The 69,366-nt window shown below is 49.1% G+C and overlaps 3 protein-coding genes across 8 annotated transcripts; 2 read left to right on the forward strand and 1 right to left on the reverse strand.

Annotated features, from left to right (window-relative positions):
• The first annotated feature begins 1,147 nt into the window (after window positions 1-1,147).
• Window positions 1,148-33,228, forward strand: Tex264 (testis expressed 264, ER-phagy receptor). 4 transcript variants are annotated; one of them, XM_041677174.1, is made up of 6 exons: window positions 1,148-1,264; window positions 2,099-2,167; window positions 4,501-4,792; window positions 16,806-17,027; window positions 29,364-29,541; window positions 32,678-33,228. In XM_041677174.1, exons 3-6 carry the CDS (start codon window positions 4,535-4,537, stop codon window positions 32,956-32,958), a joined length of 939 nt encoding a protein of 312 aa, XP_041533108.1. In that variant the 5' UTR covers window positions 1,148-1,264; window positions 2,099-2,167; window positions 4,501-4,534; the 3' UTR covers window positions 32,959-33,228. The 4 variants fall into 4 exon arrangements, with proteins under 4 accessions (XP_041533108.1, XP_041533111.1, XP_041533110.1 ...); XM_041677177.1 differs by having other exon boundaries at window positions 29,364-29,532; XM_041677176.1 differs by lacking the exon at window positions 1,148-1,264 and adding an exon at window positions 1,343-1,601.
• A 2,413-nt stretch (window positions 33,229-35,641) lies between these two features.
• On the forward strand, window positions 35,642-46,125 carry Grm2 (glutamate metabotropic receptor 2). 3 transcript variants are annotated; one of them, XM_041677557.1, is made up of 7 exons: window positions 35,868-35,924; window positions 37,499-38,084; window positions 40,313-41,150; window positions 42,620-42,741; window positions 43,576-43,695; window positions 45,184-45,364; window positions 45,570-46,125. In XM_041677557.1, exons 2-7 carry the CDS (start codon window positions 37,635-37,637, stop codon window positions 45,641-45,643), a joined length of 1,785 nt encoding a protein of 594 aa, XP_041533491.1. In that variant the 5' UTR covers window positions 35,868-35,924; window positions 37,499-37,634; the 3' UTR covers window positions 45,644-46,125. The 3 variants fall into 3 exon arrangements, with proteins under 3 accessions (XP_041533490.1, XP_041533491.1, XP_041533489.1); XM_041677556.1 differs by lacking the exon at window positions 35,868-35,924 and adding an exon at window positions 35,642-35,706 and having other exon boundaries at window positions 42,620-43,695; XM_041677555.1 differs by having other exon boundaries at window positions 42,620-43,695.
• Window positions 46,126-64,740: 18,615 nt separating this feature from the next.
• On the reverse strand, window positions 64,741-65,366 carry Iqcf6 (IQ motif containing F6). Its single transcript, XM_041676771.1, has 2 exons — window positions 65,265-65,366; window positions 64,741-65,109 (listed from the first exon to the last, which is right to left on the reverse strand). The coding sequence occupies exons 1-2, from the start codon at window positions 65,364-65,366 to the stop codon at window positions 64,741-64,743; spliced, it is 471 nt and encodes a 156-aa protein (XP_041532705.1).
• Window positions 65,367-69,366: the final 4,000 nt, after the last annotated feature.

The following is a 69,366-nucleotide window of genomic DNA, read 5'->3' on the forward strand; positions in this document are numbered from 1 at the left end:
TGAAGACAAAGGCTGTCCCTGAACCTGGGTCATGTGCCCCTTTTGTGTCTCAATAACTATATCTGGTGTACAGTCCCTCTGCTCGAAGCAGCCAATCATTGCCCTTGTTCGATGTTCACAGGTAAAACAGCTATAATTACCTTCCTGCTGGCCCTACCCTGGAGATTTTTCAATAACCACCCTGCCAGGCAGACTGTCCAGAGCACTAGATGAAGCTCAAGATCAGGTTACCCCATGACTGCTGACTTTTCCCGAAGTCATCTTCCTGTTATATATACTCTTTGGGGTGATCATCATTCCAAATAACTACCTTGTCAGAAGCACCAGGATAGTCCTTGGACCAGCCTGTCTTGCAGCAAAATTTATGAACAGCCAAGTTTACAAGCATAGTTACCTTCCTTACCTCCATCATAAATCTGGGCGTCTCAGTGCTTTGAGGTTTATGGGTCATCAGATACTAGCTCAAGATTGAACCTGCACTGAAGGGGCTTGCACTTTCCTATGCTATATTAAACAAATTAGACCTCCCAACAGACACATCCACAGCACTGAAGTAGAAGCTTGGGAGAAAGGCATTCCCTGAAGTGAACTGGAGGCCAGGGCTTTCATTTGATCATTGTTTCCAGCTCCTGGAACGGTCCTGGAAGTGGCACTTAATAAATGTTGGATGGAGGAATGATCACTCCTCTGCTCACCAAAGATCTGTTGGGTAGGTGAGGGGAGACATGGATATTTGCACTCTTTAGAGGTAGTCCAGAGCTTCTTTGTTTAGCCCCGACTGGGATTCAGCTTTCTCAGATGTAAAACTGAGCAAGTAGCCCAACCCTGCAGGGTTCCCAGGCCTCTCCTGAAGACTCAGTAAGAAGATGGCAAGAGCAAGTGGTACTATTGCTAAGAGGCCGACATTGCTGTGCTGATCCTCCCTAAAACGCTGCGCTTCCCCTCCCTCCTCTACTGGTTGTTGCTTGGTCACCTTCAGGAGTTCTGGTTTGTTGGAAGTAGGAATGTGTGTTGTGGGCGCTGCTATTCCAGCCAGGTGTGTATGCGGGGGCGGGGGCGGGGGCAGGAGGGTAAAGGCGTGCACGTTACCAAGGAGACGGGGCGGGGCAGGCCTCCTCCCACCGAGTCTGTAGCGCACGCGCCCACAGCCACGGCCTCGTCCCGAGAGGGGCGGAGCGAGCGTGAGGGGCTAGCGCGCGTAAGCTCCGCGACTGAGCACTAACCTCCTCCGGCGCAGGTCCACGACCGTGGGGCCGCTGTTGAGGTGAGGGCGGAGCCGGAGGCGAGGCGTTCCCATCGGGGTGTCGGCCCGGGCTTCCCTCATCCCCCCCCTCCCCCCCTAGCGTCTGGGCCCCGTGGCCGGAGCCGACCTCTGCACCGTGTCTGGCCCACTGGCGGATCGGCCTGGTTCCCGGGCCTGAAAGCGAGGGTGAGGCGGTCCTGACCTCTCGGTGCGGCCCGCTGCCTCGGCTTCGGGTGCAGGCTCGCCCCGGGTCAGTGGGACTGGGGAGAACGGGCGGGGCTCACCTTTCAGCTCCGCTTCCTGGGGCCGCGCGCCTCGTCGCGACTGCAAACTTTATTGCGTCTCAGAAGTTGCAGAGGTGCGTGAGTCCGGGAGGGAGCGGGGGCTGGAAGCCGAGGGCGCGAAGAGGCGCCCTCCGGGACTCCTAGTGCCCAAGTTTGCTGGCGCAGGTCCCTTTAAGGGCCCGGCCCTCCGCAGAGCGCACGTGAGCGGCCACAGGAAGCCTGCGTCGAGCCTCAGCTCCGGCTCCGACGCTTTCGGGCCAAGGAAGGCAAATGCCCTGGACCTCTGACGTTAGTGGAAACTGAGGCCCAAGAGAGTGCCCAAGGTCAGCAGTTGGGACTGCGTTGACGCCAAGTGTGGGAGTTGGGCCCAGTGAAGATCCCACCAGATCTGACGTTGTGACTCTAGATTTGGCCTGATTTCCCCCCGGGGTCTGAGGGTGGGGTGGGCTCGCTTGTAGCCAGTAGGCTTTCACTGGAAAGGGGTTGCTCAGGGCCTGGTATCCTGCTTGGCTCACTGCCTGTGTCCAGGGCTGACTTGACTGTTCGTTTCTCCCCTCTCTCCTTTCCCCAGCGCCGGAGCACTGGAGCCCTGCTGTTACTGGATGCTATGAGTTGCTAAGAAGTGAGCCTGGCTATTTAGGTGAGCCTCCTCATCCCATCCCTGCCTTTCTCTACTGGGTGTGGGGGAATTTGTCATACTTCTCCTTCCTAGGCTGACCAAAGCTTTGGGAGTGGGCAGAAACGTGTCGCCCCTTTTCTGAGCAGTTTGGGAAGTGGAAGGAAGAGAAAGATTGGGAGCTAAGTAGTTTCCTTACAACAGAAGTATGTGGCAATGCTTGTCACTCGCAAGGCAGGCTGTGGCCTAGATCCTGAGAGCTTCTAGCCTTGAGTACAGCAAGGACCAACATGGGTGAAATGCCTTTCTGGAAACCAGAGGAGAGAAACACTGGTAGTGGGTTGGAGTCAGGCTATTTGGGGTCCCAGTCCCTGTGTGTGGGTCCAAGTGGCTCTGTGCAGTACCTGTGTGGCCTAGGACAAGCATCTTGACTTCCAGCCACTTGTTTCCTGGTGCGCACCACCGTATTGGATTCTTCTGAGGATTAGTGAAGTGACTGGGTTTCAACATTCAGACAGTGCCTACAATGTATTAAGTACTGGGTGGAAGAGTTGTTAGCATATTATCAGAAAGGAATTGAAACGAACTGGAGCCAAGGATGAGCAGGGCAGAGAAGGCAAACAGAAAAGATAATGAAACTTCCAGGCAGGAGTACAAGATACACGAGACCAGTGGGAGGCACCTCAGTGTCCTGACATGGGTTCAGAAATACTCTTGGCTTCTTTGTACGGCCAGTTCTGTCTGCCCATTGACTTCAGAAACAAACTGAGCATATCTTATACTCAGAAACTTCAGGGGAAAAAAATCCATTTAGCTAAGTTTTCTATAGGGCTAAAACATTGCCTTTTCAGCTTGAAAACCCTTTACTTTTTAAATAGGATTTTTAAAATTCAATTGAATTTCTTACGTGTATGGATGGTTTTCCACATATGTATGTCTGTGTATCACTTGCATGTCTGATGCCTGTGGGTGTTGGATCCCCTGGAGCTGGAGTTACAGACAGTTGTTAGCCATCATGTGGGTGCTAGAAGTTGAACCCGAGTCCTCTGAAAGAGCAGCCAGTGTTGTTTGTTAACTACTGAGCCATCTCCCCAGCCTTTTAAAACACTGTGTGGGTGGTGTGCAGGGTAACTTAGGGAGTTGGTTCTCTCCTTTCACCATGTGGGCCTGGGGATTGAGCCCAGGTTGTCAGGCTTGGCAGCAAGTACCTTTCCCTGCTTAGCCATCTCACTGACTCCTGACTGAATTTAAGTAACTAGAGCAGGAATGTTTCCCTAGTTCATGTGTCTCTTTCTTTTTAACTGTTCTCTGTGCTCTGGTCCCTGGGCTACTCAGATGCAGCCCTCTGGAAGAGTCTGCCTAGAATGCTGGGTGTGTTCCTGAAGACCTTCTTCATCTATTAGGAGTAACACCTTCTTTTCCCTCTTGTATTTCCGCTCCTCTTCTTTGTTTCTAATCTCCGTGGACTGGCAGAAGTGGAATGACGCTGATTTAGCATTGTGTTCATGACTTGAAAATCCACGTTGGACTTTGCTCTGTCCTCTGAGGCTGTTTTGATCTCAGCCCTTCTAGTTTTGGAGTTCTAGTTCTGCTGGAAATCCAGGTCCCCACAACCAGATGGGTCCACAAACAAACAAAAAAGCATTTCCCATAAAATTTTCTTCTTGTGGCCCATTTTCTCCCAGTGATTTTGTTCATTATGGTATAACTGTTTGTTGGTTTGGTTTGGTTTAGTTTTTGGTTTTTCAAGACAGGGTTTCCCTGTGTAACAGTCCTAGCTGTCCTGGAACTAGCTCTGTAGACCAGGCTGGCCTCGAACTCACAAGGATTCACCTGCCTCTGCCTCCCGAGTGCTGGGATTAAAGGGGTACACCACCACCGCTCGGCCTGGTATACTGTTTGTTAACGAGTGTTTGAACTCCACATCTGTCAGTCCGTCCCGGCTCATATCTACCCCACACACATCACCACACACAGTAGTGCATGAGGCTTGAGGATACCAGGCTGGCAGTGTGGCTCAATTGCAGGAAGGAAGAGGCAGACAAGGTGGTATCTTGCCCAGCTTAGGGGAAATCACTCCAGTCAGGGCCTGTAGTATGACTCAGTTTCCTTGGGTATGAGCAGGGCTGTTAGTGCCAGGCAGAGTTGTTCCAGCGTCAATGGCTATGATTAGGAAATAAAGAGGCTTGTGGCTTCAGTCATCTGTAGCTCCCTTCTAGGTCACCGTGTGTAAATACCTGAGGCCCCTCCCCTCTTGGGTCAGAGCACTAAGGCATGGCTGAGGCTGGGCCAGAATCAGCAGGCAGGCAAGGTTAGAGCAGGCCGCCAGCCTCCTCTCCCTTCTGTCTCCTTTGCAGCTGCCTTGGGGTGCTGAGAGGGAGTCCCAGAACCATGCCGGATCTCCTGCTCCTGGGCCTGATTGGGGGCCTGACTCTGCTGTTGCTGCTGACGCTGCTGGCCTTTGCTGGGTATTCAGGACTGCTGACTGGGGTGACAGTGAGTGCTGGATCACCCCCAATCCATAACATCACTGTGGCCTACAAGTTCCATGTGGGGGCCTATGGTCACATTGGACAGCTTTTCACGGAGAGCTGCAGCATCTCTCCCAAACTCCGTTCCATCGGTGTCTACTATGACAACCCCCATACGGTAAGGAGCCTCCGTGGGCTTCTGCCTCTTGGATAAACCTGGGCCGGATCATGGTGGGGTAGGAGAATCTTGTGTTTCCAAGTAAAGGACAGGGAACTCTAAGCTGGTCCTGCAGTTATCTTCTCTCTCCAAGTTTAAAGCCCTTCCAGATTTAGGCTGGGCCACCGAAGCTTTGTATTCGCGCACAACTGTGTCCCTCTGCTCAGGTCTTCTCAAGGACTTCTGAGTGCAGTAGACCCCACCTCTGTCTGGACCTTGATTCTCTGTCTCTTGCTGTCCTTCTGTTACCTGTCTCCATTAGAGGCCAGTGCTCCTAGGCTGTCTGCCCTTTCTCTAGGGTTAAATCTTGTTTGTCTGTTTTCCGTTCCTCAGCGTTCACGCCAGGTCTGTGGACTCTCAAGTACCAAGAGGGCAGTTTCAGGGCATGGGGCTCAGAATCCTACCTCTCTGGTCCCTGTGGTGCTTTCCCACCAGTGATGCAGCTTTTCTGTAGACCTCAAGCTACCTGTTGGGAGAGGGCCAAGTGGAGCCAAATGCCCAAGATGCTGGGCTCAAAAACTAATCCAGCATCACTATTACCCTGTAGGCGTCTGACTGTACCGAAGCCTACAGTGAGTCAGGGCTTGCCAATGTAGTTTCCTGCTGTGCTATGGGGTGGTGCTGTCCATAGCTAGATGGGCTGGCAGCTCTGCCAAGGGCTTTTTAGCCTCCATTTTTGAGCCATACCAAAACAACCCTGGGGGATTTTTGTTTGGATTCCTCAGTCTGATTTCCTTACCTGGAAAGCTCAAGTGAGCAAGCCCTACACTCTGCCTAAAGAGAAGGCCTCAGTGGGACCCTTGGTGAAACAAGGATGTGCTGATCCCTCTCTCTCTCTGACTGAATTAAGAAACTATAAGAAACATGAGAACAAAGGCCTGGAGTCTTGGGGTGAATAGGAAATGTGATCTTTTGGGTATGGGGTGGGTAGAGAAAGAGAGAAGGGGGGAATGAGAAGATTCCTCAGGCTAGTGGAGGAGGTGTGACATCATTTCCCACCTTTGTGTTAGGAAGCTGACTAAAGGACAAGTGGAGGAGGGAAGAAGATGAGGCATAGAGGCCATTGAGAAGGTTGGCTGGGTCAGGTGAGAGGTGGCACAGGCTGCCTGAGGGATGAGTGAACATTGTCTGAGGCTTTGCACTCGCAAGGCTGGAAATGGCATTACCTGGATTCAGAAGCACTGAGGCCCAAGTACAATTGGAAGCACATAACCCTTTTATGTTGACGGTGTTCAATCCAGGGTCAGAACCGATCAAGGTAACGGGTCATTACTGGAGTCAAAGCCAGGGAAATGAGACAGAAGAACTCTATTGTGAACTATAGAAATGATCCCTGAAAGTATAGTCTTAGAAGAACCCTGTTAAAATGTACTTCTCTACTGGCATTGGCCACTTCTTCCAATCAACTGTAATGTGACTCTCTTCAGGAATAGATGGGCCCTGGGGCTCCAGTGCTGACTGAACACTGTCTGCCTTGGATGCAGGTACAAGGGAGTTGCGCCCTGAGCGTACAGCCTTAGAACTGGCAGTTTGGAATCTGATCATATCATATTACTTTTTTAATGTGCAATCTTAGACATATCACAACTTTTATGAACTAATGTTTCCTCCTCTGCAACATCCTAATAAAATACTTGCTTTATAGAGAGACTGACAGGATTCACGTCAGTGGTAAAGTGAGGCAGTCATCCCAGCACATAGCTCTCCACAGATGTTTAACAAGAAAGGGTGGGAAGGGCTGGAGAGATGGCTCAGTGGTTAAGAGCACTGCCTGCTCTTCCAAAGGTCCTGAGTTCAATTCCCAGCAACCACATGGTGGCTCACAACCACCTGTAATGAGATCTGGTGCCCTCTTCTGGCCTGTATACTTAATAAATAAATAAATCTTTTAAAAAAAAAAAAAAAAAAAAAAAAAGAAAGGGTGGGAAGTGAGATTGACCTGGCAGTGGGTGTCCGGTCAGCCCAGAAGTTAAGTGAAGAGGTTAAAGTGACCACTTTGATTCTGCACCTGCCTAACTTGGAAACGTGGGTCACTCCAGAAGATACCTTTTTAATTTTAGGATTTTTATTTATTTATTATGTGTACATTAATCTGGTTGTGTGTATACCTGCAGGCCAGAAGAGGGCACCAGATCTCATTATAGATGACTGTTAGCCACTATGTGGTTGCTGGGAATTGAACTCAAGACCTCTGGAAAAGGAAATGAACCCAGTGCTCTTAACCTCTGAGACATCTCTCTAGCTCCCTGGAAAGATACTTATGATAGCAGGATTATATCTTGGCGTGCACTTGGGGTAGCACAGGGACACTTGAGGCTCTCTGTGTTCCTGAGCTAGACATTGTCCAGTGGTGATTCTAAAAGGGCTAGGGAATCATGAACTCCCAGGATTCAGGGGTTCACAGCCATCTGTCAAACCATCTGGTGTACATTCTGGTGCTGTAACAGGTATAATAGGTGTGCGGTGGTATGGTGGGGGAGGAGACTGGGATGAAGATAGCCTGAATGGGGTACTAATCTTTTTTTGTTTTTGTCAGTACATAGTTGAGTCCTGGCTCAGTACGAGGCCTGTGCTTGGCGGTGGGGTACCATGGAGACCATGAGGTATAGTTTGTTGAATACTTAGGGTACAACATCATTTGAGGTGAAGATTTAGGAATCTGGAGATGCTGGAGATGAGATCCTGTTTTGCTCCTTAGAAAAACTGAAAATTCTTGTTTGGTACTTCCTAGTCACCTTCGCTAGTAGTGGCCAGCTTCTTGGACATACCACCTCCAGTCTCCCAACACAGTACAGCAGGAGCCAGATGGGCTTCTCTGTGATTGTGGCAGGAAGTGATGTTCTTCCAGGCCCTGAGAAAAGCAGTGAGTAGCCAGGTCAGAGAGATCACTCACCCTACTGAGGTATGAACCAACAGCTCCCTAGACATGACCATTCCTATCTCAAGCTGTGCAAGAGAAAAGACGATTCCTGAGAAAGGCTTAGGGAAGCTCCACCTTTTCAGTATGGGTCTAGAAAGTGGCAAAGAAGAGACACCTCCAAGGCAAGACAGTAGCAGTTGCTGTAAATTCTTTCATATCATTTACTGCTTATGTCTGGAGTCCTAGAGTCTTGGGTAGGAGGAAAGTATGAGGTCTGAGCAGATGGTTCCTGTGAGTCAGGAGGAAAGATTCCATTCCTTGACCCTAAAAGCCTTGATGTAGTTGAGGGCAAAGGGGTACAGGGAGGCACCATGTGTCAGAGAGTGGACAGTACCTGATATGGATCACAGGTGTTGTTCTCATCAATGGCCAGCATTCATGGAGTACAGGCCATTTCCTCTTGAAGGTGTCTGGCGAGTAGGAGTGAGTTCCAGAGGCCACCGTCCCAGACCTGCACTACTTCCCTATCTGATAGTTCACTTCACACTGCCTTTGCTGAGGGTGAGCAGGGTTCCGCTCTCAGCCCCTTTCTAAGGTGGGTACTGGAAAGTTGAAAATTGTCTTTAGCCTGCTCTGCTAGCGTTAAAAATCCTCTGGGGCCCTTCTGTGTTGGAAGGAAATGAAGAACTGGGAGGACCCTACATGCCTCACTTGGTCCTAACCACACTGGCCCACAAATAGGCCCTTGTGGCTAGGTGCTGTCACCATTCCTGTAGGTCTGCTCTATCTGCCACCTCCTGTCATACCTTCCACATCTACTGCTCTGCTGTTTGGGGCTTATGCAACCTGCCTGTCTACCATTGTGGTAGCCTAGGTGAGGCAAGAGGGTGTGGTAGCTAGTTACGTTTACCTGGCCTGGGCAGATGGGATCTGCTGTTCACATCCATCACCAAGCGCCATGCTTTTCCCAGGCATGGAATAATGGAGGAATTGGTGGCATTCTGGGCTTAAAGAATACTATGCCCCTTTCTTTGCATTAGTCCACTGGGAATCAAGGCCTAGAACAACCAAGTTTCAGGGTTCTGACTTGGGTCTGTACCACCCTCCTCACTGTTCAGAAGGGTTTGGGGCTACCTTAAGACATGTAGGTCAGATGGAGCCTGGGAAGGGATAAGGAGATAAAGTTTCTCAGAGCTGACTTCTTCTGTAGGGTGGTGGAAATAAGGGTTGAGACCCATGCTTTCTTTGCTCCAACTAACCTGTGGATGTTTTCTGCCAGATGGAGCCAGACTATTGCTCTGTAATATGTTAAGTGTGGGAGAGGTCTCACAAAGTGAGCAACCTTGCTGCTCTTGGGAGGTAAAGTGAGAGGAGAAGACTCTGGATGTGTCCTTCTGTGTCTGATCAAGGCTCTGGCTGCTTCCTAGTGTGTGACTCTGGTGAGTCATTTGGCCTCTCAGTGAGTCTGTCTCATCTATCAAATGAGATGAAAGGATCCCTTCTGCCTCGGGTGCTGAATATTGAACCCAGGGCCTTGTTCATGCTAAATACATCTTTCCCATCCCAGGTTTTATTTTTGTGGCATCAAATTGATGAGGCAAAGGCCCAATGCCTGGCTCCTAATAGCACATAGCACATTTGGTACCAGCTCTGGCTGTGAGAGCCTTGTACCATTGGACTTCTCTACCTTCAGGAGCATCTGCACCAGGTGCCCTGAGTCTGAGGAGAGACAGTTCAGGGAAAGGCTGTTGTGTCTCCCTAGCTAGAACTGAATTCTCAAATTCCAGGTGACTGGGTTGCATGTTGCAATTCCAGAGCTTGTCTGCTTAGGTTTGAACCCTGACCCCAACACTGCCTTGCTGTGTGACATTTGCTGTGTAACTTGGTATCCTGGGCTATAGGAACAAGGTTGAGAACAGTACCAACTGACCACACAGGCTGTTTGGATTTGATGAGCTTACCTGTGGACAGCAGCGTGGTGAGGCCTTGTCAGGTGCCCACAATCAGTAGGACATGCTTCTGGGAGTAGGAGAGACAATTCATAAGGTCAGAAAGCCCCAGAACCTCTTTTAGAGTTGACTACTTCCTTCCTTTTGAGCCTAAAGTATGAGTCCTGTCCCCTGGCCTAGTTGTTGGCATCAGCCCATATTCCACCTGGTGGCTACCCCAGGTTTCTAGAACACATGTCTTGGTGTGTTGACTGTATACCAGATCTGAGTAAAGGAGGTCCAGTATACGTCTGTAATTGGCAGATACCACTACATTTTAACCCTGAGAGTACCAGTGCATGCACAAGGCTCTGTCTCTACGTCTTCCATTGCATTGGTGGCTCTTATTGAGAGCTGTCAAGAAAGGGATCAGGGCAGTCCTCTGGGCTTGGACTGGCAGATGATATACCTACCCCTGTTGGCTGAATGGCTGGTGGGCTTGAGGTTGGCCATTTCCACTGAACCCAGTGTGTCAGCTGACATAATTTCTTTTTCTGAATCCTGAAAGATACCAATCATGTTCTATTCCTACACTTTTGAGATCTCAGCCAGCCAGTACCCTTGAGATGACTTTTCACTGTGGTCTAATGGTTGCCAGAAAGCTCTCTGGTAGGGGCAGTGGGCTAGAATTAAAATGGACTCATATCTGAAATCTTCAGGTTCCAAGCAATTGCCTTCTTATAGTACTGGGACTGAGGAAGCTGTATACTTTGAAAGAGATGTGCTGAAGTCTGGCATGCCCCGTCTCTTCCTTGGTAGTCTGTCTCTGTCTCTCTCCTTCCTTCCCTCTCTTGTTTTTGTTTTTCGAGACTGTTTCTCCATGTAACAGCCCTAGCTGTCCTAGAATTCATTTTGTAAATCAGGCTGGCCTCAAACTCACAGAGATCCACCTGCCTCTGCTTCCCAAGAGCTGAGATTAAAGGTGACTGGCATGATAGCCTTGGTTTTGATGGTAGACCCTGGGTGGGCTTTTCTTTCTTCAGTGGTGATGGTTCTACCTGTGTCCTCTCTCCCTAGTATGGTTCCAGTTTGGTGCAGTTCTGGTCCTACTCTTGTTCAGGTTATACCAAACAAATTTGATATGAGTAGAAGGAGTAGACAAATTCTCATGGGGCTAGTTCACTGCTATTGGACCAGCTTTGTCACTTCCTAGCTTATCTTCATAGCTGTCCCATCTCCTTGCTGGTGACCTGGTTCTGCTGCAGGTGGTAGGATTACTGTGGGACCTCTTAGGCTGTCTTCTAAGCTCTGGCCAGGATAGGGAAGGGGCAAACAATGAATGACCTTACTTGTGGAGTTGGGGATATAGACAAACCGAGTCAGAGAGAGGAGAGCCCTTTTGTTCAACACTACTCTGTTACATTAGAGAGGAGCACTTCCCTTTCTTCAGATGATTTGATTGTGGTGTAGGTTTGTATGTGAGGAGCTGTGTGCATACTTGCACCATTGTCAAACATACCAAAGGAATTTTCTGTGCAGGATCCTAGACTTTTCTGCCTTGAGGCTGGAGTGTTGAGAAAAACGAGAAGGCTTCATTACAGTGCAGAAGAAGACTTGTTTCATTTGTGTATGTTTGGGGTCAGAGAGGAAGGGCAGCTCCCAGGAGAATAGCAGAAAGCTTTGAGGAGAGGAGTTAAGCTGAGTCTTGCAGGATGAACTGAAGTTTTCCAGAAAGAAAACTCAAATAGGTTGAAGAGGAACATTTTAGGCAGAGGAAGTAGCTTACGCAAAGGGAGGCAGCATGGGAAGACGTGGCATGTTTGGCTACAAATAGCTACATGTGGGTGTATGTGGGGGTGTGGTAGGAGAGGAGGCTGGCAAGGCGGGCTGGGCCAGAGTCGGGTTCTGCCCCTCCCTCTGCCACGTACTCAGTGGCTGCCTGCCCTGCTGATTCCTGGTCCTGAGGTGAATTCAGTGTCATGCCTGACCTGTTTGGCTTGGAAGTTTAGTTTTACCATAGATGTGAACTGGGAGTCCTTGAGAGGTTCTAATCATGTGTTCAAGTATCTTGGCATCAAGAGTGTTTTATTTGTAGTTACATGGAGACTGCTGAAGTGATCTCAGGAAAGACCTTGAGATCCAAGTTAAGGCAGACAAGGGATAAAGAGGAGTGAGCAGTCAAGTGACTAGTGACCATCCTCCCATTTCTCCCTCTAACTTATGTTAACATTTTTTTCTCTTTTCTCTATTCCCTCCCATTTAGCATAGCTTACATTGGGTAAGGTGTCTTCCCTGTCCCTTGACCTGTCGTCAGTCCAGGCCTGTGGGAGCCTCCTGCCTGTTTGACCATAGCAACACTTATGTATAAGTAATACAGGTGCACCATCTAGAGAGAAGACATGGTACTGCAGCAGCATCATGTTTGAAAGGAATGGGAGGGGCTTAAAGATAAATAGTCTTGAGAAGGATAAGTTCTAGGGAGAGGAGAAGTGTTTACCAAGGGCATTGAACCTGAAGGATGAATAGGGAAGGACTATATTCAAAGGTTAGGTTTGATGGGCATTCTAGACCCAAGGACTGTTATTGGTATGAATAACCAAAAATAGTTATGGGATCTTTCATTAGTTGTAGTAGGAGCTGCAGGCCTCTTCCCACAGCCTGGCTCCCTCACGGCTAGCTTTACACCAGAAATAACAACACACAAATTGTATTCTTTTAAACACTGCTTGGCCCATTATATCTAGCCTCTTCTCGGCTAACTCTCGCACCTGGACTAGCCCATCTCTAATAAAGTGTGTAGCACCAAGGTGCGCTTACCAGGAAGATTCTAGCCTACGTCCATCCTGGGCCGGAGCTTGATCGTGTTTGCCTCAGAGAGCAGAGCTATGGCCTCTCTGAGCTCACTTCCTCTTCCTCCCAGCATTCTGTTATGTTTACTCCTCCCACCTATGTTTTAACCTATGAGGGCCAGCCAAGCAGTTTCTTTATTTTTTAACCAATGACCTTCCTCCATCATTTCCCCTTTTTCTATTTAAACAAAAAAAAAAAGAAAGGCTTTAACTTAACATAGCAAAATTACATATAACAAAACAGTTATCAAGTAAAAATTACAATACTCTATCATAACTAAGGAAAACTATAACTAACTATTCTTCAACTCCATCAAAGACTCCAGAAAGATACAATATTACCTAAGCAAACAAGAAATCCAAAACTCTAGAAATGACAGAGACATCTCACTGCCTGGACAGTCACCCAAAGTTTCTCTGTGCCGTTGGGGCATCCATCTTCGGCCTACAGGCCCATAGTTTCCAGCAGACATTTCCATGAAGCAGGAAATTTCAAAGGCAGTTCAGTCACTATCTGTTGTGTCCTGCAGAATGTCTCGCAGACTCTTTTATGAAGCAGGAACCCCGAAAGACCATCTCACCTTTAGGCAAGTTCAGCAGTCCTCTCTGCGGGTTCTTTGTGTCCAGTTTATGCATCAGTCCAGGCAAGAGCAGTTTCTTGCCCAAATGGCTATCAAATTCCATAAGGATCCTCTTCGATGCCCATCTTCCTCTTGAAGTAGATCGGTGCTGCCAGAAGCAGAGTGTCTCATTGTCATGAGAAGCCCTAAGATATTAAAACATTTAAAATGCCATATTCTATAATCTTTGAAAGATATGAAGACTGCCTATCTAAAATATATCTATGTACATCTAGAAAATCTTAACTAACATGACTACAAACTTGACTATTATATTATCTATTAACAACCTATATACATTACATTTTTACATAAACTATACAATCACAATACCTTAATCAAGAGCAGATATACATATAACAAAAATTGACCTTAAATTTATATCACTAAAGCAAAATCCATATCAATGCAAATTATTCATACCTATATCATATCCCCCTTTAAATGTAAAAGAACATTTATAAACCATATTTGGGAGCATGGGCGCAGTTTTTTTCTCTCCAAACTGCTTCCTGCTGAATGGGGGCGTTGTTAATTAGGTCTTTCATGGTATAACCTGTGTGCTAGTTTCATCTCAGTTGGCAGTTGAGCGAAGCAATTTTCTGAAGGTGTTCACAGCAACCCTTCAGGAGGGCATGGTCCATCATACCATATTGGAATAGAAACAATCCACAGACTCTCACCCTCTGTGAAAACAAAATAAGAAACTCCTTTCCAAAGCATCATGTCCTTAGATCCAAATTTCGAAGTCAAGGCATTTTCAAAATATCTATGTTGGATTAGTTCAGCAGCATTTATAAACAAATATCTTTTAGCAGCTGTTGCTCTTTCCTCAGCATTCAAACCATTCAAAGAGAGCATAATAGCATACAGTATCAATATTCTCTGTGTATTTTCCATCTTTGTGCAGCTTTATTTTAACTCTATTTCATTTATTTTTACTATTATTTTTTGAGGCGCCTTCTCTGTATATCTTTGTCCTGGAATAACTCTGTAGACCAAGCTGTCCTTGAACTCTCAGATCCTCCTGTCTCTGCCTCCCAGGCATTGGGATTAAAGGCGTGTGCTACCACACCTTGAAGTCACAGAGGTCAATCTCCCTTTGCCTTCCAAGTGTTGGGATTAAAGGTGTGTACTACCACACCCAACTACTCTCTTTCTTCCTTATTTTTGTTTTTTACTTTAAGAACTTTAACTTTTAGTCTGCATATATTTTTAACACTGTAAATCATTTAAAATTTTTCTTTGTCTTTGACGCTCTCTTTACTGTATCTCTCTCTCTGTTTTTCTGACCACATGGTCTTTAATTTACCAAGCAACCTCAGTAGGACTAAAGCCGTGGCTTTGCCGGCTAGATGTAGCCCATTCCTTAGCTTTCTGCCATTCCAACCTTGTTGCTGAGGTACCGGCCAGAGCCGCATTCAGTGTCACAAGTCTACAGTGTTTCAAGGTCCTTGCCATCAAACAAGCTGCAACAGACAACACTCAAGTCCTCTCTCTGTAGCTGGCCCTCTTGCCTCAAACAGTCAGAGTACGGCCCAGAAAGCTGGCATTTTAAAACAACACAGGTTTTTTCCTGCTACTGCTGAAAACAAACAAGCATTCAGTCGGCTTTTATCAACACCATTTAAATGTTTCGTGGCAGGACCTCTTAAGAGCTGCAGGGTTTTGCAGCTGAAGCTGAGTCAGGAAGCCTCTCTTAGATGAGAGTGCTTGCTTGCAAGCAGAGCAGACCCGAGAAATTGTTGCTACCAAGAAAACATGCTTTACTCTTTCCCAAGCTTTCTCAGGCTTTCAGTGGATTCAGTTGTCCACACGTCTGGGCGCCATTCTGTAGTAATGCTCCCCTCTCCCTGGCAGACGCATGCGATGAAGCAAGCCGCCAGGTCAGACATGCTGAATCTTTCCCGGTAAGACCGGCGCTACACAGTTTATTAGAGATGGGTTGATCGGGATATCAGAATTAGCCTGTAAGGGCTAGAGTTAATGGGCCAAGCAGTGTTTAAAAGAATACAGTTTGTGTGTTGTTATTTCGGGGCATAAGCTAGCCAGGCAGCCGGGGTGCCGGGGACGCAGCCGCGCCGCTCCTATTACTACAATTAGTGCCAAGCCTTTGTGAATTATCTCTTTTATATGAAAGGTATGTAAGGAAATATCAAGGAATTGGTGCTCTGAGAAGCAAAGGGAGTTGGTTAGAATCATGATTCATGTTTCACTCTCTGGCCAGCCTTCCTTAGCCATGGTTATGAACACTGCATTATATTGCCTGTCCCTAAAACTCCTAAGTTATGCTTGCTGTCACTGGGTTCAAGAAAGCAACAGGGTCAGAACATTGAGAGTTGGTTAACTCCCTAGAGTCTGCTCAGAGGTCAGAGACTAGAGTAGAAAAGTGTGACTCTGAGGCAAGGGTAGGTTGCCAGAGTAGAGGAAGTGGATCAGGGCTAAGAAAGCCCTCAGGGAATGGTGACAGGTGTTAAAAAGCCAAAACAGGGTGGTAGGGATGGTAGAAGCAGATGTGTAATAACTTCCCGGGCTGAGAAAGTAGGCTAGGAAAGTAGAGATGGGGGAGTGTCCTGTTTAAGTGTGGGGAGAGGTCAACAGGCTGTGGAAGGAAAGAATTGAATGGTGCCTTAAGATCAGAGTCAAGATGTGTGCTAACTGTCCTGGATTTAGGAACACCTTCCCCTGGGGGCCTAGTCCAAGGGCTGGTACATAGCTGGCAGGAAAATGACATGAGAAACAGAAGGTTGGACAGACTAGTGCCACCTGCTCCCAGAAGTGAGCACTACCCTGTAGGCCTTGGGTCAAGCCTAGGAAGTGTTGGGAACTCAAAACTCATTGCCTCTGGCTGATGGGAGCCGGAGGAGAAAGGATCATGAGAGAGAGAGAGAGAGGGAGGGAGGGGAGGGGAGTAGAATAGAAAGTACATATGTTAAGTACTGAGAGACATACGGAGTATAAACAGGAAGGAATTTGGAAATTGGCGGGTTTTAGATGGAAAAGATATAGAGGTTATTGGGGTGATAACTATCCCTACTTGTGATAGAGTCCTCTTAAACTTTTACTCACATCCTGACCCTCCACAGCAAATGCTAATCCCTGCCCAGGCCTCTGTCCCAGGCCACTGTGCACATTCACGCATACTTGTTTTCATGGAGTAACCAGGAAAGACAGCCACCGTAGGCTTTTTTTTCTTTGCTCTCACTCCTCACTTCTGCTGGCTGGCTTACCATGATTTCTCTGTTAGCGAAGCTCTTGCTCCTCTGGGAAATAGGAGGGGAATAAACTAATTGGACTGTGCAAGATCCAGACTATTTGCAGTCTTGCTGGAGGCCCTCTGAACTGGGGCCCATAGAAGGTAACATCAGCAGAGGGTGGGGGTAGCTCAGACATTTTTTTGTTCTTCCTCCCCAAGGCTTCTGGAGGGTAGAGATCAGGTTTTCTTCTTTTTCTTCCTTTCTTTTTTTTCTCACCATGATTCCTGAGTCATGTATGTAGCTTAGCCTAATTGCTGAAGGAATGGGTGAGAGTCCTGCGGCAGGCTGCATAGACATGAGCCATAGCTGGTTTTGGTAGGTAACTCCATCCTTGTATCTAGGGCTCTGTAGCTTGCCGGAGCAGGTGGTTCCTCCAGGGCCAAGTTAGCCCAGAAGCAGAGGGCCTGAGGTCTGAAGGCCTCCTTTTATGTGACACTGACCCCATGCTCTGCCTCTACAGGTGCCTCAAGAGAAGTGCCGATGTGCAGTGGGCAGCATCCTGAGTGAGGGAGAGGAGTCACCCTCACCTGAGCTCATCCACCTCTATCAGAAATTTGGCTTCAAGATATTCTCCTTTCCAGCACCCAGCCATGTAGTGACGGCCACTTTCCCTTACACCACTCCCCTATCCATCTGGCTGGCTGCCCGCCGAGTCCATCCTGCTTTGGATACCTACATCAAGGTGAGACATGGGTATAGCGCATGGAAGGTGGTCACTCAGATCCCTTGGGTGGTAACCGAGAAGGTGGTCCAGGATATGAGGAATAAGTAGTTTGGAGAGAATAGCTCTCTGAGAACCTCATGCACTTATGTTGGCCGAGACTCCTGGCTTCTCTTTCAGATGTTTAAGGTCTTAGGGTCAGACATCTCTCCAAGAGCTTGTTCAGAAACCTGATGTGGTCAGATTGGCTTTGTCTCTGTGCTCACCCTGTCGCTATCCTGCTTGAGGCCTGAGAAGCTCTCATTGGCCATGTGTCACCCTGGCTTCGATGCTACTTTTGCTCCCACCCCCATTCCCCCCAAGGACTTGAACAGCAGTGGCAGGCTCTGCCTCCTTCATTTCTGACCTGGAAGGAAGTAATACTGGCAACACACAGCCTGTTTGGGGGAAGAGAGTCAGCCACCAAGAGATTAGACAGAGGGTTCTGTCTACAGAAGCCTTAAAAATTTGACCTGTCTGCACCCTTCTTTGATGTGTTACAGACTTGAAAGCTAAGGGAAAGACTACATCTTGGGCTTGGAAGTGACTGTTTATTCATTCGTTTGGCTTGTGTTTATAGAGTCCATACTGAGTGCTTCAGGACACAGTGTAGAACCTAGTGCATGAAAGAGGCATATACAATGAGGTGATGAAGAAAGGCAGTAAATATGGGATACATGGTAGGAAGTAGTGGGGACCCTCTTGGGTAGGGTGGTTAGAGATAGCAGGTCACTTCAAGGTGGAGTCCATGAGAGCTGTTGCAAAGAAGGGAAGGTTGTTTAATCAGGGGAGGGCAAAGAACAGCAAAGGGCTTGTTTGGAGAGTTTTGTTTGGTTGTCTTTTCTTTCCTGAGGCAGGGAATCATGCAGCTAGGCTGTTTTCAAACTTGCTGTATAGCTGAGAGTAACCTTGAACTCCTGGTTCTTCTTCTGCTACCTCTCAAGGTCTCAGATGACAGCTCTACTCCATCATTCCTGGTTTGATCTAAATGTAGTAAAGGTATGATGGAACACTCCTGGAATCCCAGTTTCTTGGGGGTGCTGAAGCAGAAGGACCTAGAGTTTGAGTCCAGCCTGGGTTACATAAAGAGATCTTGTCTCAAAGAATTATAAATATCTTTCTCTCTGTCTATGTATGTATCAGTGATAGAAAGTTTGAAGGCAATCAAGTGCCAAAAACCAACCAAACAAGCAAAAAAACCAAAACAAACGTAACAACCAATGCAGTGTTCTCTTGGAGTCATCTGTTCAAGATGGGCTACCCCATCCTGAGCTGGGTTAGGGATGGGGAGTGTGCTCAGGAGTCAGTCAGGATCTGAATGGAAATGTCCACAGGTTAGGCTGCCTCTCGCTTGGTGGTTAATGCCAGCCTTCCTTTCTTCCAGACCATAAGTCACTGGGCAGTGACTGTAGTGATGCAGAACCAGCACAGAGGTTGGCGGTCTGTTTTGCGGTGTAGCTGTTGTACTAAAGCTGGGTTGGCTGTTAGGAAGGATGCTGTGGGATGGCACAGGCTGTGTCCTGTTTCAAGGTAGTTGGAAGCATGATGTTGCTTTCCATTGAACTGTGGGAATCTTTTAAAAGAGGACCTGGTTTGGGGTAAAACTGGCTCTGTGGGCTAACAGTGGAACTGTTTGACATTTGCATGGGGTGTGGTTATGGCTGGGTGACAGTGATGTCTGTCGTGGTGGTAGGTCAGAGGCTTGGGAGCTTGGAGATGGTAGCCGGAAGCACTGCTAGAGAGGTCGTGCTTCCCTGGGCCCAGGGGTAGGAGGTGGGAAAGTGGGCAGGTATGATGGCAGGAAGTAAGATATAAATGTCCCAGGCCGCTCAAGTGAGGGCCTGGTGTACAGTATTTTCCATCTTGTTTTGTCTATGCCGTCATCTTCAGTCTTGATAGCTAATCTGGAGGAGCATCCCCAGGAAGATATTTCTTGGGTTCCAGACCTCAGAACTGGGTGTATGGCATATGGTATAGTGGCAAGCAACTGAGCCACCAAAGCTTTTTCCTGGCTTCAGGGGTTTATTTTTAGATACCTTTGTCCAAATTTCCCTGCCCCTGACTGCTTCACAAGTGGGCTGGTTTCAACATCATCTCTTTGATGAAAGTCCTTCCTCCTGTCAGCTGCTCTCTGGGCTCTGTTTTCCTGGGGTGGTGGCAGGGACAAAAAGCCAGGGGTTTGGGACAGGGTGAGGGCCATACCTGTCCTGTGTTTAGCCAGGCTTTGGGTCCTAGGAGACTAAGTTGACGGGGAGATGAGGAAGAGACTGGTTGGCCATAACTGCAGTCTACAGGAGGTAGCTTCTGCCTCTCAGCACAGGGACAGAACAGAGTCAGGCTGCCTCACACCCCTGCCTCAGTGCCCTGTAGTCACTGAGGTTACTAATGAGAGATCAGCACTTGTGATTCTCCTAACCCAATAACTGGCTGCTTTTTGACTTTGTGTACATACACAGCCCCCCTCCCTCTCTCCTTTCTTCTGTCTTACTCTCTCATTTTCTCTCTGGATTTGGGATTGCTGTGGATGTTCTTCAGATGAAATAATAGCAGCTATCACATTCTTTCAAGAGGGATGGTTTTGCTGGCAGATAAAGGGGAGGACTGACTTGACAGTCTCACCTGCTGCTCCAGAGGCTGAGGTGGAGTGTATATGGGTGGGTGAGGAATAGGAGATGTATGGGTCTCAGAGAGCTTTGAGTTGGGAGATGGAAAGCAGCTACTGCCTGACAATTGCAGATGTGCCTAACCCTGGGGCATTGGTTTCGTGGCACAGCAAAAAGGACCCAGAGGTTACTGCAAGGAGCCAAAAAAAAAATGTTTTTCAGGCTTCTTTGGTTTCTGGAAGGGATACCTGTAACCCATCTTTGTGATCTGCTTGGCAGCTCCCTGGCCAACCATATTTCAGCCTAGCAATCTGCCAGACTGAGCTGTAGACGCTGGAATTTGTTTATTTGTTTATTTGGGGGTTGTTCTTTTTCGAGATAGGGTTTCCCTGTGAAGTTCTAACTGTGCTGGAACTCGTGTATCCAAAATGCTTTCACACTCAAGAGATTTACATGTCTCTGTCTCCTGAGTACTGGGATTAAAGGCGTGCACCATCACCTCCTGGCACTTGTTTTGTTTTGTAATACATGGTTTTTCTGTGTAGACCTGGTTATCCTGGAACTCACTCTGTAAACCAGGCTAACCTCAAACTCACAGAAATCTGCCTGTCTCCACCTTCCGAGTGCTAGGGATGAAGGTATATGCCCCCACCACCAACCAGATGCTGCAGTTTCTGCCTTCAAAAATACTGCTAGGACTCTCCAGGCTGAACACTCTGGGAACAGTTTGTGTAAGGGTTACCTGGGTACCATGTTATCGTCTCTGTATGTAGAAGATATCCCAGTCTGGCCATTGTGCTTCACTGAAGTGTATGGCAGAGGAGACCAGACCACTCCTTAAGTCCCAGACTGGAGGCTGCTTCTTGCAGCTACAGAAGGGAACTGAACTTCCTTAAAATTACAAAACTACAGCAGAGATAATCGGTCTAGATAAGAGCCTAGAGCAGTGGACAAAGACCCACACACACCAAAATTCACCTCAGGTTAGAACTGTCTTTTGAAGTGCCCAAGGAAGGCTTTAGGTACATGTAGCCTTTAGGACTGAATGGTGAAAATAGGGTCCTGTGTGGTATTGTGTATGAAAGGTCCCTAGCATGACAGGAGAGTTGATCAGGATCCTTGAGGGGATTAGACTGACCAAGCTGCCTGACTGCCTTGCCCCATGCTTAACTCACCTTCAGCAAGATCCCGAATCTTTTCCATAAACACCTGTTCTAGGGTTTTTTATATCCAGGCGTTTCCAGGGCCTTTGTTTTTTTTTTTTGTTGTTGTTGTTTGTTTTTTGTTTTGGTTTGTTTTTTGTTGTTGTTTTTTGTTTTTGTTTTTGTTTTTGTTTTTTTTTGCTTAAGCATCTTGTCCCAAGTTTAGGGAACCAGGGTCTTGTTCACACAATGATTGGTAGTAGGCAGGCCCCAGAAATCAGGTGTGGTTCTTTCACTATAGTGTTGGAAAGGGAGCTGTAAGAGGAGTTGCCAGAAAAGGGGTACCATAAAGGCCAAGTCCTGGGATAGCTGTATTTACTGGGGTTGATCTAACAGGGCCTTAGAGTGGGAGGGAACTAAAAGCTATGCTGAGGTGTACTCTGTGGCTGGCAGCTTAGACCTGTCTTAACTGTAGTCACTATGCCTAAAGTTTTTTTTTAATTCAGTTAATATCTTAACCTTTTGTCTGGAAGAGGACTTCTGAGGCTCCACTGGTTTGCAAACTTTTGTACTAGTTGAGATGAACCTGAGAAGATCCCCCCACTCCTGCTAGATGCATGATTATTCTGGATTTTGTGGATGCTGTGTAACTGCAGTGTAAGCAGAGTGAAGGGACACCAGGTCGCTTTCAGAAGAGGCATTTGTTTCTGAAGAAGCATCACTCTAATTAGAAATTGGAGCTGAATGGAAGCTTGAGGAGCTTCAGGTTGGAGGTCTGTGGAGTGGAGGTAACTGAACTCTTTAAGTGGTGGGTGGGTGATATTTTGACCAGCTAGGATCTAAGGAGCAGGGCACAGCAGAGTGCCTGTGGAGTGAGTCAGCCTGATGAGCTGCATGAAGCTTAGAGCAGCCTGTTGAGAAACTGACTCTACCCACTAGGTTCTGAACCCTGTATTTGTGTCCACTTAGCCTGTTTCATCATCCGTGAAGGAGTTAGGGTGGGACTAGTAGAGGTCTATTAGGCCCTGGCTATAGGGATCCAGATGAGAAAGCCCCATGGGAAATTTGAGATCTGGTCATCTCTCACTCTTTAGCTACCATCTTGGCCCTGCCAACATGATATGGTTCCAAGCTTTATTTTAATAAGGAATGCTGAGCTATGATCGGGCTCAGCATGGAGCATGTGCTTACCATACACAGGCTAGCACCAAAATTCAAAGGGTAAGGTGGAGGCCCTCTTGACACCTCAGCTTAGTCTCTTATTCAACAATTAATTGCTGAACCTTCCTTTGGATGGCACTGTTCTGCACATGGGGATTAGTTAGAAGATAATCACAGGGGTCTTAAAGCATGTATGCCCAAATAGATGGCAAAAGCCTAAGGCCAAGTGAGGAAGTAGTGGGTGAATCTAGGCATGAGTGGAGGTGGAACCAAGAGGCAGAAGACTTGTGGATTTGGGCTGTACTTGGAACAGTGCCACAGTGGGCCGGAGATGACAGTAACATTCACCAGTTTGACACTGTCTCCAACACAGGTTGTTAGTGTTGGAGCCTGAGGCTGCTGGTCTTTCTTCCCATTTTCCCAGCAGGAGATCATTAATGGTGGCCTTGCAGCTGCTCTGAGCACAGGAAACAGCTGCCTCAGGCACCTTATTGGGCCTGAAGTCTTCACCCTCAGTGAGGTTGAGGCTTCTCCATGGGCTTTTCTCACAGGGTCTCTAGAGCCAGGTTCCCTGGCAGAACTACAGCCTGCTAATGGGCCTGCTCCAGCATGAAGAGGAAGGCACTTGCAGTAGCCCAGAACATGGGATCAGGTGGCAAGCCCCTAGACTGTAGAGCCTTTCCCATTACCTTCGTTGAGAGCTTAGCCATGTCTGAGAGTATGGGGGTGGGAAGTGGAGGGCTAGACTTCCTGGGAAAGGCACAAGCAGCCACTTTGAGGTGGTGGTAAGGATTATTTAGGTGGGAAGGCAAGTGCAAAAGAGACATTAGGATCTGCTAAGACTAGAGGGCCCAGGAGGAGTACCACAGTTTATGCCCAAAAGATCTGGTTGGGTCCTGCAAATACCAGGGAGCTGTGGATGGCATCTAGACCTTCTCACATGCAAAGGAAAGGCATCCTTCAGGAACTGTTTCTGGAGATTGAGGTGTACAGGTACCCATATACTAGACCTTTCTCCTTGAAGCTCTCTGGATTCACCTTTTCTTTTCCCTCTGCTAGGACTGAAAGCACAAAGCCAGCCTGTGCTGGCATGGGAGCCACCACTCTCAAAATACCAGCTTGAATATTGTAGCTTGGCATCCCTGTAGGACCCTAGGAGCTGAGGCTGTCTGAATGGTGCTGTTTGGTTAGACCATCACCAATTAACAGAGAACACCTTCCCTAGGCAGATGACTTACCAAGGAAGAGTTCTGTTGCTCTTCTCCAGAAAGCTTGGAATTTGGTACTAGGGAGTAGAAAGGATTCTGAGAAGGGAACTTTTTCATATAACAGTGTGCCATTTGATGACACCCTTAGATAAGAGGCTACATGTCTAATAAAGCAGGTAGGAAGGACTTCCCTGAGAGGTGGAGAAGGGATCAAAGTGCCAGTTGGAGCTGAGAAATTCAGGGCTACTTTCTCTCCTAATTTTTCTCTATCCCACTTTCGCTGTCAGGTGCTTGGCTTCATGACTCCATCTGCACTGAGCAGCCTCCCTGCTGCTGGATAATCAGTCAGCCACGTTTTATCAGCTTGTAAGTCAGGCAGAGCTCAAGGTCCTTGACGACATAGATACTGCAGAGTGGCTGAATCTTTTAGGACGCTCTGGTAGGAGGGGTATGATCAGGAACATCCAATTTGGAAGATAGAGTCATGGCATCCTATGGCTGATCCACCAGAGCTCTAGCTGAATGCCCATTTCCAGGGCTACTCACTCAGGCTCCCTAGCCTTCTGCTCCCTTTCCATAAGGGCCCAGAAAGTCTAGAACAGGACTGAAATAGGGTTTCGCATTGTCCATCTATGCCCTGGAGAAAGGAAAGGCTGGACATGGTTGCAACCCCGAGACTTCCAGGGAATCATAATTTCTCTGCTCCTTAGTCCCCAGCACATCCTGATACCTGACTGCTGCTGAGCACCCCCTCCATGAGCCACCTAGGAAGCTAGGGCTTGGGTAGCACCAGGGAGATGAACAGAAGTGTAAATTGTGTGGCGAGCTGCCGGCTCTGAGGTGAAAATGAAAAGTCTTCAGGCAACAGTGGCAGTAGGCACAGCAGGCTGGGGTGCCAGGCACAGCACCCAACCTCACTCCTTTACACTTCCCCGTTCTGCAGTCTTCCCCAGGCTCCTACCCAGGTCTGGCCCGCCCTGTGTAGCTCCTCTGTCATCATCCCCTGCTATTTAGGTGGCTCCTAGGCTGGCCCTGGACTAAACCTAATTCTAAGAAGGTCTTGATTTGTTTGCTTCTGTTGTGTTTTTCTAATTTGTTGATTGGCATACAAAGAAGTGGGCGGTCCTTTAGTCCATTAGTGATCTTTGTGTTTACTGATGTTTATGGTAGGATCCATCATCCATTCTTTTGTGGTTTTCCACATATGCAATGCCTTGTCTTTAAGTAGTGGTGGTCCCGTGTCTCCCCCGCCCTCCCTTGTTGTTGTAATAAGATTGGCGGGCTGGGCTGTGTCCCGCCACCCGGCTAGCTTTACCTGAAATAATTACATGGAAACTGTATTCTTTTAAACACTGCCTGGCCCATTAGTTCCAGCCTCTTATTGGCTACCTCTTACATATTGACCTAACCCATTTCTAATAATCTGTGTAGCCCACGAGGTGGCTTAACCTGCGGCTGTGTCGGGAGTGAGAATCACGGCGACTCCTCGACTCAGCTTCTTCCTCCCAGCATTCTGTTCTGTCTACTCCGCCTACCTAATTTTATGTCCTATTAAAGGGCCAAGGCAGTTTCTTTATTTAACCAATGAAACAACAGATAGAAAGATGACCCTCCTCCATCACCTTGTTCCTCACTTCTCCTGAAATTATCTATTCTTCTACTTTATAATTGGAGATACTGAGACCCAGAGAAAAACCATTTACTTTCAGTAGCTTAGGTAAGATTCTAGATACCTGTATGGGGCTGTCCATGCCACTTTTGTTTTTCTCCCTTCCTTGGCTGTCTTCTTTGCTTATACTTTTTAAGACTTTGGGCAGAGCTAGGGTGGAGTGAGGAAGGACAGGAAAGGAAGGAAAGAAGTAATCTAATCCTCCAGTTGGCTTTCCCTGCTGGCATTGGGGTTCCCCAGGACCTGATAGACGTTTAAATTCTGGGCCAGAAGCTATTGTGAAGTCTGGTGGAGATGGGGTGGGGGTGGTCTGTGGAGTGGGGGAGGGAAGCTGATGGAAGTTCCTGGGCAGAATAATAACAATGTGCTGTATTCTAGCTGCAGCCTCCCCGCTGTGCCTCCCCCAAGCACTTTGCACATGTAGTGCAGACCCGCCTGAGGGACCTGCAGGGTCTGATCCCCACTTGTGAGGACCTCTGTGTGCAGGCGGGAGCCTATTGGTGTCTGTGTAATTAAAAATGAGCATGCATCATTTCCCCAGCGAGGAGAAGCTTCCACCTCGGGTGGGATGTAGCAGCTGCTGGCTGGCTTTGTGACTGCCTGTTTGCCCAGCTTGGTACAGAGCAGTGAGTAAGGCTGGGCAGCAGGGGTGATCAAAGAAGCCCATTGAAACAAGAGATAAGAAGGATGCATCAGGCAGAACTCATTTCTTTATGGACCTGGAGCTTAGGTCAGAGATGTGTGACCCAGTCCCTGACCTGCACCCATGGCTTCTCCATTTGGGGCATTTGTCACCTAGCTCTGAGTAGATTCTAGTCCCTCAGCAGTCTGGAGGTGGGATCCCCTTCAGTTTCTAGCCTGGCCTGACTGCTTTTGTTCCTTGACTTTCCTTACTTCTTGCTGAAGACAATACACAGGATGATATTCTCAGAGCAAAGCACAAAATATTCAGATCCTGTGTCTTACCTCCCTTACCCCTGGATTCAGAAAGATCTACCTGTGGATCCTGAGAAGAAACCTTGGTCCATTATACCAGCCCAGCATCTGTGGGAGCCCTGGGTAGTATGGGCAGACACTTGCCCCAGCCCAAGAAATGGGCTTAGCCTGAGGTGAAGAGTAAGTTTCCAAGGTTGCTGAGATATGTATGGTAACTTTGTATAAGGTGGTGAACTGTCTTTTTGTCTCCCAGTACTTCAGGGTAGGTCTTCTGTGTTAGTGGAGGGTAGAATGAGAGTTATGCTGAAGTCTCCCTTTCTTATTTCTGATTCTGAAGGGCCTGGAGGTCTGCGTCTCTTCGGCCTTCCAGAGGACCTGATGGTCTGTGTGTATGTGAATGAGCTGCTCTAGGGTAGGAGTTTGTCAGATAACCAGTAGCCTTAATGGCCAGGAAAGATTTCTCTTGTCTTTGCATTGCTTCTACCTAGTTACTTAGACTGTGGTATTTCAGAGCTGATTGGGATGTCAAACCTATCCAGGCTCCCTTTCTCAGCAATAATAGGTTCTTGTGGCATTGAGCTAGTGTCCTTGGCCATTGGCAGTCTGCTCTCCAAGGGCTCCCTGGGGCTAACTGAGGGAGAAGCAGCTGGCCTCACCTTCCTCCAATGATTTTCCAATATTTCCTGGTTCATCGGCATGCTGTTTGGGCAGCAACTCCTGCTGTGTAGTGAGGACCCAGAAGTCAGCCCTCTTTTTCCCTGGAGGCAGCACCTATCTAGCAAGGAAAAGGCTTATTCTGCCTGAATACTCAGGGACAGAGCATATGCTGGTTCTGCCCCCCTTGTTTTGTTTTCCTTCCAAGACAGGGTTTCTCTGTTAACAACCCTAGCTATCCGGGAACTCACTTTGTAGACCAGGATGGCCTTAAACTCACAGAGATCTGCCTGCCTCTGCTTCCCTAGTGCTGTGATTAAAGGCGTGTGCCACCACTGCCCAGCCCCCTTGTTCTTTTATCCCAAGTTTTCATTAGATTCATTCCTGCTTAGTGAGCAGAGCACAGAGGGGAAAGTAGTCTCCCATGAAGGACAACAGGGACAGCTATAGGCCCCTTCTTTGCCTGAGGTCTAAGGTAGAAGTTTTACCCATTTACCTTCTTGCCCCTTTTCTGCTCCTGAGTCTGAATTTTGACAGGACCCAGTATGTGTTATGATGATTTGGGGTTGAGCAGGCTATGTAATTTTAATTAGCTTTATGCTTCCTTCCAGTAGGGAGAACAGTGAGTTAGGTAGCAAGAGTTGGGCCACTGCTGGATTCAAGTCTGAAGCAGGCCTGGGCAGTTAATGTTCTGCTCCCTGAGTATGAGGCTGCAGAGAGGTAGGGGTGGCAGAGAAGTGTAGCCAGGCCACAGTCTGCTCTCCATCCTCTTTCTCTCTGTTCTCCCGATGGCTTTGAGATGAAGGCGATGGCAAGGATGGAGGATGCAGTTTCCATGGTAACAGGCTGTCCACAGCCAGGCAACTTCAGAGCTGGGCTCTCCGGAGGAGGCAGATGCGCAGAGCAGCCACAGAGCTGCCTGCCAATGAGGGGGCTGGCAGAACAGGTGGCACAGGGTGGCTGTCTGGTACTGCCCACCCTGCTGCCCAGCCTGGAAGAGAGGGTGGAAGGAGCACTACCCCCTCTTCCCTATTACTGTCATACTCTTCCAGAAAGAAAGGTTGGGAGGTAGCATGAGTTTGGTAAGGGTCAAGTCTAGGGTAGGAGCCTCTTTGTCTCTGGCATCTCTGGATGCACACAGACTTTACTTTTTCTCTTGAGATAGCTGTGGTCTTTCTGATACTGGCAGTTGGACTTCTCAAATGCTCAGAGTCTGATGATGTCAGTGAATGTCATGCTCTGGCTGTATTTGGGGACTACTTTTTACTACCGGGGAGGAACTGGACCTTCTTCCGGGAGCCCCATGGCTTTAGCAGTTTGTTGAAGGAAGCACAGGTTTAGCAGATACCTGTCCTCGGGTGCTGACTTTGGAAGAGTCCCAGAGCCTAGTAACTCCTACTTTTTGACAGTATGATCTTTTACTTCCCTTACAGTACATTGTCCTCAGGCTTATCCTGAAAACCAGGGCTTCGTTAAGCATGTTTAGAAACAAAGGCAGCCATCAAAACAAAACAAAATGTTAAAAGGTTTGACCTGAGAATGGATATGGAAGAGATCCTGGAGACTGGCATGAAAGACTGGAGTCAAGACTAGTAAAAGTGATGACTGTTTCACTGACCTTAGAAGCATCAGGGCTAGGGTATCTCATCCTGTGTTTCAGTGCCTGGATACTCAGGAGGAAAGGCTTTGCCTGGATTACTTGTGGAGATTGGATCTGAGCTGCCACTGACCTAGGCTGGGCCACCTGTCTCCACCTGGCCTCCTTGATATACTCTCTCTCTAGCTGGCACTGAAGGTCCTGGTTGGGTCCTCCTTTCAGACTTCTCATCCTTCGTTTTCCCCTCCATGGCCCTTTTTAATTGGAGGAGGTTCCTCAACCCTTGGGTTGGACAGGCAGTCAGACAGGTGGAGTCCTGGAGTGGCTTCTCTGAACCAGGCGATAAGTCTCTCATTACTGTTAAGTGGAAAGCTCATTTTAGAGCTCACGGTGAGAGCCTGGCAGGTGCTATAAATAACCATGTTGTGAAGGTTGGCGGGTGAGCAGTGACAGGGCAGGGGCCTCACAGTCTTGGTGGGTAATTGTGCCCCATCACAGGAAAGGGGGGGCAGATTCTACATCGAGAGACACTTGCTCCCTAGTCTGGTGGTTTCTGCCTGCCTCGGGGCAACTCTGGCATACGTCTGCTGCTTTGATGCACTAGGGTAAGAAATACCAATCTGTGTCTAGGTAAAGGGGAGTGGAGTGTCTGTCAGAACTGGGGCCCTAGAAGCTGGTACTTTAGCCCATTAGGTAATAATATCCAGTGTCACCTCATGTCTTTCCTACCTACCCTCTAGCTCAGATTCTGCTTCTTCTTCAGCAGAAACTCTAGGATGAGGTGTAAGGAAGTACAGGAGCCATATTTGATAGTTTCAGAGTTTGACAGACCTAGCCATGGAGATGTGGTAAAAGCAGTTTGTAGTAATATGTCTATACACAGGGGCTGGAGGCCCCAGCTTCAGGGGCACTGACCTCACCTGATATTTCTGTGTCAGTCAGCATTATCTATGGGAGAAAGGGGGATCAGGTCACAAAGTTCTAGGATAAAAAGTCAGATAGATCAGATCTTGGCTTGAGTGCCTAAAGCCATGGTCCTAGCTATTTAGTCCTAGACAAACATAGGATTAGCAGGGCCAGACTCTTGGGATGTTTTAGCATATGACTTAAATTGCTGATCTAAGGATTCTTCGTCATGAGACCACTGCTCCTGGAGTGTAGGGTCCTATGCCTGGAGTGCTCCTCGTGTTCCTCCTTCAGTAGGGGGTTTGAAGCCTGGAAGAGATTGGGAGAGAAAACACAACTAGCTCCTCCAGAAGGAATAGACTGTAGACAGTTCCCAGAGTTCCCTTGGGACAAGTTGGTCAGGGCCCTGTAGTACTTACACCACATTTTGCAACACTGGTAGGAGCGGAAGCTGTGTGCTCACCCTCGGCTGGAGATCTACCAGCAGGACCAGATCCATTTCATGTGCCCCCTGGCACGACAAGGAGATTTCTACGTGCCAGAGGTGAAGGAGACAGAGCGGAAATGCCGAGGGCTTCTGGAGGCCAGTGACACCCAAGTGGATGGCACAGGTACCAAAGGTGGGAGAAAAGGGTGGGGGTGGGACCCTGCCCCCTGCCCAGAGTCCTTTTCTGCACATCTCAGGACACAGTTGAGTCTCCTCTGTATAAGGAGCTGGCATTCTAGGTAGACACTACTTGGCAAAGGAGGGAAAGTGATACCTTACATCAGGACTCATATGCAGAATTGCATGTTCTCAGACATGTGCAGCCACATAAATGTGGATTCACACATGTTCTTCAGGTAACTGGCTGAATTCACTTCAGATGCAATAGTAATTCTTAATGTCCTAGGCAGATGAGTGAAAGTCATCTGGGTGGGATTTGTCTGGAAGTGGGGCTAAACTTAAGTCCGAAGGTAAGAAAGGAACCACGGTGTTCTCCAGTCTCCAGTATAGGACACCTTCTAGAGCCCCTGCCACCAGAGCCCAGGCCATGCTGGTAACTAGAATGCCCTAGGCTCAAGCCCACAAGCCATTTACCTGTTCCCACCGTCCTGCCGTGATCTTGTATGACACTCATGGGCAAGAAACCCCAGTAACATGCCAGGTAATCCTGGGGGCCCCAACTTCTGACTGTTCTGTTATGTATTATGTTAGTCAGAAATTCTAGGGGTGATAACAGGGCTGTAGGGAAAGGAACTGTCCCTCTTTTTTACTTCTCTGGGAGTCTTTTTGCCCATCCAGTTTTCAACAGCCAAGGTCACTCTAAAGAGACATGAGTTGGCAGGGGCTGGTGTAGGGAGGCTACTGGGAGGCAGTCTCCTCTCCCTTGGGGCTTGTGTCCAACATAGTTAACTTCATCTGCCACTTAATTACCTCCATGGGGTACTGCTCCCTTCTGCTTGGTAGTGCCCGGCAGATACTCTTTCTGCCCCTACTGTGGGCACTGGACATGGCACAAGGTCAGCAAGCCCAGGCAACCCCCAGTCGGAAGGAGGAGTGCTTTGACCTTCCTACAACCTTCCTCTGCTTCCTGCCTCCTTGGCCCACCCACCCAGTTCCCTTTCCTCCCAAACACTGCCTGCCAGGAGTGTTAAAGGACGACTTGGCACTCACTGCATACAGCTGGCTGCAGCCACAGCTCCCACACCCCTGAGGTCCTTGGCCTGTCCTCCCCACCCATCTGCCCGCCTACTCCCTACTGTGGGTGCTGTGGGATCTGCCCACTTTTGACAGAGGCTGTCCTGACTCCCAGGGTAGCCACTCTCCAGGTGCATGCCACTTACACAGCAATGCATGATGGGTGCCCGGCCACCCAAGGCTTGGCCTGTCCTTCCTTGCCTCCCTGCTGGGGCCCTGACTTGGACTGGGAGGTGAAAGGGGGTGATTAGCTGCCTTGTGCCTGTTATTACATTGATGTATTATTTAGCTCCACAGAAGCGATGAATATTTGATCTCCTTGCATTGACTGTTGGCAGAGAAGAGGGAGGAATTGGGTAAAGGTGGTAGCTTCGCATCCCCTGCCTAACAGCCCTGGGGATTCAGATGCTCCTTTGCTTTGCCTAGGGTCCTCTTTCAAGGGGCACAGGCTCAACAAAGGGACCTCCTTCTGTAGGACTGTAGGGGCACCACTACCCTGCCTTGAAAAGTTCTTTTATAAGTAGTGTCCATCTGTTCCCAGCAGCCATCTTCATCTGGACTGAAGGAAGCACTCCTGGGCTCTGTCCTCTGATCACTCTGAGGAGTGGGAAGGGAAGAGGATGGTCCCTACACCCAAGGGTCTTTCTTGGGTGAGCCATTAGGTAGATAGGTAGATAGAACTTGACAGTAATGGGGTCTGGGAGAAACTACCCCTCCGTTACGCCTTTCAGACCTGCAGCCCTTGGGACACTGATAACAGTGTGAGTGGATGAAGAGCTGGAGTCCTGCCCCAGGGTCAGTGGGATTACCCATAACTCAGCGCTCCTCTGGCCTGCTTCTGTGGGAGCCACACCAAAGTCTTCAGAAAAGGAGCGGCCAGGGCCAGTGGTCTTGCGCTTTCAGGGCTCATCTCACCTTTGCTAGGAGGGCCCAGAAGACAGATGGATTATATTGCTTCACCCTCACTACCCTAGGCCCCACCTGAGGCTCTAGGATAGCTCTGGGCCAGTGCAAGTACCAAGCAGTCTCTAACTGCTCCTGGCTCAAGACCTTATTACCTTGGAGACAGGAACTGGGTGAGTTAGCCTATCCTCCCCTTCTGTGATGTTTAACAGATTTGACAGCTGCATCTCTTTACTTATACTTCAGATGATGTGTTGACCATTTCCCAATCTAGAGTCTTGCACATTGTAGGCCTGGGATGTTTGTTCCTCCTTCCCACCTTCCACCTGCATCCAGTGCTTCTAGTTTGTAGAAATGGGCTGAGAGGTTGCTCCTGGACAGGGTATACAAAGGACCACTTGGAGGAATTACAAGGAGTAGAGGGGACAGATTGAAAAGCATCAATAGTTGGAGTAGGGACAGGGTGGATGAGCATTCTCCTGGGTTCTCTCAGGCCTATGAGGAGAAAATCTTTAAAATGCTTCATCCTAGCACTCTCCTTCCTTTTGACTGGGTGTTTCTCGGGATTTCTTCCTGCTCTTGCTTCAGCTCCTCCTTCATGGGGGATGCAGTGTGGTTAGGGGAAGGAGCCAGCTGATGTCCTGACTATCACTGCTCCTTCAGGAGGCTTTTGTGGGGGCATGGACTGGAGAACAGTTCTCTTGGCCCTTTCTTCAGCCTCCTGCCTCACAGGCAGTGTTCTCTAGCTGTCCCTGGTCAGACCACTCACGAGCCTGAAAGTGAAGGGTAGAGCAGACTATTTGGGTCTCCTTTGTTCTACCCTCAGCGCGTCACCCTCAGGCTGAGTGGCCCTTAATGGACGTGGGGGTAGGGGTCAGTGGCTTCGTGAAAGTGCAGGGAACGGGAGCTAATTTAGGCTAGGGAGAGAAGTGCACAGCAGCTGCTCCTCTCTCCTGCTCTCTTCCACCCTTCAGACTCCCTTGACTCTATCAGGGCAGAGGGCAGAGGGCAGCTGGAATGGGCCTCCTGAGGCAGGGCGACTGTATTATTCATGAGTGGATTCTGCGCGCTCAGTTCCTGAGCTGGTGGTAGAGCCCTCGCCCTGACCCTGAAGGAAGGACCTTTGACAATGTGTGGGGGCTGTAACCAGTGCTCCCTTGTCCTGGCCACAGGAGCTGACACAAGCGATACAAGCTCTGTAAGCCTGGAGGTGCGCCCTGGCAGTCGGGAAACTTCAGCCGCCACACTTTCTCCTGGGGCAAGCAGCCGTGGCTCGGATGATGGCGATAACCGCAGCGAGCACAGCTACAGTGAATCGGGTGCCAGTGGCTCATCTTTTGAGGAGCTGGACCTGGAGGGCGAGGGGCCCTTGGGGGAACCCCGACTGAGCCCTGAAGCCAAGCTTCTGGGGCCTACTCGGGAGCTCAGCACTCCTGAGAGGGGTGAGGAGTGACCACAAGCCCTCAGCCCTCCTGTGGTGCATTTGATAAGGAACTGAGCAAACTCTCCAGCTCCCTTTTCCTTAACCTGCCCAGCTTAGGCTGGGAGTACCAGGGGCCTAAGTTCTCCTACCCCAAGCCTAAACCTCTTCACTGCCCTTTGGCTCCCAGGGCTGAAGGAGCCAGAGACTGTTATCTGCACCAGCCTCCTGGGCTGCCAACTTTTTGCGGACTCAATGGAGCTTCCAGAACCCAGAATAAAGTGGAATTACTTTCTTGTTTCACCTGGATTTGAGTTGTGCGTTTGTTTGTTCTATGTTGGGTATAGACTGGCATTGGGCAGGAACACCCAAACCCCAAAGAGAAGGAACATGACTGAGAACTCTGACCAGAGGGATTTTGAAGGCCCTTCATCCCCTGTTCTATCACCCCAGTGGAGTCACCCCTGCATTACAGTAGCCATACAGGGTTCCCCTTGCTGCTGGATAGCAGAGCAAGGCATGCCCTCCAGGTCTCAGGAGTAGGGAACTCATAGACTCCGTGCACCCCAGAGATGCCTTTGTGTCTGTAGTGTCCGTATGCCTGTGCTCATGCTGGGACCTTCTCAGCAGCTGAAGAGACCCCTGCCGGGCCTGCCAGTGTCTTTGTTCCAGGGTATGTGTATGTCTACCATGGGTGAGGCTGTGTCCCTGTGATAATACTTGGACATGGCTGTGTGTGGCTTGTGTGTATGTTGCTATTCCTTCTGTTTGTGTGGTCACATTTATATTATATGCATATTATATATGCAAGGCTAGCTAGATGGAGGCATTTATGTGGACTTTGTATATAGGTCTGTGTGTATGTGGTTATGCGTTCATGTATAAAATGTGTGTGTTTTACTGTGTCTCCATGTATGAAGCTATGAGTGTAGCTTTGTTGTGTCCATGATTGCAGCTGTGTTGGGGTGGGCATGTTTGGCTGAGTGTCCATATGTATGTACTGCTGTGGCTGTGTGGCCAAGTCTATGTGTGCAGCTGTATGTATATGGATGTATAGATGCAGATTTTTGGGTGTTGTCCACATTTATAATTATGGCTACATTTTTATATGTGCAGTTGTGTACATGAGTGTAGCTGTGTCTATCTGGTGAAATGTGTTCTTGCCTGTGTGCCCAGCCAGGAGTGGTGGCTACACAGTTGAGTGTCATCGGTGATCTGTGCTGCAGTGGGATATTGCAGCTTGCTTGCTGCAGGCCATGTGATGGGCTTCTTGTGCTGCCTTTGTGTACATCAACATCTGTGTGGAAAGCCCCTTATCTTCGGTGAGGCTGCCTTGGTGAGTGGGCTGGAAGTATGGCTGGGATCTCTCTGCAGTTTCTCACCTCAGCACCCTCCTGCTGTCAGCCCCTCTGCTCCAAGAGCCCGGCCTATCACTCACGCACCCCAGGGAGCAGTCGTTCTGAGCCAGCCAAAGGATGGGAGCAGCCAGTGGCAGAGCAGGATCTGAAAGTCTGACAGCTCTGAACCCTCATCCCGCTACCACCTTGTCTCCCATTAGTGGTTGGGCTTGTTTGTTTGGGTTTGATGTGTCTGTTTTGTTTAAAAAGCTGTGTTCTTTACAGAGCAAAGGGGCATCTGGTTTCTGTGTCCAGAGAAAAGGCCTAGCTTTGTCATCCCCCCTGCCCCAGACACCACATGCTCATGTAGGGAGAGATGCCTAAGGGGTCTGGACATGGCATTTTATCACCTATCCGAGCTGACCTTGCATCCACTGACACCTGTGGAAGACAGGTCAACGCTGGAGGTTTGGGTGGGGATATTGTGCCCTGGTGCTTATTGGGGTGTATAGATGTCAGGGCCAGATAGGACAAGCTCAGAGGCCAAATCTGAGCATAGACCTCTCTCTCTAGATCCTTCAGCACAGCCTGGCACTACAGAGCTTATCCACCACTCCCTACTCAGGGGTGGCCTTCCCCATCCTGCTGTGGGAGGGAAGAGTCAAGAGCATCTTCTCAGAGCTGTCCTCCCTCTGCTCAGGCTCCTGCTCAGGTTCCAGCTCCTACGCAGCAGCCAATTCTTGAAGCCTTTCTCAGTCGCCTCCCCTTCTAACCCCCACTCCCTGCCCTTCTGACCCCTAACCCAGGCCCAGCAGGTCCCTCAGGAATTCCAATCCTTTACCCTGAAACCCCTCCGTCCCCATGGCCTGTCACCTCTATGATAAATGCCCTTTTTGCACATAGCAGAGATTCATGGGGGAGGGGCAGTAGCTTTAAAGGTCATCTATGGGAAGGAAGGGGAGGCCCCATCATCTGACCTCCCCTCCTCCTAATCTTTTCTTCCTAGTGACTCAGGCCTTAGTTCTCACATGGGGCCTGTCTACCATGTAGACTGAACTGCCATCCCTGGGTGGAGAGAATGGTTGGGAAAACAGCCAAGCACCCCCACCTACCTCCTATGTACCCCAAGCTCCCGTGTTAGCTCTCAACCCCAAGGTCCACCTCTTACTCTGTGACATATAGGAACCCATAACACTGTGCTCACTGTGCTAGCTCAGTGACCTTCCCAGGCCAGTGCCTCACACCTAGTTCCTGCCGGGTCCCAGTCTGAATCAGGGCCAGAGTCAGGGCCAGAGGGGGCTGAGAGACACCTGCTCCAGCGCAGAGTGGGAGCTCCCGGGGATTCAGCACCACACGGTGGACAGCTCTAGGCCCTGAGGCTGTCAAGAGCGGGATCTGCTGGAGGCTGCTGGAGGCACTAGGCTAGGAGCCCCGGAGACTAGAGGTTCTGCAAAGCGGGAGGTGCTGGTCAAATTGGGGCGGGGGGCGGGGGGGACGGGACTAGGAGTCCGGTGGAACGGAGGAGGGGCTGGAGGCGGGCCGGGGCCGGGGGCGGGGCAGGCCGCGATTGAAAGCGGCAGGGCGGGCGGGCGGAGAGTGCAGAACCAGCGAGAGAGCCAGCAAGCGGGAACCGGAGCCCCGCGCCAGAGCTGGGCGCGTCAGGTAGGGTTAGCCTGTGGTGCCGCGGTCACTGTCAACCTTTTTTAGCCCTGACCCCACAACCCGGGGCCCCGCGGGTCCTCGAGTTCTTTAGTACCCAGGCCGAGGCGTCCAGACAGCGCTTTCTGGGAGCTCCGGGAAGCGGGAAGACCGTCCTGGGCACCCCGCCTTCCCAAGAGAACGCACGCCCTGCATCGCGCTTCCCAGTGCCTCCTGCTCCAGCATCCTCTGGTCCTTCTTTCCGTCTGTGCCTCTCTGTCTTTGTCTCAGCCTCTCAGGTTCGCTTGCCCTCTCAGATTTTTGTGTTCCTGCCCCTCAGCTGGACTCCCAGGTTCTGCCCCCTTCCCTGGCTCAGCTTCCATCAGGGCCTCCCTTGGGTTTCTGCCCCATCTGTGTTCGTCTTTACCCCTCATTCTCTCTCCTGTTTGCCTGGCTAAGCTGCTTCTTTGGGGTCCTCACAAGCTCCGAGTTCCCCTGCCCTGGCTCCCACAGAAGACTAGCCCAGTGAGAAGCCTTAGTCTCTGTGGCCAGGACGGGGGTCCTGGAACTAGTTGCTGTCCCCTTAAGCTGTAGTTTCCTTTTCAATCCCGAGGAAAGATGTGTCCCTCTCCCGGTCTGCATGATTTTAAGAGCCTGCCTGTGCAGGGATAATGTAGGGTGGATGACTAGGTGCAGGTGATAGGGTGCAGGCTGAAGAGGATGGGAAGGGAACTCTAAGGTCGGTCAAAGGCCGAGGAGGGGAAGGCTAGAAATGACATCTACTGGGCTTGAAGTGACCGAAGAGAGACACTAAGTCTTCAACGGCTTCCCATGTAAGGCTTGGGCATCCACAGCTCAGCTCCATCCCTGTTCAGAGGTCTCACCAGGTTAATTGTCCCCCACCTGTGACACACATATATGTCCACATCTATTTACTCTGTTGATTTAAGACTTAATTACATAGTACCTGCTCTGGGGCCAGTCCCTCTACCTTGCTATCTCTCTGGGCTTAGGGTCTCTCCATTTCTTTCTCATTCAGGAGACTTGGGGGACTGGCCCTTTAAGAACCAGAGTCTAGCACCCTGGGTGTTCACTGGGTCTTCAGTTTCTGTTGGGCTTAAAACTATCCCATAGAGACTCTTCGCTCCTGTGGTGGGTCTTCCAGTGCCCCTGCTCTGGAAATCCAAGGCTCGCAATGGGAGCTAGATCCCAGAGTGTGTAGCTGCCATGGCCTCAGCCACTATTCTATGGGTCTCCTAGGAGGTTAGCATAGGCCCTTAGGTTTGTGTAGGATTTGGCAATGGCTAGTTGCCCTGCCCTCTGCCTGAGCCCCCACTCCCACCCTCCCTGCCCTTTTCTGAGTTTGGTAGGGACACGGAGCCCATCTCTAGCCAAGATTAGGGCAAAGCTGAGAGACAGACATAGGGGGTAGCCCAGGAGCTTCTCAGCATAGTTAGTGACATCACCCTCATCATGACTCCTGAGTACCTGGGAAGGGGATGTGGGGAAGAACAGAGTCAGAGGGAAAGCTGGAAATAAAAGGGAGCAGCCACTCTCTGGTTCTACTTTTCCCTGTTTGTCTGTCTATCTCTCTGCAGGAGCTGGCCCCCTTCTCATCTCTCTTCCTGTCTGTCCTTTCCTGGCCTCTGTTTCCTCCTCTCTTTGCCTTTGCTGAGTTTATCCTGATCCCTTGAAGACCCTGGTCTGCTGGACCTAACCATCCCCTTTGGGGCCATGGGATCACTGCTTGGGTTTCTGGCACTGCTGCTGCTGTGGGGTGCTGTGGCTGAGGGCCCAGCCAAGAAGGTGCTGACCCTGGAGGGGGACCTAGTGCTGGGTGGGCTGTTCCCAGTGCACCAGAAGGGTGGCCCAGCAGAGGAGTGTGGTCCTGTCAATGAGCACCGTGGCATACAGCGCTTGGAGGCCATGCTGTTTGCACTGGACCACATCAACCGCGACCCCCACCTGCTGCCTGGTGTGCGCTTGGGTGCACACATCCTCGACAGCTGCTCCAAGGATACACACGCCCTGGAGCAGGCACTGGACTTTGTGCGGGCCTCACTCAGTCGTGGTGCTGACGGCTCACGCCATATCTGTCCCGATGGTTCCTATGCCACCCATAGCGATGCTCCCACGGCCATCACCGGTGTCATTGGTGGCTCCTACAGTGATGTCTCCATCCAGGTATGTGGAAATCACCCAAATGGGTTTGAGGAAGGGAGGCTGGAAAGGGTGGTCCAGCATTCCTGATGAGAAGGGACTTCCTGGATGAATGCCTTGGAAGGACACCACCATCATTCTTTCAATTGTTTCCTAAAAAAGGCCAAAAAAAAAAAAAGTTCCCTGGCCATGTTAGGGTCTGTTCTAGAGACTATGTAAGAGAAACTCCTCTCGGGGGGAAAGGAGAGAAAACAGAATCATCCTGTTACACACACAGACACACACACACACACACACACACACACACACACACACCTGATATTAAGTATCCCAAAAAGGTTTCTAGGCAGCCTCTGAAGTAGCCTCAGGACTGAGTCCTTGCTCCCCATCATACTAATTGCATGGCTCTGGACAGGTTTTTGTTTTCTATGATGTCTCAGCTTCCTCTTTATAAAATAAGATTAATAACACTTTCTACTTTTAGGTTTGTAGTAGAAATTTCACAAGATGATAGTGTGTATCATAGGGCCAGGCAGGTCATAGGGGCATAGTCAATATGAGCTGCTCTCAGTACTAACCCATTTTATAGGCAAGAAAGCAGGCTCATGGGGAAAGCAGGTCATAAATCAACGGAGTAGCAAAAAGGAAGTATGAAATCAGGGCTATCAACCTAGTCTGTCAGATCATTTCCATCTGGGTTTGACAGGGTAAACATAGAAGCGTGGAGTAGCCATAGAAACGAGGTGGGGACCCAGGGGAAGAGCAGTTGGGTGAGAATGCATATAGAGAGGGTGGCTGATGATCTTCAGGTGATGCAGAATTTGAGGGAGGGAGGTTAGGAACCCCACCGCTACCACTTGTTCTTCCACAAGGGGTCAGCAGAGGGTTCCCCTGCTAGGCTGCAGCCGTAGATGGATCCAGCCGACTTTCCCCTGTTCTCCCTGGACCCAATGCACGGCCTCACTTGACTGCTTTGGCCTAGCTGGGCTCTTCCCACTTCCTGATGGGGTCTCCTTGCCCATGTCCTTTCCTGTCTATGTCCAGTGCAGAGAGATCAGAGAAGATCTGGAATCAGGGCTGGGGACTATCTGGGAACCTTGGTGAGGGCGTCACTTTCCTCAGGAGAGGTCTCTCTCTGCCATTGAAGTGGGCCTTTGACCCCTGACCTCGGATGATCATTTAGGAGCTTCAGGACCTGGTGGAACCTGCTTGACTAATCCTAGCTAATGGAAGTGTTAGTGGCAGCTCGGACAAGTGTGGCCATGCCGGCATCTATATCTGCTGTCCCAGAGGCCTCTGGGGTGTTTGCCGGCAACCCCCTTTCCCATAGTTTTCTCCAGGGCCCCATGCATGTGTCTGCAGAAGCGCAGTTGCCCCCTTGACGTTCTAAGCCACCTTTCTCTATCAGGGCCCATCTTTCCGAGTCAGACTGCTTTTCTTCTCCTGTCCCGGTCAGCGCCGCCCAGCCTTTAGTCCTTAGGTTGTGCCGGCCCGTTAGTGACTCCCCCTCTTTCCAGCCCCTCTGCCTGGCACATGTCGCTGTCAGTTTCCACATGCTGGAGCTGAAGCCCCCGCACAGCAGTTTGTGATTCAGTGAGAACCCAAGCTCAGAGGGGTTTTCAGAGGGAGAAGGTGTGTGAGGAGGTATCTGAGCTCTGCTAACCCTCTCCTGTGGTACTGCACTTCCATTCATCCACCAGCTGCTGAGCTCTCAGATGAACCCCATTCTTGCGGCCACGGGGACCAAAGATTAAGAAACGGGGTGTCAGGCAGTCAGTAGTAGAGCAGGAAGCCTTGTTCATTCCATGCTTAGGTACCCAGCTGAGACCAACTTGGGCTTCCCAGGCTTTGGACCCTTGGCTCTAGGCCTTTCTTCCTGGGGTGACATTTCTCCAGCCTCCCATGAGAACTGGCACTTAAGAAGGGCTACCTGCACCAGACAGTGAGAGAGACTGGCATCTCTGAATGTCCCAGATGCCACCCACTGTCTCTCTATGCTGGTATTGCTGAGTGCTAGCCTCTCCCTGCTCCAGGCCTTCCTCGGTCGAGTGCAGCTTGTGGCCCTGAGTGTTCTCCCTCTCAGTCCTTTGGGGAGAAGAGAAATCTTCAGTCCCTAGGCAGAAGACATAGCAAATTCGGACTCATAGCTAGGTGTCCTCAGTGGTGACCTGTGGAATCCCATAGGTATGGGGACTGGTTCCAGTGCTTGTTTAGACTGGTCTCTGACCTTTACCCTCTCCACCTTTGCCCAGGTGGCCAATCTCCTGCGGCTGTTTCAGATCCCACAGATCAGCTATGCCTCCACTAGTGCCAAGCTGAGCGACAAGTCCCGTTACGACTACTTCGCTCGCACTGTACCCCCGGACTTCTTCCAAGCCAAGGCCATGGCTGAGATTCTCCGTTTCTTCAACTGGACGTACGTGTCGACCGTGGCATCTGAGGGTGACTACGGTGAGACCGGCATTGAGGCCTTTGAGCTCGAGGCTCGGGCACGAAACATCTGCGTGGCCACTTCGGAGAAGGTGGGCCGGGCCATGAGCCGGGCAGCCTTCGAGGGCGTGGTGCGAGCCCTGCTGCAGAAACCCAGCGCCCGGGTCGCCGTGCTCTTCACCCGGTCCGAGGATGCCCGTGAGCTACTCGCAGCTACCCAGCGCCTCAACGCCAGCTTCACCTGGGTAGCCAGCGATGGCTGGGGGGCCCTGGAAAGTGTGGTAGCAGGAAGTGAAGGGGCTGCGGAGGGGGCCATCACCATCGAGCTGGCCTCCTATCCCATCAGTGACTTTGCCTCCTACTTCCAGAGCTTGGATCCCTGGAACAACAGTCGGAACCCCTGGTTCCGTGAGTTCTGGGAAGAGAGGTTCCAGTGCAGCTTCCGGCAGCGAGACTGTGCAGCTCACTCGCTGCGGGCTGTGCCCTTCGAACAGGAGTCTAAGATCATGTTTGTGGTCAACGCAGTGTATGCCATGGCCCACGCTCTGCATAACATGCACCGTGCTCTCTGTCCCAACACCACCCACCTCTGCGATGCCATGAGACCTGTCAACGGGCGCCGCCTCTACAAAGACTACGTGCTCAATGTTAAGTTCGATGGTAAAAGCTCTGGCCGGTGTCTGTTTACCTGCTGGCCTTCAGGTTCCATTTCTTGTTAAGGAGACGTAGTATGTAACACAAGGACATAGTCATAGAAGGGAGGACAAAGGGGCCATAACCAGAAGACACCAGCTAGAATCAAGGCTGGGGTTCCAGTTTTTGAGAATTGTCCAGAAAGTGGAATTTGGGCTGGTTCTCACTCTAGGATCCCTGCCTACTGCTTAGACATTACCTCTAGCTCCTGGCTCTCTATCTGGCCGGGGAACCCAGTTAATCCTCAGGCAGAGTGAGAGTCCAAATCAGGGTAGGTTGGGGGTGAACTACAGGAAGGCATCCTATTTAGTGAAACCTCTATTATTAATCTTTTTCTTAAATATTTATTTAACTTTATTTTATGTGCATTTGGTATGAAGGTGTCAGATTCCCTGGAACTGGACAGTTGTGAGCTGCCATGTGGGTGCTGAGAATTGAACTTGGATCCTCTGGGAGAACAGCCAGTGCTCTTGACCACTGAGCCATCTCTCTGGCCCCCCTATTATTAATCTTGATGGGTTTTGTAAACCTATAGGTCATGCTATATAGCCTAGCCTTGCCTCAAACTCACTGTGTAGCCCAGGATAGCTTCAAACTCATGGCAGTTCTCCTCCCTCAGCCTCCCAAGTGCGAGAATTATAGGTGTGCACCAGCACAGCCATCCTCATGTTGATTTTTCTACCAGAGTGTTCTCAAAGAAAATGCTAAAGTAGCAGTTTTGAGACGAGCGAGAGCCTCGGAATCACTGTGCTTGGCTCCAGGAGAAAGTTTTGAGGGTGCAGCGAGAGACGCTGCCAGGAGAAACAGAGCATAGTCTGGTCCAGACCTAAACCAAGCGGACAGTTGCCTTCAGCATCCTGGTGGTGTAAAGGCTGCTGCTAGCACCTCCGTGGATACCAAAGTCTGAGAGTTCTGATCCCTTATCTGAAATGGCATAGAATTTCCAAATAACCAGCAGGAGGTTACCAGGAGATAGAGATGGCAGTATCCATCCTGTGCAAGGCTCTGCTTTCAGGTGGCTACTGAAGTTGGGATTCTGTTTGTCATGGACCAGTTAGGATTGACTGGGGCTGGAATGGGTGTTGCAGATAGAGACCTGGCTTAGCACTGGGATCTCCGTTAAGTTTCTGTGAAAGAGCTATGTTGTGTGTTATGATAGAGTTAGAATTTGAAGAGTAAAATCTAAGATTGGGTTTGGCAAGTCCTAATAGGATTGGTACAAGCCCATCTAGGGTTTAGGGTGCTGAGAGCTGAGATTTGTTGCTGGAGTCTAGGGTCGTAGCTTGTTATAAACTGTCTTAGGAAAGTAGCTGGAATTAAAGTGGGCTTCAGTGTTGGAAAAGGTAGCCTCTGGGGTTAAGGCTATACCTTAGAGTGAAGGTTAAGATCACATCAGAATAACTCACCAATCTAACCTCTTCTCTCCTCCATCCCAGCCCCCTTCCGCCCAGCAGATACTGACAACGAGGTCCGCTTTGACCGCTTTGGTGATGGTATCGGCCGCTATAACATCTTCACCTATCTGCGGGCAGGCAGTGGGCGCTATCGCTACCAGAAGGTAGGCTACTGGGCAGAAGGTCTGAGCCTGGACACTAGCCTCATCCCATGGGCCTCCCCATCAGCTGGCCCCCTTCCTGCTTCTCGCTGTAGTGAGCCCTGCCTTCAGAATGAGGTGAAGAGTGTGCAGCCGGGTGAGGTCTGCTGCTGGCTCTGCATCCCTTGCCAGCCCTATGAGTACCGGCTGGACGAGTTCACCTGTGCTGACTGTGGTCTGGGCTACTGGCCTAATGCCAGTCTGACTGGCTGCTTTGAGCTGCCCCAGGAGTATATCCGCTGGGGTGATGCCTGGGCAGTGGGACCTGTCACCATTGCCTGCCTGGGTGCCCTGGCCACCCTCTTTGTGTTGGGTGTCTTCATAAGGCATAATGCTACGCCCGTAGTTAAGGCCTCTGGTCGAGAGCTTTGCTACATTCTGCTGGGAGGCGTCTTCCTCTGCTACTGTATGACCTTCATCTTTATTGCCAAGCCTTCCACGGCAGTGTGTACCTTACGACGCCTCGGTCTGGGCACTGCCTTCTCTGTCTGCTACTCAGCCCTCCTCACTAAGACCAATCGCATTGCTCGAATCTTTGGCGGGGCCCGGGAAGGTGCCCAGCGGCCACGCTTCATCAGTCCTGCCTCACAGGTGGCCATCTGCCTGGCACTTATCTCGGGCCAGCTGCTCATTGTTGCTGCCTGGCTGGTGGTGGAGGCACCAGGCATAGGCAAGGAGACAGCCCCTGAACGGCGGGAGGTAGTGACGTTGCGCTGTAACCACCGTGACGCCAGCATGCTCGGCTCACTGGCTTACAATGTGCTCCTCATTGCTCTCTGCACGCTCTATGCCTTCAAGACCCGAAAGTGCCCGGAGAACTTCAATGAAGCCAAGTTCATTGGCTTCACCATGTACACCACCTGCATCATCTGGCTGGCTTTCCTTCCTATCTTCTATGTCACCTCCAGTGATTATCGGGTAAGCCGTCTGTTGCAAAAGTTGGAGGGGGTGGAACACTGAACCCACTCTTTCCTGCTGTCTCATTTTATCTGCTGTTAACTCTAAAGTTTCAAGAAGTCAAATGGACCCTGATAAGAGGTGTAAGGGAAAAAGAAAGCTTGGAGAAATGTCCAGGAAGATGGGAATTTGGGGGCGGGGCAGTCAGGTGTCAGGACTCCGGTGCCATCCCCAAACTTGGCAGGAGCTAGGGTTGCAGAGCAATGTTCCAGAGAGTGCAGGCTCTGCCTTGTTCCAGGGAAGGGTCATTTGGAGATAGAGGAGGGGTCAACACATAAACAAAAGCAAAGGGAGTGGAAGAGCTGCTGGGGGAGGGCAAAGAAAAACCAAATGAGTTGACAACTGTTCTCCAGTTGGTGGCTTTCAAGCAAATGGTTCCAACTGGCAGAGAGTCTCAAGGGGTGTCCTCCACTCCAACAGGCAACAGCTCCTTCAGATGAGATGGCCTGGGAAGGTCTCTCTGAGGAGGTGGCAGATGAGCTGAGCTCCGAATAATAAGAGGGTTTTATCTTGGTTAATCCTCATGACTCAAGCAAACTCCACAGCTCCTCCTGTTTAGCTGATGAAGTAGAGACTCGGGGAGTCAGTCCCAGGCTCCAGTCACTCAGCTTGGGAGTCCAGAGCGGGGTCTAAACTGATGATCTTAACAATGAAGGGAACTGGAAAACTGGCAATCCCTGGCTTGGGCCCTTTTCCCAAAACAGAGGTGTGGTAGTGCGCTGCTGGGGGTGGCGGGGGGTGGGGTGGGGAGGGGAGCATTGCTGGGCTTGGCTGCCCCACTTCCACCTGCTGGGCCACCTGCTTGGGTAGTGGAGGCCAAGGCTGGGGAGGGAATCTGCTCTGACTCAGCCTGCATTTGCATATGATTTGCATTTGCATGCCCATCCGAAGCAGCTAAAGACTCAGTGGAGGTACGCAGTAATTAACCATGCATGCACATGCTTGTGCACAAACACACATGCCTGCATACATGAAGATCATATACATTCCCTTATGCATCTACAAGTGTGTGCACACACACATCCTGGCACACATAGAACATACACAGATCTTGTCCACGCATCCATCCCCTCCCACAAACACTTGTTCATACCCCTCTGCATACTCGCTACTACACACATGCACCCATGCTGATACGCATGACTCTACACAAATATACTCTTTCCTCCCCTCACATGCCCACACCCCTATGCATACACCCCTTGAATGCATATGCCGCTATGCATATATGCACCCTTTCATGTTCACAATTCAGCTAGCATTCGGGTGTGCCTTGCAAAAAATTGGGGTTGACACTGGGATTGTTATTCTTCAGTGCTCAGCCAAAGGACTGTTCAGTGATGCTTGCTGTGCTACCCTGCCTCTGCCTAGGGAGGGGTCACGGGCCCAGGCCCAGGCCTTTGGAATACCCTCCTTGACCAGTGCCTGTTCTCTCACTCATCCTCACAGGTACAGACCACTACCATGTGCGTGTCGGTCAGCCTCAGTGGCTCTGTGGTGCTCGGCTGCCTCTTTGCACCCAAGCTGCATATCATCCTTTTCCAGCCGCAGAAGAACGTGGTGAGCCACCGTGCACCTACCAGCCGCTTTGGCAGCACTGCCCCCAGGGCCAGCGCCAACCTTGGTCAAGGTTAGTATTCTAAACCCTCCCCTCCTAGGTCCCCTTTCCCGCCCAGCTCCCCAGGACTGCATGCTGAAATCCCTTGTCTGCGAGTGGGGTACTCTCAAGACAACACTGGACCCCAGCGAGAGGCATGGTGGATGTTCATCTCCATAGCCCTACTTCTCTTGCTGCCTCTTGGGGTTAGTCCCAACCTCTGGTCACCTTTCCCCAGGGTCTGGATCCCAGTTTGTTCCCACCGTTTGCAACGGCCGTGAGGTGGTAGACTCAACAACATCATCGCTTTGAAGATCCCACACTCCTGCCCTGACATGGCTGCTCCCGAACCCAGTGTAGACCCTCTTCCATGGCCAGGAGGAAGTTGGCTGGAGCACTGCAATAACACCCACCCCATGCCTGCCCCCAGAGTCACTTACCCACCTACTGATTCCCAGCCCTGTAGGGAAGAAGCCAGGGTCCTTAGCTGGGGAGCCTCTGCATTGGCCACTAACTGTCCATGTAGCTATGCCCCCTGTTTGCCAGGCCTGGGACTCTGAGGGGAGAGTCAGTGTCTACTGTGCTCTAGAACAACATGGCTGAGGATGGCAGGCCCAACTCCCATCAGCAAAGGTGCTTCCAGTCCAGCCCCTGCCCAGGCCTTTTTAATTTTTTTATAAGTTACTCTGGGTTAAAGAGGATGGCTATGATGGGGATTATCCCCTCCCCTCCCTACCCAGTAGTTTGTCCTGTGGTTTATTTTGTATTATCTGTAAATAAAGTGTCTTTATTTAAACATTTTTTTAAAAGTTTCATAGACAGGGTCTCATGTATACCAAGCTAACCTCAAACTTTCTGTGGAGCTGAGGATGACATTAAACTTCTAACCTGCCAAGGCCTGAGGTTACAGGCGTGCATCACCATGCCTGGTTCTTATGCAGGGCTTTTGTGTATGCTAGACAAGGTAGGATGCTACCAATTGAGCGACATCTCCAGCCCATGTCTGGATATAGGGTTTCTTTTTTATTTGTTTTTTGTTGTTGTTTTCGGGGTGGTGAGACAAAGTCTCTCTACTCTCTATGTGGCCCTTGGTTGGCCTGGAGCTCACTATGTAGACTAGGCTAGCTTTGAAATTCACAGAAATCCACCTGCCTCATTCTCCCAAGCGCTGGGAGTCCATGTAGGTCTTTTGCACCACATGCATGCAGTGCCCACAGAGGCCAGAAGAGGGCATCAGATCCTGTGGGGATGGCAGTAACAGGAACGTAGATTCTCTGGAAAACACCAAGTACTCTTACCCACTAAACCCCTTTGTTTCTTTATTTAAATATAACCCTGACTTGGGGACTCCCTCCTCAGCCTTCCAGTATTCATTCTGCTAGAGAGTGTTGGCTCTGAGCTGTGCCCAGTGCTAGGGTCTGGCAGCCACCAAGGCAGACCCAGCGCTGCTTGATGTGGAGGCTGAAAAGAGTCAACTGTCCTTCCTTCCTTAAAGGGGCCATTGGAGACTGGGAAGCACCCTCTGGAGTTACCTGGCTCTCTAGGAGATAGTTTTCCTCTGAGACCCAGCCTAGCGGAGACTGTGGGAAGTGGGACACTGACAGTGGACTTTTCTTTCTTTTTTCTAAATATTTTTTATTTATTATGTATACAATATTCTGTCTGTGTGTATGCCTGCAGGCTATAAGAGGACACCAGACCTCATTACAGATGGTTGTGAGCCACCATGTGGTTGCTGGGAATTGAACTCAGGACCTTTGGAAGAGCAGGCAATGCTCTTAACCGCTGAGCCATCTCTCCAGCCCTGACAGTGGACTTTTCATGACTAGAATTTGGAGAGGGCAGAGCTAGGGTGAGTGTTTGGTGCAAAAGGTACCAATAACAGGCATGGGACTGAATCTTCCTTGTTTACAGGCACATGAAGAGCCAGAGAGGGGCTCGCAGAGAGGGAGAAGCAGTGGGGTACAGACACTGGGCCTGGAGAGGCCGTCTGTAGATGGGTCAGGTAAAAGAAGTCCATGCCAGTCTCTGGAGGGCTTCTGGCCTGAAAGGTTGGTGGCTGATCCTGGCATGCTTCAGGCATCTACCATGTTTGCCCTCTGAAACTCACCAGTGGAGGGCTCCAAGGCTCACCCTTACCCTCAGCTCCCAGGGCAGGTCTCAGCAGTTCCTCATGGCCTACAGGGTGGTGAGCACCGAGCTGGAAGAACATGGCTACTCCAGTCAGGGCTTCTGGAGCTCAAAGGGACAAAATCCTGTGAGAGAAAACCACCCAGAGACATTTTCTCTTTTTCCAAACCCTTAGGTACCTGGAGGGACAGCCGTGGATGCTGGGAACCGAACTCTTATATTTTTGGTTGTGAGCCTAGCCTTTAACGGCTGAGCCATCCCTCCAGGCCCAGACATTTATTTTCAAGTGAACTAATTTGCATCAGTGAGCTAGCAAGTTTCTGGAAATTTGGGTTAACAATTTTAAAAAGTGGGAGAAAAAATGTAAGAAGAAAACCTCGGGATTGCATCTCCTCAGCCAACACGTGGGGTGGAAGGATAAGAGAAAATGGGATACGCAGTTAGCTGCAGAAGTCGTACACAGAAAACAACTTTTTTTTTTTTTACAGATAAATGTCCCACACAGTATTTGGGAATTACCTATACTAAAAGTCCTTGTTTCTTAGCAAAAATAATAACTTTTCTCATTTAACCTGGGCCTCTTGTATTTTCATCAGCTCATATTGCCAAGACCATCCGAATAGCTGGAGTAGAGGTGCTGGCTCCCTGGACCCAGAGAACACAGGCTTGTTCCCAGAGACAGGGCACTAGGGTGCCTGGAGCAGCCATCCCTGTTTCTAATATGTTGTTTATGTTTTTTTCTGATTCTTTCGTTCATCCTCCATCCAGAGGGCATTTGATTTCGCTCTGAACCCTTGGGAAAGCTGAGAGTTCCCTTGTTTGTATCTCTCAGGGATTTTCCTTTTAAAATAAGCAGGTAGTGTGTGTGTGTGTGTGTGTGTGTGTGTGTGTGTGTTTGTGTGTGTGTGTGGTTGTGTGTGTACATGCTGTTTGTGCACTGCACGCACTGTGTGTCTGTATATATCAGTATAAAAGTAATTAGTATTGCTATATATTAGTCACGTCACACATTTACAAAGGGTATCTGGAGAACCCCATGCCACCATCTAAGGGAAAAAGAGCCTGGTGTCTAGGAATCTGGAGAGAAACACAAGAAATGGGTGGTGAATTCCTAAGGCCCAGTTATTTCATGTGTCCAGTACACCCTCTTCCCTCCACTGCCCTGTGGGTACAAGCTTCATGATTATAGTCTGTGGCCACCCCTCCCCACACTGTAGTGTCATGGCAGTGAACCTGTGTGTGCGTGTGCACGACCAGGCCATAGGTCACTTCAGGTGTCATTCCTCAGGAGATGTTCATCTTGTTTGCGGGAACAGTTGCAAACAGTTTAACCCGAAAATCACTGATTATGGGCTAGTGAGTCCCAGGACCTGCCTGCCTCTGCTTCCCCGCTCCTGGGATTTCAAGAGCTACCACCACACCTGGCTTTTCGCCTGGACTAGGGATTGAACACAGGACTTCATGATTGCACCACAACCATGTCACTGGCTGAACTATCTCTCCAGTCCCATGAGCAGTGAGTCTTGGTGTTTAGTCAGCTCTCAGTTCTTACCACAAATTATGAAGATCAGGCCATGTCATCTCATCCCAAGGCCCACTTCAGTCCTTAGTGTCCTGGGTTTATCTCTTTTATTCTTCATTCCAATGCCACATGCCATATCCCACATCCCACAGAGTCTTGACACCTCTTCTTGAAAAGGGACAAGAGCATAGAGTCCCTGCTGGGTTTGTTTCTGTTAAGCATGGAGTCCTCAAAGCAGCCTGCTCATTCTGAGGCCTGAGGACCAGACATCCCAAACATTCGTGATTCATCCCTGGAAATGTCCAACATGGTAAACTGACCATCTGACTGTCACCCCACACACTTTGCTTGAAGAACCAGCGTTCTCACAGTGGTGTGGGCATTTCAGTGATGGCTTTGTTCAAAGACCTCCCCAGCTCCACTTCTGTCCTGTACCGGTCCCTTGCATTGGCCCTGTGAAGACAGCGGGGAAGCCCTTCATTCTGTCTTGTGGACCTGTATCTTACCCTTCCCTAAGTTATGGAACTTGTGGGAGGGTGACTCACACATCTCGAGTCCCCAAGACCTGGCATGGCAGAGTAGGGGGATGGTCCCATCACAAGGGCAGTTTTGATGATGGTTGCTTCCCCACAGTTGATCCTGTCAAGGAGCAGACCATGGAGGCAGTAACTATCCAAGAAGGCGGGCAGGTGGCGGTACACTGAGCAAAGGTGCAGTGACAAAATGAATGAGTCGGATAGAATCCAAACTCCCATCCCTCAGCATCCCAGGGAGAGAACATTCCCCTGAGTAGCACTCAGGGGCACTCACCTTCCCCATGCTGTCCCATTCCAACTAATCGGTCCTGCCTCTCCTGCTCCTGTAAAGCTCACAGGAGGGAAGGGAAAGGAGGTTTTGCCGAGGGTCTCAATACCCTCTGAAAAATGTCTCTGCCCTGAGTCTCAACAGAGAAAAGAAAAACCCCAGTTAATCATGACAAGGTGAAGTCTCTCAGAGAGAGGCTAGCTCTGGGGACACTGGGCCAGGAGACAGGGAGGAAATGGGAAAAGTGTGAAAGTTAGAGGAATAAAATGGAAATGAAACCCTGAGCGCTCTTACCAAGATGTCAGGACTGATGGTTGCTGTTGGTGGTGGTGGTGGTGATGATGATGATGATGGTGATGATGATGGTGGTAGTAGTAGGGGTGTGGGGCTGGTGGTGGTGATGATAGAAATGATGGGGATGGTGGTGATGATGGTGATGATGATGATTGTGATAGGAATGATAGTGATGGTGGTGATGGTGATGATGGTCATGGTGGTAATGGTGATGATAGGGACGGTGGTGATGGTGGTGATGGGGATGGAGATTGTGATGATAGGGATGATGGTAATGATGGAGATGATGATTGGATGATGATAATGGTGATGATTGTGATTGGATGATGATGATGGGGATGGGGATGATGGAGATGATGATTGGACAATGGTGATGATGGTGATGATGGAGTTGATGATTGGATGATAATGATGATGGTGGTGATGATGATGATTATAGGGATGGTGAGATGGAGATGATAATTGGATGATGGTGATGATGATGATTATGGGGATGGTGATGATGGAGATGATGGTTGGATGATAATGATGATGATGGTGATGATGATGATGATTATAGAAATGGTGATGATGGATATGGTGATTGTGTTGATGGGATGGTATGGTGGTTTGAAAGAAAATGGCCCCCAAAGGGAGTGGCACTCTTAGGAGGTAGGGCCTTGATGGAGGAAGTGTGTCACTGTGGGGGCGGGCTTTGAGGTTTCTTTTGCTCAGGCTTCCCTCTGTGTGAATGCCAGTTGACTTCCTGTTGCCTGCAAGATGTAGGGTTCTCAGCTATTCCTCCAGCACCATGTCTGCTGGCATGCCACCATGCTCCCATCATGACGATAATGGACTGAACCTCTGAAATTGTAAGCAAGCCACCCCAATTAAATGTGTTCTTTGTAAGAGTTGCTGTAGTCATGGTGTCTTTTCACAGCAATAAAATCTCACCCAAGACAGATGGTGATGATGATGGGAATGAGGTGATGATAGCGATGAGGGTAATGGTAATGGTGATTGATTGTGATGATGGGGTGATAACAGTGAGGGTAATGGTGATTGTGATGGTGGGGGTGATAACACTGAGGGTAATGGTGATTGATTGTGATGATGGGGTGATAACAGTGAGGGTAATGGTGATTGATTGTGATGATGGGGGTGATAACAGTGAGGGTAATGGTGATTGATTGTGATGATGGGGGTGATGGTGATGATCGAGGTGGCATCTCACTATGTAGCCCTGGCTGTCCTAGAATTCACTGTAGGCCAGGCTAGCCTTGAACTCAGAGATTTGATTGCCCCTGTCTCCTGAGTGCTGAGAGCTGAGAATAAAGAATGCTTCACCATTCCTGCCTAGGGTTGCCTTTTTTCTTTTCATTTTTTTCAAGAAAAACTATTTTTTTCCAGTATATGCTCCATGTAAACAGTTTAAGCATTGCATAAAAGTATAAAAAAGAAAAAGTATTACTTCAAGTTTCATGATTCAAATATAACCGTCATTAACATTTCTGGTACAGACATATTTCTATGCATTTTTACAGATAGGAGAGATGGAAATACTTTCATAAAATGGGATCATGCCATATGTCTATTTTTTAGTGGATTTAATTTTACTTGTCTCTAATTGAAGAAAATGAATCCAAAGTAAAATTGGAAGGAATTCTTGAATTTCACATACATTTCTCCACCACAAAGATGTTTTTCCTCCCAGAATGAGCCCTCTGAGCTTAAGAAAGAGCTGCTGTGACATTTGAAGGTAAACATTCCTTTGGTCTCCAGAGTCTGACCCTCTGCCAGCCTTCTTGCAGTCTTAAGGGCATCACTCCCCTCCAGGGGCATGCTGGGATCTGCTGATCCTCTCAGGTCCACACGCAGGACACCAGGCTGGGGCTGTTGGCCTTGTCATTTTGGCAGTGCTGCCGTAGACAACAACAGGATGAGGCAGGCTGGGCTCCCATCTTCACACTGCCACCTCTTTTCTGGTTTCCTGCAGAGACTGGAGAGAACTATCATTTCCCCTCATGTCTTTGGTCTTTCCTGAATTAATTTCTTGGTGTGGTTAAGAGTCAATGTGAATCTCCACAGCCCAAATATTCAGTTGTTTCATTGTTTGCAGACTGAGGGCAGGCATCTCCGTCTCTGAGGGCTACTGTGTCTCAGCGAGCTACGTCTATCCCAGCAAACACTACCTATCTAATTCCTCCGGCTGTAGAGAAGTCTTCAGATGAGGGAGGCTCAGCCTCGTTGGCCTTCTGCTCTGTTCTACCCAGGACTGCCTTGATCTATCCAGGTCCTTCACATTTCCACATAAACTTTGGTACCAGCCCTGCCAGCTTTGGGGTAAACTGAATTTATAGATAATTGGACTCTCAGCGACATTGTCATTCAGTTCACAGACCTGGCGTCCCTTCTCCTTTATTTCTGCCTTAATTCCAATGCTGTTTTCTAGTTTCCAGTGTAGCCGTTTTACAGTCATCACTTTGAGTTTATCCTTGGGTGTCTTATTTTTTTTATGTGACCGGAAAAGATTTTTCTAAGTACCGGTTCATTTTTCCAGCTGTTTTCCAGTGAATTAGTGCACAGTTGACTTTGAGATTGTGGTAAATTATAAATGACAAAGAATGACCACTTCAACAGTGTTCCATCAGACTGCATAGTCACCCTCCGACATCTGAGGTTTGGGAGATCTCTCGGCAATCTTTGAGGAAATGGTGTATTATTATTAGCTATAATCAACATGCCTTTGAACAGACACCCAACCCCTGCACGCTCAAACTGAAGCTGCTTACACGTTAAACAGTTTCTCATCCTTTACTCCCAACCTGGCTGTCACCATTTTACTCTCTGCTTTTTGGAGGGTTTTTTTGTTTTTGTTTTTGTTTTTTTTTGGCTTTTTATTTCATTTTGCTTTGCTTAGTTTTGCTTTTGAGACTGGATCTCATGTAGCCCAAGCTGGCCTCAATTTGCTGAATAGCCAAGATTGACCTTAAACCCTGCATCCTCCTGCTCCACCTCCCGCGTGCTAGGCTTGCAGGCTTGTACCGCTATGCCTGGCTCTGCTCCTATTTATTTTGGCTGTTTTAGATTCAGTTTACAGATGAGATCATGCCATAGTCCTCTTTGTCTGACTGGTGTGTTACATTTAGATGTACTCTAGACGAATCTCCATTGTGACAAACAACAGAATTTCATTCAGGTCTATGGCTGAATAACACTCTATTGTGTGTAAACATCTCATTGGAAAAGCACATCCTTATTCATTCTTTGTTAGGTCCACTCGGATCTTGTAAATAACGCTCCAATGAACAGGAGGCAGCTTCCTCTTCCCCTCCCCTCTCTTATTCTTTGTTTGTTTAGGTTTTTTCCAAGCAGGGTTTCTGTGTAACAGCTCTGACTGCCCTGTGACTCACTAGTGAACCAGGTTGACCTTGGAATCACAGAGACCCACCTGCCCCAGCTTCCCAGGTGCTGGGATCGAGGCGTGCACCACTGTGGCAGGGTCACACTATAGCGCCTAACCTGGCCTAAAACTCACAATCTTCCTGTCCCAGCCTCCAAGTGCTGGAATCATAGGTGTTGCCACCATTCCTGGCCTTTTGATATCTCTTCAGTGTACTAATTTTATTTTCCCTCGGTATACACAGAGATGTTGGGTTGCCGAATCATATGTGTTTAGTTTTGGGGGAGCCTCATACTGTTTCCCACAGCAGCTGTACTGTTTCACATCCCTACCGACAGGGTATGAGGAATCTCTATTCCCCACCCCCTTACCAACACTTCTTACCTTTTTCTGTGCCGTCCTAGCATGTGTAAGGTGGTAACTCTGGTTTTCATTTACATTTCCTTGACGATGAGTGAAGTTCAGTACTCTATACAGTATTGTCTGAGAAATGCCTACCATGTCCTTTGCTCGTTTTAAGAATCAAGTTATTTGAGGGTGGAGCGTTGGTTCAGTTGGTAAAGTGATTGCTGTACAATCACTGAGTTAAGATTCCAGCACCCATGTAAATAGCTAGGCATGTTAGTGCACACTTGTACTCCCAGTGCTGGGAAGTCAGAGACAGGGGACCTTGGTGCTTGCTGGCCAGCTGGTCTCTGTGAATAGATAGATGACTTCTAAGTTCAGTGAGAGACGCTGTCTCAGGAAACAGGTTGGAGAGGAACAGGCAGATGATGTCAACCTCCAGCTTGCACATAGCCACATGGGCATTACATATGCATGTATCACACGCATGTGCATGCTCACATACACACGCATGCACACACACATATGCACACACACATGCATACACACACTCCAAATAAATTTTAAAAATTAAGATAAATAAATCAGGTCATTTGCTTTGTTGCTATGCAAATTTATTTTTGAGCCTTCTATTCTGTTCGATTGTGTGTTTTATGCTGGTACTGCTCTGTGTTGATTTCTATCTTCTTAAAGATGTTTAAATTCAGATACTGTGATGTTTTCAGCTTTGTTCTTTTTGATCAAGATAACTTTGGGAGTTCAGGGTCTTTTGTAGTTTCATGTGAATTTTAGAATTGTTTCTCTCCTGGTGTCTGTGGGAACTGCCAGCGGAACTTGGGTAGGGATTAGCATTGTATCTGTGGGTTACTTCGGGTCAGAAGGCTATTTCAATAAGAATTCTTCTGATTTATTGAACATGGGTTGGGTTATCTTTCCCTGTCTGTCAAAAAATCTCTTTGATCAATGTTTTATGGTTTTCAATGTATTAGTCTTCCATCTCTTTGATTAAAATTGCTCCTAAAGAGGCTGGAAAGTTGGCTCAGTGTTTAAGAGCCCCAGTTGCTCTTCCAGAGGACCTGGATTTAATTTCCAGCCCCCACATGGCAGCTCACAACATCTGTAACTCCATTTTCAGAGAATCTGATGCCCTCTTCTAGCCTCTGAATTAAGACCTACATGCATGCAAAACACACATATGCATAAAATTAAGAACCAAATTACTCCTAGGAGTTGGAGAGGTGACTCAGTAGTTAAAAGAACTTACTTTCTTAGCCGGTGGTGGTGGCACACGCCTTTAATCCCGCATTGGGAGGCAGAGGCAGGCGGAGTTCAAGGCTAGCCTGGTCTACAAGAGCTAGTTCCAGGACAATCAGGACTGTTACAGAGAAACTCTGCCTCGAAAAACCAAAAAAAAGAAAAAAAAAAGTACTTACTGGTCTTGCAGAAGACCCACGTTGGTTCCCAGCACCCAAATGGTGACTCATTACTGTCTCACTCCAGTTCCAGGGGATCCATTTCCTTTTCTGGAATCTGTGAGCAACCAGGCACAGGTACACATGTGTGCCTATACAAACATACAAGCATTCACACATACATATAAAATAAACATAAATAAATATTTAAAAACTTATTCCTACATTCGTTGTGATAGTGTAACTGGGTTATTTTGTTGACTTTGGGCAGTAATCCACTGTTAGTGGATAGAAATCTACTGATTCTTGTATGTTGACTCTCAGAGCTTGTTTGGAGCCCCAGCCCCTGCATGTGTCCCCTTGTTCGGAACTCCAGCGGAGGCATGTATCTGCTTGTTCGGAGCCCCAGCCAAGGCATGTATCCCCTTGTTTGTAGTCACAGCCCAGGCATGTATCCCCTTGTTCGGAGCCCCAGCCCAGGCATGTATCCCCTTGTTCATAGCCCCAGCCAAGGCATGTATCCCCTTGTTCATAGCCCTAGCCAAGGCATGTATCCACTTGTATGCTCTTGGCTGAAGAGCAGTCGCCTGTGGAGGAAAGTCATCCTCACTGAGCACTCAGGAAGTGGTGAAGGGGGAAGAGGACACACACCTACCTCACTGGTCAGGTCATCCATCATCCTTGTGCTTAGTGGGGTGCCAGATCACCCCCACATCCTTCTCAATTAACGCTGTAGCCTTCGAAGCTTTTGTTTACTAAGTCTCACAGGGTTGGGTTTTTTCTCTTTTTTTGGTTGACTTTTGGGGTTTCTGTATATGAGATCACATATAAGATCACATCGTCTTCAAGCAGAGACAATTCTACTTCTTCCTTCTGGACTCCGAAGCCTTTTTATCTCTTTCTCTAGCTTAACTGTGCTGGTGAAGACTTCCAGTTGATGCTATTGAGCCGGTGTTTGGTACTGTGGAGTCCACTTTGCCCTTATCACTTCTGGTGCTGGCTTTCCCCGACAGATGAATGTGTAAGCCCTCAATTATAATACTGTGGATTCATCTTTTCCCTTGCCGGTCCCTCGGCTTTGCCTCATATACTTTGATGCTCTGATCTTAGCCTAAGCCTACATACATCGAAGACTGCTGTTTGCTCTTACTTTGTTTCAGGACAGGGTTTCATGTAGCCTGAGAGGGCCTCAAACTTGCTGTATTACCATGTCCAACATGGTTAAATAAATGGTTATTTAGTCCATTTTTGTCACAGCAAAGAAAAACTGAATTACATGGGAAATTTGCATATAAACACACTTGGAAGTATCCTTTGTTGATTTCCCAAGCAAGCCATTCAAATGGCTCAGTGGGGAAAGGAGCTTGCTGTACAAATCTTATTGACCTGGACTCAAATCCCAGATACCAGTGGAGAGAGAGAACCAATCCTGACCTCCACGTGTGTGCTGTGTGACAAACACTTCCCCTGACCTTATAACACATGCGCGCACGCACACACACACACACACACACACACACACACACACACACACACATATCATGGTAGTTTAGTTTGAGTGTGGTTTGCCCCCATAAGCTCATAGGGAGTGGCACTATCAGATGTGGCTTTGTTGGAGGAAGTGTGTCCCTGGGGGATAGGCTTTGAGGTCTGCTATGCTCAAGCTCAGTGTGACACTCAGTCTATTTCCTGGTGCCTGTGGATCAGGATGTAGCAGCTCCTTCTCCAGCAGCATGTCTGTCTGCAAACCACCATGTTCCCATGCTCCATCATGCTGCCATGATGATAATGGACTAAGCCTCAACTAAGACATCGCCTCAGTCAAATGTTTTCCTTTAAAAGGGTTGCCATGCTCGTGGTATCTCTTCACAGCAATAGAAACCCTAAAACACATACACAACAAATAAATAATAATTGATTTCCTAGGCATATCTCAACATAATTAACAACCACAAAACGACTTCTTACCAACCTGACATACAAACAAATCCCCTATACTTTTTTTTTTTTTTTTGAGACAGGGTTTCTCTCTGTGACAGCCTTGACTGTCCTGGAACTTGATTTGTAGATCAGGCTGGCCATGACCTCACAGAGATCTGCCAGCCTCTGCTTCCTGAGTGCTGGGATTACAGATATGAGCCACCACTGCCCAGTCTTACACACCTAGTAATACCTGCTGAACTCAAACTCATGATAATCCTCTTGCATCAGCCTCCAAAGTGCTGGTAACAGAAGCACTGCTTTCCTGGAACAATGGTTGCAGTTGGCTGGTATTTTACTTGGGTTTTTATCTCTATATCTATCTGGAGAAAGGTCTCAGTTTTCCTCTCTTGTAAGACACTTGTCAGGTCATGCCTTTACCAGAGAGCATTTGTGGCGTTGTTCTAATTCTCGGGATCATCTGCTGTTTAGCGTTTTGTAGACCCTGTCTCGTTAAGTTCTGATTTTCCTTGGTGTCTGTGCCATGTGTGTGCAGGTGTGCGGAGAGTCTAGAAAAGAGCGTGGGATTCCATAGAGCTGGGGTTATAAGTGAACAGGTGGTTGCTAGGTAGCCTCATGTGGATGCTAGGAACAAAACCCCAGTCTTCCAGAAGAGCAGCAAGCACTCCTAATCATTGAGCCATCTCTCTAGCCCCTGTAGAACCTGTCTTGGTGGTCAAGGATACCACTGCCATCAGTGCCCATTTTACCCTTAAAAGCCACATGTATTGTCTTACTGTGTTTGTGTGTATGTGTGTGTGTGTGTGTGTGTTCAAAGATAAAAACATTAGATTAGGGCTCCTACAGGTCCCCTAAAGAAGCAGCTGACAGAGTGTTTAAGAGCCCAGTTCTGGGATCAGATGCTGTATTTGAGCCTTGGCAGCCTCCACCTCTCACCCCTGTGGGCGTTTTGTTCTTCATTTCCCCCCATCTCACACAGTCCTTCAGTACTTGGGCCCCCTTTTCCAGGATGTGGTCCTCTCTGATCCCTGGAGGCTCTTCTCCTGCTCTTCATGACAGCGTGAGCTTTGGGGGATGAAAGTAATTGGCTCGTCTTCATTTTCTTCTGTCTCGAGAGAGATGACTAAATGTGTTTGAAGACGGGCTCCTTCCTGCTACCTTTCACATCTCTGGTTTCAGCCCACAGCTTCCTTTCATTTCAGGTGTGTCCGTCATAAACAACATATGGTTAGATTAAAAAAAACCCACGAGGTTCTGTTAATGAATTTTACCCATTTTCACTTAATACAGACTAATTCTCATTTGGGGGTCTTCTCACACCATCTCTTCATTTTAGCAAAGGCGGAGAACGGTTTCCACAGCACCCTCTGTGCTGTGCAGAGAGCCTGATGTCGGGCATTGATCTGTTCATGGACACTCTCCCTTTCTTCTTCAGCCACATGGGAAGCTTACAATTCCACTCTCCTTAAAGATATATACAGCTGGCCAGGCAGTGGTGGCACAGGCCTTTAATACCAATACTCAGGCGGCAGAGGCAGGCAAATCTCTGCGAGTTCAAGGCCAGCCTAGTTTACAGAGCTAGTTTCAGGACAGCTAAGACTGTTACACAGTGAAACCCTGTCTCGAAAAACAACATAAACAAAAAAGATTAGACACAGCACTTGGCTAACTGAGCCAAGTGGGGATAAAGAGGCTGGAGACACAGGTCATCCTTAGGATGCAGGTTCAAGCCACAGCACTCGGAAAGAATGACACTAGAGGTTGGGAGATGGCTTGGTCAGTTGGTACAGTGTCTGCTGTGTGATCATGAGGTCATGAACTCAGATCCCCAGCATCCATGTACCATAGCGTCAATGATGGGAGGTGGGCCCAGGTGCATTTCTAGAGCCCATTAACCAGCCAGCCTAGCCGGTCCAGGTTCAGGGAGAGACTCCATCCTAAGACAAGAGAACAATTGGAGAAGGCACCCAACATTGACTTCTGGCCTCCATGTGCACTTGTTTGCGCGCGCACACGCGCACATACACACACACACACACACACACACACACACACACACGAAGCAGAAGTGAAGTGACATTTCTAAATGGTAGGTTAGAATCTGTAGATTCTTTTCCCCACCCCTTCCATCTCATTAGCGTCAGTACAGCCACAGGAGCTCGCACGCCCACATCCACATGGGATGGCATAGGGTGGAGTGGCCAGGGGGACCAGACACGCACATGGAGGAGGCGTGTGCCTGAAGCACAGCAGGCTTTGTGTGAGAAGTGCACTCCGTTCAGCCACTGAGATCTGCAGGACTGTGTCACAGCGGAATCTAGCCTGTCAAGCTATGCCCAGCTTCAGTCATGATGGTCATTATGGTCCTCATGGCTGGGAGGGTCATGTAACAGTTCTGGCCCATGAATCGTAGGTGGAGGTCATGGGGCTTGTTTGTCTTTTAGGTAAGGTCTTTAAAGGAATTAGCTCAGTAGACACAAGCAGTTTCTCTCTTTGCCCTTCCTCTTCTTTTTCTCAAGTGTAACCTGGGGGCTGGACCTAGGAAAGACATTGACAACAAGAGGGCTTGAATTTACCCTAGAAGGACCACAGGGCACAAGGTTGAAATGGGACCACTCTACTGATAGTATCTACGGCAGCTACACTTTGGACTTCCCATGGCTGAGCTTCATTTTGATAAGGGAAAACAAATTTCTGTTTTGTTTCAGAAAACTAGTCAATGGTTTGGGGGGTTTCCATTCCTAACTGCTCATCACAAGTTGTTTTGTTTTGTTTCTCCTGTGGAAACTTTGAACAAGCTTTGGGTGAGAAGTTCCCAAGCTTCGGTGACAATCAGTGCATGGCCAATTGTGTCTAACTCACACCCCTAAACTAGTCATTTTTCTTGTTTCTGTAACAGACTACCTGACCTCCTTTGAAGGAGGATGTGTTTGTTTTGGTTCTCAGTCGAAGAGGACACAATCATCCTGATGGGAAAGGCACAGTAGCGGGATCCCTGTGTCCAGTCATTTCATCTTCAGTCGGGAAGCAGAGAGAGATGAGTCCTGATGTTCGCTCTCTCCCTTTGATTCAGTCTGGAGTGGTCCTGCCTATGTTCCGGGTGGAGCTCCCCCTAACCCCCGTCAAACCTCTCTGGGAATACTGGCGCAGACACATCCATCCAGAGATGTGTCGCCTAGGAGGTTCTAAATCCAATGGCATTGAAAACACCAACCATCGCGTCCATATTTCCCCTTCCTGGGTTGGTTCTTGCAGTTAACCCTGCATCTCTCCTGGATGCCATGCTATCCTCTGCCCACTCTCAACAGGTAAAACTCCTGGAGTCTCCCACTTAACCCCATTTTCTATACTGCTCATGGCCTTAGGTGGTGAGATTTTTCATATTCTCTTTGGCTTCTTGTCTGTGTGTTAGGCCTCTTTTAAACCACAAATCTTTTTGACATTTCTTTTTTCCAATGTCTTGGGAGTCAGGAATATTGGCTTTTACGCAGTCCCATAATGGAGGAGGGTTCTGGGTTCACACAGGCAATTCCCAGACGCAACACCTGGATACCTTGCAACCTCCGAGCAGCACAATCCCCAGATTGCACACTCAGGTCTCCTATTGGGGTGAACTCCTGGGAACAAATGGAGGCAGGAACAGGCAGGTGCTGTGGTAGTAACTCAGTCTCCTTGTACTCTGTCCTGTGGATGGGACTTGCTTCTCCCTGTATGATAGCATTCTTTCTCTGCTCTTCACTTACCTTCTACCTCCTGTCATTCTCGGTACCCCAACTATGAGAACTCCTTCTGCTCAGACGTCTTTGTTTCCTCGACATAGTCACTAGCAGTGTCCCTTTAACTCTCAGCCACTCTCTTTCACGTCAGATTCTGTGCTAAGTCTTTTGTTGTCACATGAACTCACGCGTCACAGCTTGGGCAGGGGTCAGAAACCTTTTCCCCCTTCAGAACAATCCAACTTCTCTATGTGACAGACATTTGCTCCCAGACTTCCCGTCAAACTCCATTTTTAGAGGCAAAACCAGCCAAAGACTGTATTTGCTTAAGGTCTCACATAACCCAGACCGGCTTTGTAGTTGGGCCTATTCTTGGACTTTTGATCCCCCTTCCTCCTCCTCCTGAGTGCCGGGATTATGGGCACATGCTATCATGCCCAGCTTCTGTGGTGCTGGGGATCAAACCCAGGGCTTCGTACATGCTAGCACATGCTAAACTACATGTCTAACCCTGATCAAAGACTCCTTTCCAGACACCAGGCATTTCTCCTGATGGAGGAGGGTCACCTTTCTATCTGTTGATTTCATTGGTTAAGCAATAAAGAAACTGCTTGGCCCTCATAGGTTAAAATATAGGTGGGTGGAGTAAACAGAACAGAATGCTGGGAAAAAGAAGCTGAGTAAGTGAGTCGCCATGATTTTCCTACTCCAGGCAGACGCAGGTTAAGATCATTCCTGGTAAGCCAGCTCGTGGGCTACACAGATTAATAGAAATGGGCTAGTCCAGGTGTGAGAGTTAGCCGAGAAAAGGCTGGAACTAATGGGCCAAGCGGTGTTTAAAAGAATACAGTTTCTGTGTAATTATTTCGGAGCATAAGCTAGCCATGTGTCGGCCAGGTGCCGGGGACGCAGCCCCGCCGCTCATATTACAACATTCTCCCCTGATGGGATGTGGACAGGGATTACATTCTGTCCAATTAATGTTCCTATGACGACACGGCAGTGGCTGTGGCCATCTCATTGTGGATTGGTGTGCGTGGCAAAGAAAAGCAAAAGATGTGGCAGGATGGTGACCTTGGAGCTGTGTGAGCAGAGCTATTGGGTGATTTATCAGGTGAGGAACTTGAGAGCACAGGGTAAGACATTGGGGACAAGGAGACTAGATGCATGCCACCTGGGGAGCCATTGCCTGATGGGCCTTTAACGGATACTTAAGAACCCTATAGCCTGAGCCAGTCTGAGGGTTAATATAGCTCTTTATTACTAGGAGAACAATCTGGGGCATATATCTCCTGGTAATGCATACATCAACAGGGGAGTAACAAGAGTGAAGTTCCAAGTCCTTCCACCCCTGTCCTGAAGCTGCAGGCCTGGCCCTTCCCCGTTTCAGTGCGCATAGTCGCAGGAGTATCTTGGGCAGCTTGGTTCTCAGCAACAGTGAGGAAAATCTAAAGGGTTTTCCTGTAACCTCGCCCCCGCTGAGGAAAGGGGGCTCATTTGAATGGCCGCCACTGGCCACAGGAAAGCCTCTCTCCTCACCCACTGCTCACCTAGTCATTTCCTCTTCCTTGGAGCTTCCCAGTGTACCCTATCGGTCCAGACTGTCCGTGGTTTCTCAGGACCACAGACAACTGGCAGGACACTAGACCTTGTATCTTCCTCCTTCTGGGTCTAGCTTTGAGTCTCCATTGTTTGGACCTGTGTGGTCTCATCTTCCTGCTGCATACCTGGTGGGGCAAGAGACCCGGTCTACTTCCCCCTCCGGAGCTCATTCTTCCCGAGGGACCAGGATAGGCTGTGGCTTTCTGCTGCCAAGTGTTTTCGATCCGAAGCAGAGCTCCCTCCTGGGCCTCACTTTACTTAGCACCCTTGGGTCAGTGGAGCACACAAAGCCTTGACAATCCTTGAACCTGCCTGGCTCGGGTTGGAACTCTTCAAGACCATCTCCATGTAAGATTATATAGGCTCGTTGGAAAGCATTTAATTCAGCAGTTCCCAATTGTGGCCACACATCGGACTCTTTTTTTTTTTTTCCGTGTTGTTGTTGTTGTTTTTATTTTTTTGAGACAGAGTTTCTCTGTGTAGCTCAGGCTGTCCTGGAATTCACTTTGTTTACCAGGCCGTCCTTGAACTCACAGAGATTCTCCTACCTACCTCCCTAGTGCTGGGATTAAAGGTGCGCGCCACCACCATGTGGCACACATTGGACTCTTGATGCTGACCTCATCCCAGCATATTCAAAAGGAGAATCTCTGGCTGGATGGTATTTTTCAATGGCTTAGGAGAGGCTCATGTTCTCCCAGGAGGATCAGAGTCATCAGCCCTTGCCGTCCCGGGTTTTAAACACTTCTCACTGTTGAGATGGCAACAACACAGCCTGTCTGGGAGAACTTCCCTCGGGCTCAGCTTCCTGTCTTACCCATCTCACCTCATTCCTGGCTGTGAGAAGTGGGAGAAGAGCTCTAGCTGGAATTTATAGAGGGGTCCCTTGGAAGAACAACATCCGTTCAGAAAGTCAGGTGCCCAAATGCTTCCCTGTCCTCTGCAGCTATGGGAGGAACAACATCCGTTCAGAAAGTCAGGTGCCCAAATGCTTCCCTGTCCTCTGCAGCTATGGGAGGTGATGAGAGCAAACTGAACTCTGAGCTCTCGCAGCTGCCTCTGCTACTCTGGAAGCTCCTACATACACACACACACACACACACACACACACACACACACACACTTGCACACATGCACACAGGCATGCACACACAATGCACACATATGCATGCATATCACATGTACACACACACACACACACATGCACACATAGGAGGAGTTGGGATTAGGAAAAACCTTCTCCAGCAATAATGCCATGAAGATCCCTGCCTCTTGCACACCAACTAGCTTCCCTTCCTACCCTCCATGCAGGGCCAGCCACTCCCAGATTCTAGGGAGCAGGAAATCTGAGGTTTCTAAGATTTTCAGAATGAAGCTCAGACTCCTGAGGGACCAGTAAAGAGGCGTCTTAAGCTTAGAAACAAGGCAGAAATGAGAGAGATGAGGCAAGACAGTGAGAGACCAGCAAGCTAAGTTCCGGCCCCAGCCGCTGAAGCTGGCCCAGCAGAGGAGACAGTCCTAGCGGGACCAGCCCAGCTGCTTCTGAGAACAGTAGGATCTGGAGTCTGTGAGCCCAAACCCATGGCCTCCAGTCCTACCCTGCTTGTGTATCCACCCCAGCTGCCCCCTCCACTCCTAAGCCATGCCTGCTTCTCCCAGGGAGTGGCCAGCAGAGGGAAGGAAGCCTTGATGCTCAGCCTCAGGGGACAGGGGCAGCAGTCACAGCTGCTGCCCCCTCCACTCAGCTCTGGTTCTCCACAGGGGCTGGCTCTGGAGCAACAGCTTCCCCCACAAGCCCACGGGACACGTGTGTCCTGCTGCTGCTCTGCTGAGGTATGCTGTCCTCCTGGCTCCCTGCCAAGCCCTGTGCTGGCCCTCAGGGCCCTGAGGTTTAGGATATGGAATCCCTGTTTTCCCAGTTGGCCCTGCTTTTTAAGCTTTTTTAAGATGCTTAAGCAGGAGCCACAGAAGAGCAAAGTGCAAGGCCTATTCCATGGTGGAGGGACCCCCATCCATCTGATGGAGGCATCAACACCTGGGCTGAGCCCTGCAGTCCCTTTTGTGCAAGATTGGCTAAGAATGACATTAGGAGCAGGGGCCTAAGATGGGTCTCTGGACAAGGGCACTGTGCCACACTGGGGAATATTTCTCAATGAAAGGTAAGGAAGTTAGGTGCTAAATTCTCTCTGTGGGTCCAGTCTGTGGTCAGTAAGTGTCTTTATTGGGAGGGAGATCCAGCCCCCCATGGCTTTGCCAGCATCCTAGGTCATAAGAATTTCGATATCAAGCTCCAGCCGTCTGGCTTTGACCTCATAGTGACCCCGGATCACGCCTCGGGTTTGACTGGCATGCCAGCGCCAGTGAGACTGGATGATGCGGGCTGCTTGGCGTGCCTGGAGGAATCGTCTGCGGGTCTGCCACATGCGGACATGTGCCTGCATCTTCACCACTGCCCATTCCTGGCAGGTATAGAGTTTTAGTGCCAAGCACCGTCTTTGCTCCAGCAACTTGGTTTGCACCGACCTCCACCAGCACTGGATGACCCACGCTCCAAGTGCCGCATGCAGTAGTGTTCGTCGGACCACGTTGCCTCGCCACCATGACTGAATCTTTATGGCTGTCTTCTCTAACTGATGGGGGAGGGGACATAGAGATGTTCAGTGAAGCCATTTCTCTGCCATTTCTATCCCTACTTCTAGTACTTGGGAGGAAAGGGGACTTGGCTTGGGCTGTCCTGCCCTGTCGTCTCTAGACCCTATTCATCTGATCTCCAGCCCCTCCTCACCTTTGCACACTGCTCATTCGCCAGGCGGTTCTCTTCTGAAAGGGCTGTGCTCACAGTTTGTACATCCATGGCCTTGGTCTTTGGAGTCCACTCACCTGTCATTTAGGCTTCCCTAGTTTTCAGCCCCGCCCTCAACTATTAGTCACATGCCATCATTAGACTCCGCCCATCTGCGCAGGAGCTTTCTCCTCAGGCCCTGTCTGCCTGCATTTTAATCACTGCCTTTCTTCCTTCTGGACTGGGCCCTCTATTCATGTACTCCCATTCTGAGGGTGGACAGTTTGCTGTGGCTTCAGCAACTTCTCAGACTCCTCCCTACCCCCTGGTAGCAGTGGAGAGCCATACAACTTCCTTGCAGGTAAGAATGTCTTTAGTTAAAGGTTCTCAGAGTCATTGGTGGTTTGGGGAGGCTTCAGTGTCAGGGATCCTGGGAGGGCGCTAGGCAATGTGAAACAAACAAAAAAAAATGTGTATTTTTGTCCACATTTCTTACTTTGATTAGAGCGGGCCTCTGCCTTTTCTTCCCTAGACTCCTCTGTCAAGTCTCCTGGGGCTTTGTGTGGAAAGACAGCTTCTTTGGCGATGCAATGAACTGAGCTGGGATATGGCTGGCTTAAATTAACAGCATAGCCCTGTGTGCGTCACAGTTGCCTGTGAGCACAGGGACTTCTGCTATTCCTGTCATTCTGCAGCTGCTGTGTTCATTCACCCTTTGTCACAGCATAAAGATGTAAGGACAGAGGTACTGCTATTGTGACATCCTCGTGTCCCGCAGAACCTGGCACCAAAAGTAAGTGGATCGGAAAGGAAAAGTAAGGTTTGGAAAATAGGGAGCCAAAAGCCTACTGGAGAAAACCCTTGCTCATGCCAGGTGCAAGATTCTCTGAGATATTTTCATCAATATCTTAAAAATCATTTGTTTTTACATACGTGTGCCTGAGTGAATGTATGTATACCATATGCATGCAGGGGCCTGGGTAGTCCAGAAGAGGGCATCAGATTCCCTGAAACTAGAGTTACAGTGGTTATGAGCTGCTGCGTGGGTGATGGGAACCAAGCCTATGTCTTCTACAAGAACAGTAAGTGCTCTTAACCGCTGAGTCATTTCGCCAGCCTCTTATCAGTTTGACTAAAGCTGAAGTTCTTTGTTGTTGAAAACATACCTAGTGATACAATGATACACGTATAAATGTAGATAATTTTCTTTCTTTTTTTCTCCACCTACATTTTTGTTAACGTAGAACTGGGAATTAAACCCAGGGCTCTTTACAGGCTAGGCAAGCACCTCTCTCCCCAGTCATTTCTTTTCTATTATTGATGGGAGTTTTGTGAGATAGAATTGGTCAGAATTGGGACTGAAGATCTAGCTCAGTGGGTAAAGTGCTTGTGCGGGCCTAAGCCCCACGCAGAATGCTGGCCATGTTGGTGTGCACCAGAACCGCACATAACTCTGCCCCATGCAGAATGCTGGCCATGGTGATGTGCATCCAGATCCACATACTTCTGCCCCATGCAGAATGCTGGCGAAGGTGGTGTGCACCAGAACCACATACCTCAGCCCCATGCAGAATGCTGGCCATGTTGGTGTGCACCCAGAACTGCATACCTCTGCACTCATGCAGAATGCTGACCAAGGTGGTGTGCACCCATAACTGCATACCTCTGCACCCATGCAGAATGCTGGACATGTTGGTGTGCACCCATAACTGCATACCTCTGCACCCATGCAGAATGCTGGACATGTTGGTGTGCACCCAGAACTGCATACCTCTGCACTCATGCAGAATGCTGACCAAGGTGGTGTGCACCCATAACTGCATACCTCTGCACCCATGCAGAATGCTGGACATGTTGGTGTGCACCCAGAACCACATACCTGGGGAAATGGATAAAGATGGGCGCCCACTGGCCAGCCAGCACAGTCAAAATGGTGGACTCCTGGTTCAGTGAGAGACTCTGTTGCAAAAGAGGGGAGCAACTAAGAAAGGCTTCTTAAGAACTTGACCACTGGCCTCCACATGTACATAGCATAGGTGAGCAACTCCCCCCACATGAACATACATGCATACAATACACACACACACACAATTTTTTAAAGAATTTCTCAATCTCTGTGATTATTGGACCAACAACGTGGAGAATTTAAGAAAAAAACTCATGATTTAAGCATCCCAAGTGTCAATAATATTTTTTTTAGAAAACAATATAAAATCATCGCATATAAGAATACTCAAAGTACATACAGCTTAAGGTATAGGAAAGTGTTCGAGAGGTGGGGCAGTTAATATAAAGAAACATCGTGAACATGAGCTATCAACCAACTTTCAAAAGCTGGTGGCTGGCTGTGATGTCCTGTCCTAAAGGCTCACTTAACTTTGCATCTGCAATTCTGTGTGCTTTGTACTTTTCTGAAAACTGACCTTCTAAATGCCATAAGCTTCAGGCCCTACAAAACCTGAATCGGTCCCTTCACGCTGGGAGCATCCATTGTGTAGCCAGATCTCCTGGGAGCTCACCAAGTACTCTGCTTCCAAGACTCAGCTTTAGGATTGGAGCCCAGTGATCCAGGAACAAAAGAACGAGCAATACAGAGCCGACACAAGCCCTTTGGGGTTTGCGAGGCCATTCTGGTTTCAGCACGGTTGCTCCTTTCTCTGTGTGGGAGTTTTTTTGGGTGTGGATGGCTACAGGACCATACACCATCCACAGCTCCCGTTTATACGTATTTGAGGCTCTTGCGACCTCATACACCAGCGTGGAGCTATCCGTCTGAATGCGTTGCAGGTCCAAACAAACAAACTCTTCGCATCGTGTTCAAAGTCCTGAAAAGAATTCACCGTTCTCAGGTTGATGGCTCTCCAGCTGGGTGAGAGCACACAGCTGTCAGTCATCCCAAAGGCATTCGTCTTTGTGGTGAAGCCCCCTGAGCTGACATCAGAAGTCCGGATCCCACAGAGGGGGCTATAACTCTGCCTATCTGATGAGGTTGCTGTGGTCCAAATGCCACTTCACTCCCCACTTCTGCTTATGCGTCTCCCCCTCCATCCTGGCTTTGGGGGAGGTTGCCATGGTATCCTGGCTTCATCTCCTTTTCGGTTGAACTTGAAAAGAAAACCTGTTTGTCCCTTTATGCTCACATATTTTTTAGTTTCGCAGTGGCAGCTGGTGTGCTGGGGAGTGCTGGGGTCTGACGCCGGTTCGAGTGTGCTCCATCCTCTAGAAAGTTCCTGTGTGGTAAAACTTGCCCCTAAAATGGCTGTGCTGGGTGATGAGACATCTAAGGGTGAGGGCTTAGTGAGTGGCCTTATTATTGGGATGCTGCCTTACAATTGTATTAATGGTTCTGGATTAATTTATTCTCAACCCCCACTCAAAGCCGTTGAGAATAAAACCAATTTCTGAACCACCCTCTGGCTTCCCCATAACTCCACCGTTCAGATGCCACCCACCATGAGCCAACACTGGTGACAGGCCCTTGAATCTCAGTAACTATGAGTTAAGTGAGCTGCTTTTCTTTGTAAAGTTCCTTGGCTCCAGGTCCTTTATTACAACAACAACAAAATGGGCTAAGGCAAGAGGTGGGATGAACTGATTCTTACTAAGCAGTCATAGGCCATGCTGTTTGCCCTGTTTCCTCATATCTCCCTCTCCATATAAACAGACTGAGGCCGGAGGATGAGGAGGGGTGGCCTGCTCTACCACCTCTGCCATATTCCCTTGAGAAGGGGTCTCTCACTGAACCTGGAGTTAGGTCAGGTAGCCAGCACATCCCAGCAATTTTCCTATCTTTGCTCGCCACAGCTCTGGAGTTACAGGCGTACATGCCACCAAGTCCAGCTTGTTATGGGGTGTTTGGACCTGAACTCGGATCCTCAGGCTCATATGGTAAGTACTCTTACTCACGGGGCCATTTCTCTGGCCCCATGTTCCTGCTTGCTTGAATTTTTTCTGATTAAACATATGATAAACACATGATATATTTATTTCTCTTTTTGAAAACATGACTATTCATTCCATGTTTCCTTCTGACCTTTCTTTTTTTATTTTTTATTTTATGGGCATTAGTGTTTTGCCTACATGTATGTCTATGTGAGGATGTTGG

The sequence above is a fragment of the Microtus oregoni genome, unplaced genomic scaffold, assembly GCF_018167655.1.
Source record: "Microtus oregoni isolate MIOR12 unplaced genomic scaffold, Mior012 000028F_ref0000031, whole genome shotgun sequence".
NCBI classification, from domain to species: Eukaryota; Metazoa; Chordata; class Mammalia; order Rodentia; family Cricetidae; genus Microtus; species Microtus oregoni.

What these genes read in the sequence shown, in the direction of transcription:
- Tex264 (XM_041677174.1), top strand. Translation starts at nt 4,535, where the DNA reads ATGCCGGATCTCCTGCTCCTGGGCCTGATTGGGGGCCTGACTCTGCTG. An exon ending in CTTTGGATACCTACATCAAG is followed by an intron (nt 17,028 to 29,363) that starts GTGAGACATGGG and finishes CAACACTGGTAG; the next exon opens with GAGCGGAAGCTGTGTGCTCA. An exon ending in GGATGGCACAGGTACCAAAG is followed by an intron (nt 29,542 to 32,677) that starts GTGGGAGAAAAG and finishes TCCTGGCCACAG; the next exon opens with GAGCTGACACAAGCGATACA.
- Grm2 (XM_041677556.1), top strand. Translation starts at nt 37,635, where the DNA reads ATGGGATCACTGCTTGGGTTTCTGGCACTGCTGCTGCTGTGGGGTGCT. An exon ending in ACAGTGATGTCTCCATCCAG is followed by an intron (nt 38,085 to 40,312) that starts GTATGTGGAAAT and finishes ACCTTTGCCCAG; the next exon opens with GTGGCCAATCTCCTGCGGCT. An exon ending in GCTCAATGTTAAGTTCGATG is followed by an intron (nt 41,151 to 42,619) that starts GTAAAAGCTCTG and finishes CCTCCATCCCAG; the next exon opens with CCCCCTTCCGCCCAGCAGAT.
- Iqcf6 (XM_041676771.1), bottom strand. Translation starts at nt 65,366, where the DNA reads ATGACAGGTGAGTGGACTCCAAAGACCAAGGCCATGGATGTACAAACT. An exon ending in CGAATGAGCAGTGTGCAAAG is followed by an intron (nt 65,110 to 65,264) that starts GTGAGGAGGGGC and finishes CTCCCCCATCAG; the next exon opens with TTAGAGAAGACAGCCATAAA.